General features: G+C 42.0%; 5 protein-coding genes across 11 annotated transcripts in view; 4 read left to right on the top strand and 1 right to left on the bottom strand.

Annotated features, from left to right (window-relative positions):
• The first annotated feature begins 330 nt into the window (after positions 1 to 330).
• LOC142905059 (sialic acid-binding Ig-like lectin 12) lies at positions 331 to 12426 on the top strand. 2 transcript variants are annotated; one of them, XR_012929493.1, is made up of 12 exons: positions 331 to 527; positions 795 to 871; positions 1177 to 1385; positions 2251 to 2404; positions 3663 to 3838; positions 4219 to 4369; positions 5674 to 5813; positions 5998 to 6136; positions 8752 to 8851; positions 9040 to 9058; positions 9671 to 10077; positions 10880 to 12426. XR_012929493.1 is itself a non-coding variant. In XM_076051551.1 (12 exons), the coding sequence occupies exons 2-12, from the start codon at positions 823 to 825 to the stop codon at positions 10931 to 10933; spliced, it is 1269 nt and encodes a 422-aa protein (XP_075907666.1). In that variant the 5' UTR covers positions 337 to 527; positions 795 to 822; the 3' UTR covers positions 10934 to 12426. The 2 variants fall into 2 exon arrangements, 1 of the variants encoding a protein (XP_075907666.1); XM_076051551.1 differs by having other exon boundaries at positions 337 to 527; positions 10000 to 10077.
• A 5448-nt stretch (positions 12427 to 17874) lies between these two features.
• Positions 17875 to 29904, top strand: LOC142905073 (uncharacterized). 2 transcript variants are annotated; one of them, XM_076051569.1, is made up of 5 exons: positions 17875 to 17965; positions 26080 to 26243; positions 27464 to 27559; positions 27640 to 27807; positions 28693 to 29904. In XM_076051569.1, exons 1-5 carry the CDS (start codon positions 17959 to 17961, stop codon positions 28861 to 28863), a joined length of 606 nt encoding a protein of 201 aa, XP_075907684.1. In that variant the 5' UTR covers positions 17875 to 17958; the 3' UTR covers positions 28864 to 29904. The 2 variants fall into 2 exon arrangements, with proteins under 2 accessions (XP_075907684.1, XP_075907685.1); XM_076051570.1 differs by lacking the exon at positions 17875 to 17965 and adding an exon at positions 23533 to 24262.
• Positions 29905 to 31632: 1728 nt separating this feature from the next.
• Positions 31633 to 37444, top strand: LOC142877295 (serine/threonine-protein kinase SBK2). The gene is made up of 5 exons (XM_076011774.1): positions 31633 to 31831; positions 35921 to 36065; positions 36152 to 36354; positions 36446 to 36607; positions 36739 to 37444. Exons 1-5 carry the CDS (start codon positions 31826 to 31828, stop codon positions 37366 to 37368), a joined length of 1146 nt encoding a protein of 381 aa, XP_075867889.1. The 5' UTR covers positions 31633 to 31825; the 3' UTR covers positions 37369 to 37444.
• Positions 37445 to 43805: 6361 nt separating this feature from the next.
• necap1 (NECAP endocytosis associated 1) lies at positions 43806 to 51815 on the bottom strand. 2 transcript variants are annotated; one of them, XR_012923774.1, is made up of 9 exons: positions 51606 to 51815; positions 49683 to 49783; positions 48850 to 48954; positions 48416 to 48497; positions 48160 to 48268; positions 47841 to 47991; positions 47018 to 47111; positions 45195 to 46031; positions 43806 to 45151 (listed from the first exon to the last, which is right to left on the bottom strand). XR_012923774.1 is itself a non-coding variant. In XM_076011394.1 (8 exons), the coding sequence occupies exons 1-8, from the start codon at positions 51698 to 51700 to the stop codon at positions 45977 to 45979; spliced, it is 792 nt and encodes a 263-aa protein (XP_075867509.1). In that variant the 5' UTR covers positions 51701 to 51815; the 3' UTR covers positions 43806 to 45976. The 2 variants fall into 2 exon arrangements, 1 of the variants encoding a protein (XP_075867509.1); XM_076011394.1 differs by having other exon boundaries at positions 43806 to 46031.
• Positions 51816 to 52304: 489 nt separating this feature from the next.
• Positions 52305 to 60948, top strand: part of LOC142876985 (uncharacterized) — a 9855-nt gene continuing 1211 nt past the window's right edge. The window contains exons 1-11 of one of the 4 annotated variants that reach the window (XR_012923762.1): positions 52305 to 52372; positions 52986 to 53121; positions 53219 to 53328; positions 53808 to 53963; positions 54112 to 54240; positions 54578 to 54698; positions 54813 to 54988; positions 56354 to 57620; positions 58090 to 58233; positions 58941 to 59102; positions 59627 to 60948. The exon at positions 59627 to 60948 is cut by the window's right edge and continues 860 nt beyond it. Coding sequence is in view for 2 of the 4 variants with exons in the window: in XM_076011279.1 (XP_075867394.1) it covers positions 53260 to 53328; positions 53808 to 53963; positions 54112 to 54240; positions 54578 to 54698; positions 54813 to 54988; positions 56354 to 57620; positions 58090 to 58233; positions 58941 to 59206 (2328 nt within the window). In the remaining 2 variants the exon portion in view is untranslated. Of the gene's footprint in view, positions 52373 to 52550; positions 52688 to 52985; positions 53122 to 53218; positions 53329 to 53807; positions 53964 to 54111; positions 54241 to 54577; positions 54699 to 54812; positions 54989 to 56353; positions 57621 to 58089; positions 58234 to 58897 lie in introns of those variants that run through there. The other 3 variants (XR_012923763.1, XM_076011279.1, XM_076011280.1) reach the window with 3 other exon arrangements.

The following is a 60948-nucleotide window of genomic DNA, read 5'->3' as shown; positions in this document are numbered from 1 at the left end:
GAGTAGGCCAATGACCCTTCACAGTATTTTTCCTGGCAGGCTTCTCTGTGTGAGACCAAGAAGGTGCCTCCGTCAACGCCGACCAGTATCTGGGTTAAACGGTCGACTCGCGACCCCTTTTAGCGAACACGCCTGGCAAGAGGCGGACCAAGGAGTGTCCAGCTGGCCTATCACCAGTCGCAGTCTCGGCGAAGCCGGCGCTCCTTGACACCAGCCAGCGGTCCCCTGTCGGAGGTCTGGCCGAAGCCTGTTGTCCCCATCTGTTTATTCTGTTGTCAGTGTCCTTAGTTTTACTTGATGTCCTTCACCTGTGTCCTGTTGTCATCCCTGCCCTTGATTACGCTCACCTGTGTTCCCCTGCCCCGCCTTTTTGTTCTGTTCAAGTATCACGATTTGGTTTTGGATTTCCAAATGTCTTTTGCATCACTTCCTCAGTCGCGCGGTCCTCTTTCACCACGAAAGCTGGCTGTCACCACACTGTCACCATCACTGCGGCACACAGTCGTGTGCGTTTAGAATTGATAAAGGTAAAGTTGTCTTCATCTTCATGTTTAGCAGCTACAAATCTTTATTTACTTGTACCCTATGTATTGAAAAAAAAATGTCTTGTGCACGAACATTGATTTTCTCTTGTCTCCATTGTGTGTCTGTTTAAGTCAGCAACTTGTTGACGTTACTTCTTATCCATATTTGAAAATATCAGCATTCTAAAAAGAAAAAAAAAATGACCGGTTTGATTTTATGTTTCAATATGAAGTTTTTGTGGTTTCTCTCATCTTTGTTAAAATGTCCAGTTTTTAACATTAAGCTCAACTTGCTCCAATGGGTGTGAGACTGGTGGAAGTTGCTTTGTTCATACCGCTGATGCAAGGTCAGTACTTCTCATATTGCGCATACAGCAGATATTTTTAGTGGTTCAACATGGTCAGTGTGCTAGATGGCAAAGATGGTGGCCAAATCGCACTGTTCAGTTGTGATTTTTATCTGCTGTAACTTCATGCTGAAGAAAACAAGTCCTTGTAGAAAAATGGAAGATATAAATCAGTTGACAACTTTGCATCTCATTGACACTGGTAGTAATAAAATTGAAATAATTATAGTAATTTAGTTGAGTATTGTGATTTCCAGAATGACGATGGTCACAAATATGAAGCAATACACCCTTTTGCTCTTCAGGTGTTGTCTGTAGGACATGGGCAGTGACGTTGCCCCAAAGCATAATGGGCCTTAGTGGCTCCTGCATCATAATCCCATGCCGCTTCGACGTCCCTGAGACTGTAGATAAGCGCCTGACATTGTGCTCCAATCAAAGCGTTGTTTGGAAGAAAGAACGTTCTGATGGTCTGTCAGTGTATAATGGAAGGAACCTTCCAAATCAAATACAAGTAGGTTTTCTCAAACACCTTTGTCATACAGAGGTCAGCTTTTGAATCGCCTATTGACAGTGGCACCACGGCTTACTATTATTGTGATAAGGTGTCATATTATTTAATTTTACTATATGTAAATGTGTTTTTAAAGGTAAACAAAACAAAATGCGATAAAAATGTAAACAGCATTGATAAAAATACATGATTTTGTCCCCAAAACGAGGTTATCTTACCCCGATTGTTAAAGTCAAGTCTACTTTAATTTGATATTGGTTGCATTAATATAAACATACAGTTTTTATGTTTGTTTATGTTGTATGTAAAAGTGTATCTTCATCTGGCTAGGAACGTCTACATCTTCTGTGATTTTCATACTGAACAAAACATGTTTTCCCTTCGTATTTGACTGAATTTGAAATGAAGTCGTGTACACGTCCGGTGCCTCCCGTCTGTGACGTGGCCGTTTTTCTGGAACGGTCACCACGAGACCTTGTGTGCTCCTCCTTCACAGTCCACTAGATGGCGCTCTAAGGCCTCATGTCTCACGTACTGTATGCGATAGGCAGTTTATCTGACTTCCTCTTCAATGACAAACAATTGAAGAAGACAATGAGTATGGATGCTTTGGTACAGCTAAAACCACACAAGCTTATCAACAATAACAGGCAAGAGCGGACTGGGGTGGAAAAGTTGCCCGGGAGTCATGGACAGGCCAGCAACACACGTTTTATGTAACTCAATGATTAAACAAACAAACAAACAAACAAAACCTCTTTCAATTAAAACATTATTTTAAGTCATTAATCTTGACAATACACTGCAGTCTCCATTTGCCTAACGTTGAAAAATCCTAACTTACTTGGACTTTTCCATGTTTCAGGGGAGAGTGGTCGGGGATGTGACGAGAAAGGACTGCACCACGTCGTTCCACAGCTTCCCACAGAATTACAGCGACGTGTACTTCTTCCGCCTGGAATGTGACGAGATCCTCAGGTTCACTTTCAGAGAGCCGGTCAACATCTTGGTTAAGCCAGGTAATGAGGAGATAAAAAGTCAGCTGAACATGCACCTGCAGTCACTCATCTTTGACACATAGAATTTGTTTTACAACCTCAAATGTTTCACTAATTAGCCTGACCCAGGAGAATTTTCATAACGTACATAGAATGTAAAAAAAAAAACAAAAAAAAACAACAAAAAAACACCCTACAATTCTAATGTACGCTGTCAAAAATGTTTGGCATATTCGCCACTAGGGGGCAGAATGGAGCTAAACTTCTCACTTGCAAAGTTCACAGTTTATCTTATGTTTGACAAACAAAATCAAAGTTGAGATGGAAAAATAATGTTGTTTACGAAATAAAATCCAGAGAATTTAGAAGGTGCAACACATGCTCATCTCTGGGAAGGACACTTTTTGTGATGGTTACTGGTTGGTGTCAACTCAAGTGCCATGTGATGTCACGTGCCCTCTGCGTGCGTTGTTTTCCAGCTTCCTGTTTACTGGTCAGACCAGCTGCACAATCATGTCATATATACAAATCCCACCTTCAGGACAATTGGCCTCTCTCCCACTCCCAACGCTGTCAGTAAACAAAAAATAGTAGCAAATGGACACAGCTTGATGCTAATGATAACACAGCCTGATTACATGGTAGCTTAAGACGTCATACACAGGATAACAAAATTGTTGACTAAACATGTGGAATCTGTAAATGTGTAAATGTTATGTTTTATTTATTTATTTAAAAAAAGCGCCAATTCTTTCCTTTTCTTTTGGCTTGCTCCACTTTCACAAGGCATCTGTTTAAGCTGAAGTTCATCATTATCGTTTGATGCTGTAAACAGAGAGCTAAATATGCTGTTTTTCAAGACTGAGCTTTGACCTGAACCCAATCACACAACCCAACAGTTACACTAGAATAAAATCCAAAAATCACTTAAATAAAAAACACTCTTCATACAGCAAAGTATGAAAATAATGAATCAACACTTAGGTGTGTGTGTGTGTGTGTGTGTGTGTGTGTACATATACATACATACATACATATAAGAAGAAACACAAAGTATCAAAATAAATGATCAAAAATAACTAATCTGATGAACGCGAGACAAAAAAAACTGACGTAAGATTGAAAGGAAACAAAGACTATTTTCTACTTTCATTTGGAGTTTCTCAAACTGGCCTATTGTGAAGATACTATGTACAACTAGTAGACGTTCAGAACGGCTATGAAAATGAACCTTTGTCAGGTTTCCAGGAAGTTTGAAACACATCTTTGACTGTCTCAGAGGCATCTCCCCCCAAGCTGACCCCTGTGACTCAGGTGTCTGAGGGGGCTCAGGTGAGGCTGCAGTGCTCAGTCCCAGTGCCCTGCTCCAGCCTGCCCCCCTCCATCACCTGGCACCTGGGGAACAACCCCATCCACGGGCAGAGCCAAAAGCAACATGTGACGTTTATGGCGCAGGTATGAGCTTCCTTTGACTGAAGCACTTTCTTTTCTTTTCTTTTCTTTAACGGCGCAATATGCGATATTCATCACTGTCTGATTTCAGGTAATAAAAAATTGGTATGCAAAGCAAGGGTTTGGTTAGGGTTAAATATATATTTAGGGTTATGTCCAGTTTGGTCACCTTATATTCACATGCTTACAGTTTTTTGTATTTTAGTGAGCATTTTACGTTTTCCTTGATCACACATTGGGCGTTCCTAGCTTTCCCATGTTGATGTAGCCTCTTTGCTTTTGGTTCAGCTGTGAGAAAAATCCCATAGTGGCACCTTAACGAATCCCAAACAATGAAACACTTTCAGCATTGTTCTTTTTTTGTCTTTCTTCTTCAAAAACAGAAGGACGAGCCAATGATCATGACGTCGCTGTTGACCTTTAAGGCCTTGGCCGAACACCACAACCAGAGGGTGACCTGCAACGCCTCCTACCCGCTAACCACTGGGGGCAGCAAGCGATCAAGCGCTACCACCCAGCAACTCGATGTTCAGTGTGAGACGCTCAATGTTTGCCTTACAGTTCCAGTGTGTAAAATGTATTTAATATTTAGCTTGATTTATGGTTTTTATATTGGTAAAAGCTTAATACACTGCCCATGAATACATTTCTAAGGGTATAATTACAATACAATAAAATTAATTTGGGTTTCCTACCCTTAGAATGGTTCTCATATAATATATATACATATACAAGAATATACATAGAGCAAGGGTCCTGCTCCCAGTTAGTAATTTGTAAGGAAGCCTGGTGTGGACAATCCAGCTACCTGACAGTGCGTTTTGTAATTAGGGTGAATGCTCGTGTCTTCAAATAAACCAACGAAGAAGAAGGTGGACGAGGTATCCAGGTTTGTGTGCACAGGCCAGAGTAGTTCACTGGCAAGCTCGGCAGAGGCAGCTGAGCGCTGCAATTTAAACTCTGACCACTGGATGGCAGAATTGGCAGAATTTTATACACTGTACTTCAGGTCCTCAGGTAGCCAAAGAGGTTATCGTCACACAGTTTGTAACTTCATTTCAAAATGAAATGGTGGATGAGGTGCGCAGGTTTGGGTGTGCAGGCCACACCCCCTGAACTGCAGAGACTGAAAAGAGGGAGAGTGAAAGACACACATTACACACTTAACATTGAAGTCACAGGGGCCGCACAGAGGTGGCAGCGACACTACTGGCCTCTTCGCTTGGCAGTGAAGTATCAACAGTCTGTTTCTCCTCTGCTTCACTCATTCGATTTTGAGGAGAGCAGATCCAATTCTCATAAAGTATTCCCGTAAAGTATTCAGAGTAAGTGAGAAATGCACAAGACCTTGTTAATTTTCTGTCATTAATTTAATCAATGACCGAAGAACCCCAACTTCCCCCATCAGCAATGCAATTCGTCACCCGGGTGCAGCGGAAGATGGTATGGGGAATTATGTCTGACTTGTTCCCACACGTCGTTCACTGAATGACTGGAGGCTTGTTTTCTTTCTTGATAAAGAGGGATTCTTCAGCGGCGTTGGGATTTGAAGAGTGGAACGTGTTCCGACAGGGCTTAAAAGGAAGTTTTAAAGAGCTGCGCGGGTCTGACTCTGACGCTGTGCATACGACACAGGGTGCCATTGTCATCACAGACGACGGCGGAGACCTTTATTTTTTATTTTTTGGTGAATCAGACCTAAACGGAAGCGAGAACACATCGCAGCTTGCGCTCCACTTTTATTTACATATCACTGTGACACCTCACTCCTGTCTGCATGGACAGGAATTGCATAATAAAGGCATGATATGACTGACCATCGCCCTCCCCGCTCACAGATGGACCCAGGTTGACGGAGGCCACGCTCGGCACGCCAGGTCCCCTTGCCGAGGGACGCACTGTGATGCTGACTTGCTCCAGCGATGCAAACCCCCCGGTGGACTCATACACCTGGTATAGAGCTCGCACTGGGACAAATGTAAGATCCTGTCTGATGTGTTCGGTTTCAATCATTGAGCAATTTCCTCTGTTTTTGTCGGTCAATGAAATCTTTTAGCAACACTTTTAATTTTACAGTAAGTGTGTTGCAACACCATGACATCAAATAAAGTCTGCTGTTGCTTCATGGTAAGCATTTCTCGCTTCCTCTTCCTCGCCGACAGTTGATGAAGATAGGTGAAGGGGAGTTTCTGGCTCTGACGGTCAGTCAGGGGGGTGGGGGAGTCTACCTGTGTGAAGCTCAAAGCCGGAGAGGCTCTCAGAGGTCCAGGCCTGTGTCTCTGCCAATCAGTGCCGCCTCAGGTAATACCATAGGAACTGTCCCCTGCCCTATTATTAACACTGATTAAAGCTGTGCACAGTGTCTTGGTATTTTGTGTGGTGTGGCATTTCTAAGTCCTGTGAGTATCAATAGACCATTAAAGCATCTTCTTCTAATTAAAGCTACTGAAAGCATAATAAGAAGAGTGTGCATGCTAAAAAGGGGAAATATATAAAATAATCCTCTTTTTCTTTTTGCATCATGATATGGCAATATGGATCGCCCAATTGCTCATAACGCAACTGAGTTGACAGTCATTATAAAAGTGGACAAAGGAAGTTCTTGTCTGTTGTGGTTCACTCAAAAGTGCAGCTTCTTTGCGTGACAGTAAACTCGGGTCAGCACAAATTACGTCTGTTGCATTTGTTCCACAGAAAAAACAACACCAAGCAAATAGCAAAAATCACCCAATTCCCCCCCCCCCCCCCTGCAGTTTCCTCTGTTCCACTGTAGATAAAGTCAAATGGTCCCTCCTCTTGACAACACTTGATAAATTCTGTTTGCGTTAGGTGAGGCCAGGAGGTTAATCAACAATCAAAGGCAGTAATAGTACTAGTTCCATCATGGAAGACTACTAGGTTTCAGCAGTGTGGCCTGATTTAAAGGCTTATGCTCGTAAAGGAAATCAGCAGCTCCACAAATAAAGCTTATCAGCATATGGAAGCGTGCAGTGCCGGGTGGCAGCACTGACGGACTTCCGGACCAACAGCAGCAGCCAAGATCATCTTGACTGTGGAAAATTAAGCTGGACTTCATGTTGCTTGAACTTTGAGCATCCACTCTCTCTTGACTAAGGGTGACCATATTCTGAAGACCCAGAAATAGGGCACCCTACCTGGCCTCTTGAAGATACTGCAAAAAAACCAAAAACCAAAAACCAAAAGATACTCGAAGGAAGATGAAGTTGCTTCCCAGATCAAACATTTTCTGTTTGAACTGAACTTTAGCATTTGAGAACGATCTCATCGGACCTATAGATTTCTCTTGACTTCTGCATTTCAGCCTTGTAACAAAACCTCTCCCCCTGGAAGGTCCAGTGTGGAAATTTGGCTTAATTTATCATTTTTATTTAACATACAGCCCATAAATAAATACATAAATGAAAGTGTACACACACAGTGTAATAAAAGTCATTTGGTTTTCCTACCCTTGGAATGGTTCTCACATAAAAATATACATACAACAAGGGTCTTGTTCTCAGTTAGTTGCCATCTCACACCGCCATATTTCTAAGGAAGCCTTAGAAAGCAATCCAGCCACCTGAGTGCGTTTCGTATGTAGGGTGAATGCTCTCATCCTCAAATAAACCAACAAAGAAGATGGTGGACGAGGTGTCCATGTTTGTGCTCACAGGCCACGGTAGTTCACTGGCAAGCTTTGGAGAGGGAGGGTACGGAGTCGGTAAACGGACTTATGTGAAAGAGTTCTGCAATCTAAAATTTAACTACTTGATGTCCCTGTTTCTTCTTCAAAATCTCCAAATATTACACACTTAACCTTTAAGTCTTAAGACTTTATCTTATTTTCTATACTATAAACATAACAGTGCCTCACAACATGTGGTTTTCCAAGTCTTCAGACCCTTTATTTGCAACAAACACAGCTGCCAGGGTTGCAGGCAGCACACAATTCGTCAAAGTTCTTCAAACTTCTTAAAAGTAATGATCTGTTGGACAAGCTGTGCAAAACCTTCACATTGTACCTGCATACCTCTGGTGCTTCTTGATGCACAGGCTAAGTCAGTGCATCCTGAAGCCTCCTTTTCTTGGGCCAGCTTTGCCTGTCAACCTACTCGAGGGTGCAGTGTTACTTCGCACCTCTCCCTTCCGTGTTTCTGGAAGCTCTTTTGACAAAGACGCTCTGCGGTTGGCCCTCCTTGTGGAGGTTGCGAGGGAGCGCCTTCTGGACAGCTGCCGAGTCAGCCGTCTTCCCCTGGAATCTTTGCGATTACAGCTCACCTCAGGACTATGTCAGCTGAATGTCTGCAGTATTTTCACTCTCTCGTGGGAAACTCGTGAAGTTTAGAAATGTTTCGATGTGGCACTTGTTGATTTCCAGAAGCAGAGAAGATATAATTGTCATGACTGAAAGAAGTAGGGCACCCAAAACATCACGTTTGCAATGAATTAAGTTACAATTTTCAAATTAAATCATGGAAATGAAGTACTTTGACCACAATATTTAAATTTGCTGAGATCCACCATGTGTACTTTCACAATTCTCTTTTTGTCATCAATTGTGGAGCCATTGTTGCCTTATTATCACCTTGAGCGGAAAGCAGAAGCATGCAGCCAATTGTTGCTAGCTTTGCATTTTGCTGTTCGATGCTGTTGCCTTTAACTTCTACATCAATGCAAACTTCAGCTGATGTCTGAGAAGGCTGTTCTTTTCACCAGTAAACTGCATTTATAATGCAGTGCTCAGTAAAAAAAACAAAACAAAAAAAAAACAATGTTTGAATGAGAAAAACAAAAAAACAAGTGTGTAGCTGTCAACACGACAAAACACACCACTGAGGCTTTTAATGCCACAGATTAACTAACAGACTGTCACACTGTGCCTTTGTATGTTAACCTGTTGTAACTTTCATTCCCAGATAGTAACAACTCCATGGTACTGGGCCTCTATATCATAAGTGGAACACTACTGCTGCTTCTCATCTTGATTGTTGTCGTGGATGTGAACAAGTACCGAAGGTAAAATTAAAAAAAGGAGCCCCGTCCACGTGTCCTGCTGTGTGCCTAAATTATTGTTTTGTACGCAAGGAAAGCCTGTATTTTAATCATTAAAAGCTTAATTCTGCCGGCTTTAAGAAGAGAAAAGAAAAAAACATCCCATGATGTTCTTGGTAACTTTCCTTCTCCCTTTTCCTCCTTTTGTCAAGTTTTTCCAAAAGGCTGAAGGTAAGAAGATGTTGTTTTTTTTTCTTCATTCCAAGCACAGAAAGACAGAAAAAAAAGAGAGACAGCAGACCGTAGATCTGAGTTTGACCTGCTGGTACTACTTCATGGTGTGAGAGTCATGTCTCGCGGACATCCTTGCCTTTTCTCTCTCGAGACCAGGAAGTCGCGTGACTAATCCTTGGAAACATCATTTTTCATTTTGAATAGTGAGTCTTTCCCCCGAGGCCAAAGAAAATAGTCTATGTTTACTCTGCGACGACGAGGAAGTTAAACAGTTAGTCTGGATACGCAAGCCAGACCACACGATGAGGAAACGTCTTGACGTGTGGCCGAGCGTTCAGACGTGACAGATTACACCTAATAATGTGGCATTAAGAGTTATATAATAGTTTAGTTTGTACCTTAAAGGTCCAGTGTGTAATATTTGGCTTGATTTGTGGTTTTTATATTGGTAAAAGCTTAATATCCAGTATAAAAGTACATTAATAAAAGTGCATAATTGCAGTACAATAAAAGTAATTGCAGCACTATGTTTCTAAGGAAGCCCGGGGGGGACAATCCAGTCCGCCTGACTTTGTGTTTCATAATTAAGTAGGTGGATGAAGTATCCAGGTTTGGATGCGGAAGCCAGCGTAGTTCACTGGCAAGCTCGGGACAGGGAGGGTACAGAGTCCCTAAGGTGACGTCACTGAAAGAGCACTGCCATCTATGTAAACGCTTGATGTTGCTGTTTCTTCTTCAAAATCTGCAAGTACACACTTAACATTTCAAATGCCACTTTCAACGTGGCATGTGGGGCAAACGCATGGATTATGTATGATGGCAAGATGCAAGCAAGATAGATAGACAGACAGACAGACAGACAGACAGACAGATAGATAGATCTGGTTTACTTTCAGAAAAATTAACCATTGCGTTATGGATTTCTCTTCTTCTCTCAGCAAATAGAGCAGAGGGACGAGCAAATGTACGTAAACCTTGGACCAACCAGTGCTGCCTCTGTCTATGACCAGCTCGAGGTAAAACATTCATCACATCAGTGCACAAGCCGTTCACCTGCTGCGCTCACTAACGCTTTCCTCACTAACGCTTTCCACCACAAGACTTTTTTTTGTTTTGTTTTGTTTTTTCCCCAGCTGGAACTTGTTGTGGCATGTTTCAGCGCTGCGGTCATGTGAAGAGGAATGCATACAATCCACGGGGGAGGGGGTCAGTGCAGGGTACGTGGGAGGAATAATAAGATGTGAACAACTGCAGAGATGATCAGCAGGAGGGGAGAAGCGACACTTTGATAGTTTGTTTTTCCCATAAATTTGAAAAACTCAGAACTTAAAAAAATCTATAACATTTTAGAGTTCTTATTAGGGATTCACCAATAAACAAGTTGAGTACGAGTGTTTCAGTACTCACCGATATCAATACTGAGTACTTAATAAGGCATTAGACATTGCAGAATTACTTTGATTTTTTTTCACTTGTATCAGTATCAGTGCATCCCTAGTTCTTTTTGCCATTGTCCTCAATAGAAAAAAGCCTGTGAGTTGAGCTAACAGTGTGTGTGTGTGTGTGTGTGTGTGTGTGTGTGTGTGTGTGTGTGTGTGTGTGTGTGTGTGTGTGTGTGTGGATTGGATTGTGTACTGGATACCATTTGATGTACAATTAAAATGTTACATTAATGGCACCAGTGTTCTCCTGATATCTCATTCTTATCTGAGCTCTGGCAAAAACAAAAAACTAATTTTCCCCCTCAAAGCCTTCGGTAACGGCTATGTTATTCTCTCTCTCTCTCTCTCACCCTCTCTCCCTCTCTTTCTCATCCAGCCGCCCAAACAAGCGTCCCAGTTGAACGATCACGACTACGTGTTGCCAAACTAGACCTGGTGGACTGAAGTCTCGATCAAGAGTCAATGAAAGAACAACCCTCAAACTGCATACATTTAACATGACACGCATGACACAGCCGTATTCTATATGCAGTTGTAAAGAGTGATTTGTATAGTTGTTTCGGCTGGCTTTATCCCATTACATGTTGTAATGAATGAACATAAAACCACAATTTTCAGTTGTCTTGCTCTTAAAAAGCTGTAGTACAGAGAGAAAAGAAAAACAAAGCCATTACCATCCTGGTGTTAATAGGACCCTCGCATCCAGCTTAGCGCCTTGACGAGTGCTGATGTTAAATCTGGATCTCGTCCTTCTGAACCGTTGACACTTGCAGCTTTAAAACTGGCCTCGTGGCTGGAGAGCGACTGTCTTTTATTGAAAACAGCTGTCGCTTCGGCTAATGTGAAAGTCCCCCGCTGGCCAAAAGTTTCACCAGCGCCGTTCCTTTCAAGTGGTCTCGCTGCTCCTCTACATCACGAGTCCATTACAGCCGATTTGGCAAATAAACTTTCATAAAAATACCAGAAACCAACCAAATAATTGACTAGATGGTGTTGAGGGGAGAACCGCAGAAAACAATCGATGCTTTTTGAATAAAAACGAAACAAAGTTAAAATAATAGACCATGGATTCAACACCAGTTCTAGCCCCCACATCCCTCAAAAAATGTGCTCTGTCAGCTCATCTGTTGTCGAGTTGCGTTTATGCCATGGTCTCTTGTTTTAGTGTTTCCTGTTTCATTTTGATCGTCTTGTCTCCCCTTCAGTTTTATGCATTTGACTTGACCTTTTTTGTTGCCCCATGACGTTCGCCTGTGTCTCCTTGCCACAGTGCCGCACTTGATTCTTCTCACCTGTGCTCCCCTGCCCTCTTGTCCTTGGCTGTGTCTCAAATCACCCATTTGTTTCCTCCTCCCTGTACAGGAAGTTGTGTGTAGTTAACTGTATTGTTCACTCATTAAAAAAAAACAAAACTTTCAGATACCAGTCATAATGTCATCTCGGTCTCTTTATTAAAACAGCAGGTGGTAACAAAAAAGCTATAATTAAATAAATGAATCAATTTATGCACATGTATGCTTTAAAAAAAAGCGCTCACCTCCTCTCGCCCTTTCTACCTTTGGGTCAGCGTGAGTGCAATGCATGATGGGATATATTGTGGAATTAGTGACCATCAGTGGTATCTATATACACATTATCTATATACACATGTACAATTATTCCCTATATTGAGTAGGGGGTGATTTAGGAAACAGCCCAAGTTTCCTTTTGTGTGTTTTCGGTCGTCGTCTCATTTAGGTCGTCTTATTGTAGCTGCGCCAAGTCCAGGTCTGTTGTCTGTTTAAGTCAACCAGTTTAAGTCAACCAGTTTAAGTCTACCAGTTTAGCTTTGTTCATTTTCTACCCTGTGAGAACATCTTTGCTTGAGCGTGTGTGTTTTTTTGTTTGTTTTTATTTGAAATAAACACTTTTCTGTTTCCCACACCAGGAAATGTTTTGTCTGCATTTGGCTCCTGCCTAAAAGCCCACGTGACAGTTTATCTCTTGCACAAAGCAACCCCCTGAAAAAATGGAAAAAGGGGGCGTCGGCCCACGACGACATCCAGATGTGTTCCCAAAAGCGTGGTCTCAAGTGGCAGCATCCAGACACAGACAGACATGAACACACACACACACACACACACACACACACACACACACACACACACACACACACACCAAAAAAAACAGAAAGTTAATGGTGGAAAAAGTAAAACTGCATAACGCAAGCGTCTATACATGACGACGCCCTCCCACCCCCCCGCAGGATCGGTGTGAGATCATGCAGTATCGTGTCGGGTTGGCGTGGGGGGAGGTGGGGCGGTCGGACCCGCATCCTGCAGAAGTCCCACAGGAAGCACCGACAAATAGGTCGCTTTGATTTCACACTTGACTCGCCGTCAATGGACTGCGCTGCCACGCCGTGTAATGATTTCAATGGGTGACAGTTTAATGTGAGCGCCAGAAAGAAATCACGCTGCTGAGTGTTTGATTCCTATAAATAGACGGCCTCCTCCTGTGAGAGCATGCAGGCGTGGGAGGGGGTTAGGGGGAAGGGGGTGGGGAGGGGTAAAAACGCCAAGAGGTTTAGCCTGGACTTTTACAACCTCCCACGACTCTCATTTTTACCTCACACACACACACACACACACACACATGGACACAGTCACATTGCACCACTTCCATTTCAAAGATGAACAAAGGAGAGAAAACTTCATTGCATTTTTCCCAACCCCCCCCCCACCAACTTTTTAATCCTGCATTCGTTTGCACGCTCTTTCCTCCCACGCCAGCCCATTTTCGCTCCGGCATTCCGGCATTCCTCACATTCCGTTATTCAGCAGAGGTCAGAGAGGAGACAGAGGAACTGATCCGGAGTAGGAGGTGTCTGCTGTCCGTGGGCGTCGGGGGGAGTGTTTTGTGATTAGCGCCGCAATGCAGAAAAAGAGGGGGGAAAAAACCCGATAGAGGGACGAACCCCTGCCGAACAATCCCGTCGCTGGCTCTTCATTACCCCATATGGACGTCTTTGGTGACTAAAAGCGGGTCAGATCCAGTCAGCGCGCCGGCCGTTCTGACGCGCGCTCTCTTGTTTCTGCATCACGTTCGCTGACGCAACATCCTGCAGGTCAGCGTTTCAAACCCGGTCCGTAATCCAACCGGAACACATGACCCAGCAGCGCTACAATGAAAAAATGGGGGGGGGCTTGGCTTTTGTGTGTCCTGACGTTTGCTTTATCATTTTTTTTTTTTTTTGGAAGCTTGCAAGCATTTCTTCAGAAACAGGAAACTAGTAGTTTCTTGGAAATTCTGCGACGTCATTCCTCATTTCAGAGCTGACAACAACATGCATTTGATTAAGTGAGTGAGAATCCACTCGCTTGCAATATCTTGACATGACACTTTTTCCGGACTGACCCCCAACAATTTGCTTCCTGTCTGCCTCAAAGAAATGCCATTCATGAAACGTGTCAGTAGCAACGGTGGAAAGTTCATTCGTCCAGGAAATGCTGGCTAAGCGGTCATGTTTTTAACCTCTAAGTGATGTCATTTTACGAGTACGACAAGGTCCAATGCCTGCCAGTGCACAAGGATGATTAAAAATAAGAAACAATAACCAAAATGGCACTTTAAAAAAAACATAATACTTACTTAGCATACTGTATTTTAGCAACCTTTCAAGCATGAGGTAACATTGGGAAAAGACACTCTCAAGCAGGCTGAAGATCCCATATCATTTCCATTCCCATTTTCATTTTCCTAATTTTTTTTCAGCAGATCAGCCTGGATATTATGATTTGCCACAAAAACCCTACAGGACTTGTTGCTTTGTTTGGGATTCTTCCAAAAACTGATCCCTTGTTTTGCCCTTCTGCACACTTGGATAGGGACAAAAACAAGGCAGCAATGAGGTTGCCTCTGATGGGGCGGAGAAGACACCTTGCTGGAGGGGTGTCTCTAACTTGGGAGAGCTTTACCCACATGACTTCCTTCACACATGGGTTGCATTTTTTTTGGTTAAATGGTAAATGGACTGCACTCCTATAGCGCTTTTCGGCACTTTCACGGTAACCCAGAGCACTTTGCAAAGTCCGTCACGAACGCACTCATACACCAATGGGTGGCTGCCAGGCGGGTTGGGAGCACCTGAAGGTTGCTCGGGATGGACGCAGGATTCGAATCGCCGACCCTTCAGACATTGGACGATTAAACCTTATTTAGCGTGTTTTAGGTGAATTTTTCTATCGACTGATGAAATCACATATGAAAGGGAATCCGAATGACTCAACATTAAAGAAAAGGGAAGAAAAGAAAAATCCCATTTTTCGCAAACATCACAGCAAGTAGCTTTCACTGCAATGCAAACAACCTCTACCTCAATAGGTCACGTGACATCCCCTGAAGGCACCACAGGCACTTTTATCACTGCTCAACAGGACACACCTCATAAAAAGTGGGTGTTATTAACAACGGCTTGCATTTATATTCACATTCACACTGGTGGTGTTGAGGTCCATGTGTAGCCACGGCAGCCCTGGGGTGCGACTGACGGAAGCCCGGCAGCCAATCTGCGCCAACATCCACTCATTCGTACGAGGCAATGTGGGTTAAGTATCTTACCCAAGGACGCAACGTCAGACTGGGATGGGATTTGAACTGCCAACCTTTCAGTCATTGGACAACCCGCTCTACCTCCTGAGCTACAGTCGCCCCAGTCAGGTGGCAGTAGTTCAGGGCGGGTCGGCCATGATCCGAAGGGTTGCCGGTTGGAACCCCGCTCCATCCTGGTCTCTTGTCATTGTGAGACTGGAATAAAGACACTTTTACCCAGATTGCCTTGTGTGAATGTTCAGAGGTGCTTGAAGGGGCCGATTGGCAGGCACACTTCTGTCAGTCTGCCACAGGGCTAGCTGTGGCTACGCATGTAGCATATAATCACCTCCAGTGGTGAGTTTGGTACAGATTGGCAGCCACAGTTCCGACAGTCCGCCTCTGGACTAGCTGTGGCGACACATGTAACTTACCAACAATGGTGTGGGAATGCGATGAGATTGAATAATGGTTTCAGTGTGGGCTCTTTGAGTAAGAAAAGATCAATCCAAGTGTACATCCATAAACCCAAGCCATTATTAAATAGCTAACCGCCCACACACTCCTTTGCTGATTAGATTGAAACTTCCACCTCTGGTTATATTCAGTGGTTGAAAAGGAACAGAGAGACCCAAGACTGCAGAAATAGAAAAAAGTGATAAAGTGCCAAAGAGAAATGACTTTCTGAATGATAAGATTCTGCTCTTCGATCCCATGGATAAATTGGATGCGCTATTTGCTTTGCATTTTGAACATTCACCTAAAAGAGTTTATCAAAAGGAAGAATTTGAAAACATCCCCTCATTTGCAGAACTGAAAATCACCAACATAAAATAAGAGTTATTTTGGTTTAACTCATGTACAATGGGTGAATCCGATGACTTGTCTCTCCTGTCTAGCTAGCACTTACGTATGTCCTTACTAGTGGCTGACAATACTCTACACTAATTAGTACAAGCCACTTGATGTCGCTGTTTCTTCTTTAAAGAAAATCTCCAAATACTGCACTTAACCTTTAAACAAACCCGGCAATATTGTCATTAAGTTTACTCGCAAGGCTGAAAATGCTAACTAATTACTCGCAGCTAACGTGTATATTAGAATGATGAGGCACAGAAGGTATTTTTCCATAAGTTAATCAGTGAACAGAGTTCACTGTTAAGAGTTAAAATATCCACTAGTTACATACAAAGTTTTTTTTTTGTTAATGTGGCATTTCATTTCACATTAGGCGAATGAAATAAAGTCTTGACATCTTTTTTTGAGTTTTATTAGTTAACCTCGTCTCCGACTAGACTAAGTAACTGTGCTTCCCATTGGTCAAGTAGTGAAGACTATTAGACTGCAGCCAAACCCACGACATCAGTATCTGCGTTTCCATTACCCCTAGAATTGCGCAAAACCTAAATATCGCAATAAAAAACTGGTCATGGAAACGCGTAAACTTGGAAAAACCTCTCAAATATCGTTACACAGTTTTCATGCTCTCATGAGGTGTTTTTTCGGATGTATCAATACAGAGGTATATTGCAAATTTTTCATGGAAACGCTTTTTCCGCATTTACATGTCAACGGACGTGACGCATGGGGTCATGTGACCAGTTCGCTTCGAGTGAAAATGGCGCATTATGTTTGGACAGAGGAGGGGACGGAATAATTTTTACAAGTAATCAAAGAGAAAAATATAAATAACAACCATTCTTGACAGCAAACAAACGGAATCAAACAAAAGCAAACATAATTCCAGTAAATCTCACCGGAAGAGATTTCACGAGAATTACGGCTTATGCGCTTCACACCATTCGATGGAAACACCTGCAAATCGCAACTGTACTTGGAATTTTAGAAATATCGCTTGCATTTTGCCAAAAACTGTAATGGAAACGCAGCTACTAAGTGCTTGTCTGGTCCGTCTCTAAGTTGAACTGTTCAGTTGAAAACGGAACAGATGTGGACAAGCGAGCCAAACCTGAAAAGATTACCCCCCTTTGAAAATAATGTACAGCCGACAATTGCTTTAGGCAGTCTCCTTTCACATATGGGTCACCAGGAAATGTTTCATTGTTTCATTTATGGGTGATTCAGCAGTTTCCTTGTTGTTGCCTCATAGATAACTTTCTCTCCGCCTTGACACCAATGTTGCATCATTCAAAAAAAAAAAAGGAGGAACACGTATAACATTTCCTTTCCCCTACTTGGCAAGTACTTCCGACAAAGTAATAAGGCAATAACACATGAAGGTTATGTCGTAGCTGGCTTTTGAATTGCTGGCTCATGCTTGCTCATGTGGCAGCCGGAACTTAAAGGGTTCGCAGTTTCATTTTCCAGCGCTGTGAAGGATGCGGAGGCTCTTTGCGCTGCAGTTTATCACCGGCACTTTATTGGCTGTAACTTTTGTTTAAACCTCTGTTGTTCAGTGAACCCTCCCATTTCAAACTTTCTCGACACCAAACCCGGACTTTGCGTGTGAAATAATCACACAAATAAGTAAGAACTGCTTGAGCTGTTTGCTTCCAAAAGGGGGCTGGCAGGGCAGAGGAGAATTTCTCACGTTTCTGTTTATTGTTTCATTTCTTTCTTTCTCTCTTTCTTTCTTTCTCTCTTTTTTTCCACTTGTGATCACTGAGTATTGAATCCCTTTTTCACAAAGACTTGAGAGGAGCTTTATCAGATGGGGGGCGGGGAGGTGGTGGTGGGGGGGGTGTTCAGAGGACGGGAAGCTGTCCAGCAGCAGCCTGATGACTCAGGTGATGTGTCATACTCTGTCTATAAAAGGGACTTTTTACATTTGCCCCACACAAACACACAAGCGTACACTATCACATACACACACAGCGCCGAGGACCCAGAAGGGAGTATTTTTTTGTTTACCTCGTCAAGATAAAGATGAAAAGTAAGTGTTTATCATACCTCTTGTATTTTCTTTCACCCATTGCTAGTGAAAGCGTGTGTGTGTGTGTGTTTATGTGTGTGTGTGTCTGGGACTGTTTATGTGTAGTGGGTAAGAGAGGGGAGGGAGGGAGGGAGCTCCACTACACGTGCTCACTACTTTAAGTCGTAGCCCAGGTGAGTTTGACTGCGTGAGTGAGTTGTTGAATGAATGAATGAATGAATGAATGAATGAATGGGTAACCATGTGACTTTCATTGCGTGCGCCGCCAACTGGAGGTGATTAGACTCCTGAGTTTGAATGAGAGCTTGCTGTCACGTCATCTCGGGTCGGGTCGGGTCGTAAAGGGCTGCTCCTTTTATTGATAGCCTATTGACTCGCTCCTTCTCTGGCATCGACACTTACAGTCTGGCTGCCTGGTATTTTTTTTTTTTGCCCCCGCTTGAACGTGACAGAAACGTGTGCAGACGGATCATTTACCTTTGCAGATATCAACGCAAAGCAGCGCTTTTCCCCTCGAGATTTATCCTGTTGCCATCATACTTGAGCTCCTATGTGCTTGCGCTGTGTAAAGCTAAGCATTTTTTTTTTACATGTAGGTAATTTGCTGATGTCTCCAGGGCACAAGTCATTTTACGAGTCTTTCTTTTTCGCGGGGCTGATTGAACTGCCAGCCTCACCGTCTAGCGCAACTGCGACTCAACCTTGAGTCCGACGTCTCGCACTACGGCCACTCGGAAAGTTCCGTGACCCACTTCCCCCTGGAGCCGGAGCGGACGCTCCGACCGAGGCTGCAGGTGATGGTGTGTGTGTGGGGGGGGGGGGCAGCCAATTACCAACTCATGGCCGGGTGGTGGTAGTGGTGGCGGGGGGGGCAAGCCTGGGTGACTAAAACAACGACAGAAGCCGTTAGCTGAGCCCTACGGCGGAGATGAGAGGCAGGCATGAGTCAGGGGCCAGGCAGACCGTGATGTCATCGTTGCACATCCGCGGCAGCACTTACTTTAATGAAATCTTGCACTCTCACTATCTGGAGAGGGTTCGTGTGTCAGGGAGAGAGTGTCATTGCTCTACGCTGCCGAGGCGCCCCGACGTGAAATCCAGAGAGTGCAGCAGTGACGCGGCAACAACGTATGTTTGTCATGTCTGACACCAGGGGAGGCAAAAAGTGTTCACGGTCTGCGCTTCAGTGCAAGTGTGGCCAAAGAAACTCCTTTACACAAGTAGAAGTATGGAAGTACAGTTTGTCAAATGTACTACTAAGTGAACGGTAAAAATGCAGATACAATTTGTTGATAAGTTGATACTTTTGCAAAGATGAAAATGCTTTTGTGCAGTCAATACTACAGATTTTTTTCTTTTTCAACTGCAGCACAACTAAAGTGTAATCAATCATAGCTGTGACCAGTGAGCTATTATTGGATGTTTACACTTTTAGTTAAGATAACCAATGTTATTTTTTTTAACATTTCTACAGTCAACAGTGACCCCGAGATACCAGGAATGATTTCCCTCTAAAACATCACAACAGCGTCGTTCAAATAGCTGCACTTCAACCAACCGCCGCTATAATCTGAAGTGAATTACTTTGAGCAGAATTTGCATCTTTGAAAGACAAAGGAACAGGCATGTTTTTCTAATGTAATAAGTACAAAGTACAGATATTTGTGTCCAAATGTAGGGAGTAGAAGCAAAAAGTTGTCAGAAACCCGAACCAGGTTTTTGTTCTGTCCCCTTTGAGGACGGTCTTCCCAATATGTGGACGCCACAACAAACAGAACGCAGAACGTGTGCCTGTGGCCTGTCGGATTAAACAGCACAGCATGTGGCTTGAATTACTACAAAGCCGGCGCTCTCGTAATACAATCAAGAGAAGAGCGTTAACGTAGAATTAAGCGGGTCAACTTTCAGAAAGTTCGAGATCCTGGATGGTCGAGTTTTCACGCACTGCACGTCTGTGCCGCCGCCAGAAAACAATTAGCGCACGCGTTCCCTGCAGCGTCCCCCGGAGAGGCGGGCGACGTGTCGGTACTTGAGGAGAGGCTCGGAGCAGCAGCAGCTGTCGTGGCTTGACACAGCTGCAGTCACATGACGAGGGCCAGATGAGGGGACGAGGAGCTGTTTTGAAACTGATGCGATCAGTTTTATTCAACATGCGCTAATCATCGGAACCCGCGCCCTCTGCTTTCGATGAATTCAGGGATTTCCCCCCCCAGGCACATCTAACAACAAGAACGACAGCAACAGGACGAGGAACCTTCTTGAAACTGTTTTTCAAGGATCGTTTTGACAGTTTCTGTTTTTGTGTCTCTTCAAGCGTCGCCCTGGGCAAGCAGGTGTTTGCATTCTCCAGTCTTGGTCACAGAACAGGCTTGGGCAAACTATGGCCCGGGGGCCATATGCGGCCCATTAATCTTTTTAATCCGGCCCGCTGAACTTGAAGAAATTATATATATATTAAATAAGTCATGAAATAGCTGTATTTTATCCATTTTTTCAATGTTTTAAGAGCTAAAAATCATGGGGCTTCAAAGACATTGATTTTGTTGGTAACACTGTTGTAATGTTTTCTACACATCCCATGATATAGTTTTACCTCCTATGAGTTGGCTTACCGAAACACTCCATCCATCTGCTGCTGCTCCGGCCCCTCCGTCACATTTTCGAACCCGCTGTGGCCCCACCAGTCAAAAAGTTTGCCCTCCCCTGTCATAGCCACACTGTACGAGCTGCGGACGCGGTCTCGGCTGAATAATACATTAAAAAAAAAACGTGCGTGCGGTGACTTGCACTTGGCACCTGCATCTCCATTCAGCTCCCACAGCTAAAAGTCCCAAACGTGGGACTTCTTTTGCAGCTTTTTTTTTTTTTTCCCGGACAGTTATTTTTCTGCTGAGGTTGCTGGTTTCAGACGAAGCTGATAGTCGACCACAACATCCAGCCGAGCGTCATTAACATCTGCTCAGAAGTTCACCGGGCTCGAAATTGGGTGCAGACGCCTCCGGCCCAGCCGTTCTTTTTTATTACACGTCAGGAGAAAACAGGAAATTGCAACACTTCCGCGCTGCGTCCGACAATCTGGGGCGGAAACTGCTGCCGGGTGCGTGAGTGGGAAAGCCGAGTCGCCTCTTGCGTCTTCGGGCCCTTGATTATGCTGAGCTGTCCTGCTCTCGCAGCTGTTTACTCTTGCCAAAATACATGACTGTGCCGCGTCGCCTGGGGATGTTTTTCTTTCGCCAAAGACTTTTTTATTGCTGATCTCTCGCTCAGTATATTTCCAAAAAGCCCTTTCATGTGTTTGTTTTTTCCCCCAGATTTTTTTTTTTTTTTTTTTGTGGGCTGAGGACAACGCATGGACCTTGTTTAATGGAAGTTGAGAAAGAGCAGTGAGCCGCTACTTCAGAGAGCAGTGGGAAGGGGTGTTTGGGTGTTTCCAGTGTTTAAACTCCTGCCTGCGAGATTCATGTCGGCGGTGTCGTAAAAAAGCAACACTTTCTCGAAAAAAAGGCAAAAGCTGCCGCTTCCACATGTGAGGTCACATGACCTCAGCGGCAAACGGGTCGACTTATAGCAGGGCTTTGATGATGCAACGCGACCGTAGCCCAGTCACCGCAGACATTTACGCTGCTGTTTTTTATTATATATAGAAACGGCTCCCTGGGTCACTCCACCCTGTTTCGGGTCACATTGAAAAGAACAAGGAAGGTTAAGCTTTAAATTTTCTTTTTGCTGCACTTTCTTCCAGGAATCCTCAGCAGAGGGATCTGGAATTCACAGCGTTGATTATGGTGGGGAAATTCAGGTCCAATAAAAAAAAAAAAAATAGCACTTCTTCGGTCAGTTTGCTCGTTTGGAAATTTCCGCTGATATCATTCGGGGAAAATTGTTCTTTTCCTGCCTAACTCTGCCTAACTCCAACTGCTGTCTGAAAAAAGGACTGAGCGTGAACTGCAGGCGGTTTTATTAGTAAATTGGGAGGTTAGTCAAGCGTACCTTTGTGGTCGCGTTTGTTCCAACAAAACGGGTTAATTGCCATTGTTAACATGTCTCAGTAGTAAATAGCAAGTTTGTCCCTTTGTTTCCAGTCTGACACCAAAACGCTTGGTTTCCTCTGAAAACTGATCCCCCAAAGAAAATTGCCCTGAGCTGATCCCGAACTTTCTGAGGCTAAACTTTAGCAGACTGGTTTTACAGTAATACAAACCATATGCTGCACTGTTTCATCCAGCATACCCAGATGGGATGGTGCCAAGCAAGTGAAGGTGTAGTCCATTAACACACTTACAGAAGGGTATTGTCAATGGCAGCGACTTTACAAGTCAATGAGTCATTATACTGATTCTGTACAACATAATTGTAGGGTAGAAAAACTATATTTAATGTTGCTTTGATTGGTCTTTCAGCATGTTCTTACCCTCAGGATTGATCAAAGCCCTTTAACTGTACTTTCACATTCACTCATTCACAGTCACGTATTAGGGCAGGTAGCAGTTTTTTGGGTTCAGTCTTTTGCCCTCTGGATGATCTATCAGGCCGACTTAGCAGCTTGAAATTGCTCCCCGTCACTTAACAAATGCAGTAGTTTATGAATCCAATTCGACGTGCGGCCACTCAGCTCGTGTTGATGTCGCAGCAGTGGCAGTTTCATCAGAGGTGGACAACACTTCCTGATCAAAAGTGGAGCAAAGAACAAAAGACGCGTTTGTGGCATTCCTGCAACAGGTCTGGAAACTTGAGCAGGTCTCGTTTCCACCACTCAAGTGGAATCTTTTGTGTGGTCTCAGCAAGTAATAAAAGTAATGAGCCTGATTCGAATGTGACAGAAGGATCTTTGCCAATACTGTCAGAAGGCGGCACGCGACTATTCAAAGATTTTCAATGGATATAGAAAAGTTGCCATAGATCCCAGATCCCAAACTCTCAACTTAGACTAAACTGTCAGTAGCCAGTTTTTATTCTGGTCCTCACTGAATTACCAGCAGCAAGCTTCTTAAAAGGTCACAGGTTCATTAAAAAAAAAAAAAGGCCACAGCAAAGAATTGGGTCTCAATCATTTTCATGTCAACACCTGCGTTTGCCTTTCTTCCTGATTCTTCCTCTGTCTATTTGCACAAAGACTTTTTCAATTGGTAAGAAAAAACTCTTTTTGATTCATACCTATGGAGTGAGTGCGCCCCGCTGGCACTCCTACAAAAGAATCCTGTAAAGTTAACAGATTAAGCCATGTGGATTTTCCCCACGCAGTGACCTTTGACCTACAAGGAGAAGGGGGAAAAAAAACACTTCCTTCTGCGGTGCGTTCAAGCGGGTTGCAAAAAAAAAAAAAAAAACAGTTTAGAGAGCGGCGTGTCGGGGGGCCGAGTGGATGTTTTCTGTGTAAAAGCTCTGCACCCTGAGGCGTCCGCCCGCTGATGTCACCGCTGAGATTAGCGTGAGTCACGCCGTTCCCTCGGCTCCCGGCTACTTTTCCAAAGGGAGGCCCCGCGTTCCCCTCCACCCCCTCTGAGCAGGTGGGAAAGGCGGGTGGGGGGAGGGGCAAGCAAGCCAAACCAAACAAAAAAAAAAAAACCCCGCTGCATAGTTCTCATTCCTGAAGCGTTACGTAACTCCTAACGGACCGCCGCTAGCTTCTTTGTCGCCCTGAGTTATGGGGTTTTTTCTTTGAAGTTGTGTGTCGATGGACAGATCGTAACGTATTAAGACGGCCCCTCACAGACGTTCAGCAGACGACAGATTTACAGTGTTAAACGTACACTTTAACCACGCAAAGAGATGACAGTCCTGCAGTTAACGGCCCCCTAGAGTCAAAGATCTCAGCATTACTCACTCTGAATAAGTTTGGGCCAGCGGTTTATTTTGGTAGGTCAGTTTTTTTTTTCTTTTTCTCCTATGCAGAAACGCAGAACCGAACTCTATAAATAACTGTGTCTGTGTCTGTCGTAAAATAAACTGTTGCTCATAAATCAGCCAACGCTGGGCGACCGCTGAACTCTGGCAGCTTGACAGAGTTTACTGCGAGGCTGCGTCTCTCCGCGAGCTCTGATGTGGCTCAGCTGCTGCTTCGACAAACACTTTTTTTTTCCTGCCGCAAACGACCAGGATTGCTTTGTGGGACAGATAAACAACCTGCTCATCGCTCGCAGGTGCAGCGCCGTTTGGAGTCTTTCGCATGAGGTAGCGGCGAACCAGTTGGGGAATAACAAAAACTCTTTCCGAGAGCTTTGCAGCAGGGATTGTGGTTACTGTGATACTATGAATATCATGGCAGTAGAAATGCAATTGGCTTCATATTGTTTCAAAGTAAGCAAGATCTATTGCAAGTAAATTTGTGAATAATCAACTCAAATGTATCCATCTTCAACACCAGCGGTGGGCCAACTGTTTGACTGATGGGCCACAATGGGTTCTGAAATATGTCTGTAAGTGTTAGTGTGTATGTAAGCAGTGCATTTATCCAAACAACCAGTGTCTTTAAGTAAACCCTTGTCGATTAAAATTATGAATGCAGAATACATATACAGTACATTCATAGGTTTATACACTTGCTTGGTCATTCTGTCCTCCACTCTTATGTCCAAATGATCGTTAAAAAAAAAAGGAACATTCCTTCAAAACCTTGACTAATTTCCCCATGTGAGCAGGAAAATTGCTTAGAGGACTTTTTCTTCCTCCTTTAAATGAGAGACTTGAAACGTTTTACAGTTAGAGGCAGGACCACGAGGTGCGGGGCCATGTCATCATTCTCAGACATAACGGACGTCCTTTCAAGAAGCAGAACAAAAGGACTTGACCTGTTAACCTCGTGTTATGAATTTCCCAGAATGACTGACTGCTGATCGCTCTGAAATCACTGGGTTTGACGTTTGTTTTTTGACTTTGTTTTTTTCCCCTTCACACCACAGATTTTTGTTGCACGACACCAAACAGTCAAAGTTCCAGTAGCCTGGAGACCTGCCTGACAGTGCGTTTCATATTCAGGGCACTGTCGAGACTTGGCTTCCTTAAAAGAATGGTGCCGCAAGATGGCAGCTAACTAGGAGCAAGACCCTTGCTCTATGTACACTACTAGGCAAAAGTTTGGACACACCTTCTCATGCTTGTTTTTCTTTACCACTTTCTACACCACAGATACTGAAGACAACAAATATATGAGCGAGATAGATGTTATTCTGTAGCAAAGAAAAACCTGTTCAATAACTCTGAATATGGTTTTCATGAGAGGCGGCTATTTTGAAGAATTTAAATATAAAATGTGTTTGAATTATTTTACACTTTTATTCTTTCCTACATAATTCCATGTGTGTCCATACGTAGTTTTGATGCATTCAGTGACAAACTGCAATGTCAATAGTCATGAGAATGAAGGAAAAGACATTAAATTCACAGGGTCAGTCCAAACTTTTGACTGCGTGTGTCAACTGTCATAAGGGTAGGACAACCAAATTACTTTCATTGTACTACGAATATACACATTTATTCATGTATTTATGTGCAGTATGTGAAGTATAACAATCCTAAATCAAACCAAATTTCCCACACTGGATCTTTAAGTTCAGCTGGGTTTGAGCCTTCAAACGCAGTTGTGATCACATGTTATCAGCTCAACTGTTTAAAACATCCCAGTTCACAGTCCAGCAGCAACAGTAGCAACAGTAGCAGCAGCAACAGCAGCAGCAGCAGCCTGGGATTATTCCTAGGTGACGAGTTGAAGGTTCCGAAATAGAATGTTCCCCCCCCCCCCCCCCCCCCGACCCCCTTCAGAGCTGCGCTGCATTGTGGGTTTCCTCTCTTCCTTGGAGTGACACACAGAGCAGCGTGGCCACCTGTTGTTGTGTGGCGCAGCTGTAAACACAGCCAGCGCTCGCTCGCTCACTCACTGCCTGCCGCCTGCCTGTGATCCCGCGGGAGGTGCAGACCGACCTGAGGCTGCAACTTTAAGAGCGGGAAAACTCGTGACGCAGCGCGGAGCGGCTAGTAATTATGTAAAAGTTGAGAGCCTCGGCGGTCAGGAGGGCTTCACAGCTGTTAGAAAGAGAAGTTTTTTTTTCTCCCTCCTCTGAAATGAAATGCTGACGTGCTGAAAGTAAAGCCTTTCTTTCCCCCCCCCTTTCTCGCAGTAATTCATGACGCCGCTCCGTGTTTTCTCCACCTGCTGCTGCTGGCCGACCTGCTGGTGCTCACGTCATCACGTCCCACCGGCTCGCTGCACTGCACCAAGTTCAGGTCAATGATCCATCAAGTGGACCAGCTGGCGGCCTTCGCCAAACAACTGCACGGCTTGGTAAATAAAATGAAATAAACCAAAATCTCTCGCACAGGCCAAAATAACAGCAACCGTTAGGTACAAATTTACGATAACAAGAAAGAAAAAAATAAAATGTAATTAGTTAGTGCAGACTCCCCCTTGTGGCTAAAGTAGCGAATTACACAAAAACCTTTATTTTATTTATTTTTTTTATTATTATTATTATTCAAACTATGGTATACTATGCCCTAGTTACTGAACTATGGTGCGGTATACCAGTAGCACACTGTCAGCAAATGAGTTGAAATCTATGTGCAAATCAGTTCATCGCGTGTTTGTCTACCTAGCTGTGAACAAAGGTGTGAAAGCACATTTTTAGACACAGTCATCGGTTTAGGCCTTTTTAAAATGTGTAGTGGACATTTGTCAAAATATACAGTATAACCTCACACTAAACTTCAAATGAATGTAAATCAAAGAGCCACTTTGCACCACGGGCTTGTATTTTATGCAGGCAGAAAAAAAATCTGATGTCCATTCTGAAATGTATGGGTGTTCATGGTTCATTTTTTTCTTCCAAAATCAAGAAAAATGAATCCTGCCTCTCCTGCTTTGGTTAATTAAACAAATAAACAAACAAATAAATAAATAGGCCGACCCAGGTGCATTCTGGTTTACACCTACACTTCAACCAATACGCCCTCTGGTGGCCATAGTCAAATTTCAAAATGAAACAAATGGACAAAAATAATGACGAGACAAACTAACCACAAAACTGGGACATAATTAAAAGTAAACAAACAAACAAAGAAAAAAACTAAAGAACTTCATCAAAATGAAACAAACATCTAATAATAATAATAATAATAATAAATAATCAAGCCATAATATTACTTAGAATTAGCCAACTAAAAACAAATAGTGTCCATAAAATGCATCAGTAATCACTATGAACAGGTGCGGATGATGACGTGTGTGTTCCACTTACTCAGGCAAAATGAATTGCAATTTGTCTAGTGCTATGAAAAGATAACACACATATATTAACTATGCCATACATATGCTTGTAATGTGGTGTAATGACATCACAACAATTTCAACAAGAGGGTGTGCTGTTGTTTTTCCAAATCATTTTTCCAAGAGAATACTTTGTAATACATCAAAGCTTCTGCACTCACACCTGCTCTGCTGTGATTCACCTCCTTCGTGTTGTGTTCACACCTGATCCTCAGTGTCTCCCCCCTCATCCCCCACAGACAGAGGACAACCTTTCGAATTTTGTCGGCGTGGATCACAATCTGACCGGTCTTCCGCACATCGAGGAGCGCGCCCAGGACTTCAGCTCGTTAAAGGTAAAGATTGCTGCCGTGCCACAGTGAGCGCAGTAGTGAGCCTGTTCACTTGAGTTAAAAGTCCACCTGCGTCTCACCAGGTGAACCAGTCGCTGTCCAAGCTCTACGTGCACGTGCAGGCGTACAGGTTGTACGTGGGCTGGTTGAAAGAGGGCCAGGAAAACGCCAGCCTGTCCTCCAAGGCAGCGCAGCACGTCAACACTCACCTGCGACACCTGTCCGACCTCCTCAGTTCATCTCTCCAGCAGGTGAGGAAACAAAAATAATGTAAAACACTGCACAAAAAGGATTCACCAGAGAACAAAAACAAAAACAAAAAATTGTTTTCATTCTAAGATTACAGTCGAAATTTCGAGATTTACTATTGTGAAAAAGGAAGTACATAATGAGGCTTGGGCGCTCAGCGTGTCGTCTTTAATCACAAAACTTCAACTTCATTCTTGACAAAACTTTGACTTTTATCTCGAAATTTCAACTTTAATCTCGAACTTTCAACTTTAATCTCGAAATTGAATTTTTTTCTTGTTGTGGCCCTAATACTCTTTCGTAAGAAGATCTGCGCTACAACAAGACAGTTTATTTAAAAATAAGTAAATAAAAAATTGAGAAATTCCAAGAATAAAGTCTGAACTTTCAAGAACAGAGTCAGAATTTTGCGATTGAAGACAAATAGCTGTGTGCGCAAGCCTCGTGACGTACTTCCAGTTTCACCAGAGTAGTTTCCTCTTTTCTGTGGGGAACCTCAGTCAACCAGCAACCACCTCAGTCATGGCCACAATCCTCTTTCCTATCACGGAAAGGTATTCACGAGAGAGTAAAAACAATTTCGAGACTAAAGTGAAAATTTCAAGATTCACTCTGGTGAAAGCGGAAGGACATCACGACACCTGTGTGCACAGCCTTTTCGTCTTTAATCACAAAACTTGTGACTTCAGTCTCAACATTTCGACTTTATTTGCAAAACTTAATCTCGAAATTTTAACTTTTTGACTTCGGCACAAAAGAGCAACCGAGTGTTTGAGATGAAAATATCCAACTTGACAATCCACCGTTCTCCTCTCTTCTCTTGCTCTTTCACTGTGCAAATCACCAACTCTGACTCTCCTCCCGCCCGCCCTCCTTGCTCGTTTCAGTTGGCTGAGGACGTCCCACAGTCACCGACGGCCGCCCCGCTCACCTTCTCCACCGCGTTCGATGTGATCTCCGTCTCGGTCGAGATCTCTGAGCGGCTGCAGCTCTTCTGCAGATGGTCGAAGAGAACGCTGAGGCAGCTGCAGAGGCAATCCGGCTGCCCGAGGCACTAAACTCCCAGCGGCCCCTTGGCGGATTCAACTACAGACTAAACCCCCCCCCCCAAAAAAAAAGCCCATTGGAAGGACAGTCATGAAGTAGACGTTTTGTAGGAAATCACCTCCCCCCCCCCGGTGCTATTTAATGAGTTGTCATGTCTCTATCCCCCTATGTCTCTATTTTTTGTTACCTAATTTATATTTACATATTAGTAAAAAGTCAACTGCCATTGAACTGCCATTTTTTTGTACAACATTTTTTGTGCACCTATTGCTACACCTGTGAGTTCACGTACGGCAGTGGGCTTTTCTTCACATTGAGTCAGGTGTCTTTTTTTTTCTTTTTTTTTTTTTATAATTTTCATTATAAATGTTTCTTTGTTTTTAGCGGAAATGTTAGCATGTAGGTCAAAGCTATGCTTGAATCAAGGCTCCAGCAGGGTTTCGCTAACGTGGCTCAGGCAGAAACAATCTGAGCACGTTTTGAGGGCGCATCGCACAGGCGCTCCAGTCTTAGCCGTTAACGTAACAGTGAGGTTGTGGAACAATACAGCGCGTTGGCCTGTAAATGTACATTTTCAGAATGTATGAAAGTTTAAATTTTCACGTAGCCCTGTTTTTTCTTGAAGAAGTGAGGCAGCACACAGAGAGACTCGGTACTTGTCACCGCCTGTTACCCTCACTCCTGTTCAGACTGTTTACATCCACAGTGCCTGCTGAGTGTTCAGTGAGCTCCATGAAATATATGTGTAAAAAAAAAGTTGAACATTTTCTATTTTTATACTGTTTTTGTATTTAGTTTTGTATCATATTTATTATAATAGGAGTTAAAAAACAACAACAACAACAACATTTTAACGTATAGTCCGAGATGCAGGCATCTCACATTGTTTTTGACTGTGTATTATGCTATCTATCTATTTATCATTAATAATATTAATAATAATATTAATAATAATTGTAATAGTTGCCTTCCACTGTGTTATTTATGTTTTGTAATTTTTGTTTTGTTTGTCTGACTGAAAGTCAATAATAAAAAGTTACCCCTCAAAAAAAGGCTTAATGTTTCAAGATCGTGCACGTGTAGATTGAAGCATCATCGCAAAAAAGCGTTGTTTACGACTGTTACTCAGCATCAGCAAACACCACCGACTGCTACAATAAAAACATCGTTACAAGTGGATTCTTGGTTTTCTCGTGGAAAGCATCCTCCCTTCGCTAAAAGCGCTCTCCCACTGCGTGAATATGTTTTAAAATCCGATGTGTGCAGTCGGTATGTATCAATGTACCTTTAAAGTGCCTGCATGGTTCTGCTCTCCTATTTACCTCCATTTGTCCTGCAACCTCAACTAATCTATGTGTCGTTATCCAGAGGGCCACTCATTGGAATTTTAAACATTTTCTAACGATGTTCCAATAAACGTAAAAACTCAGTAAAACAACTCCATCACTGCAGGCATGTTGCAATGCAAGCCCTCATAAAGCATGCAGAGGGTTGGGAGGTGTGGGGGGGGGGGGGGGGGGCACAAGGTTGCACGGAGGCCACGACTGCTGGGCTGTAAAGTGAGTGACCTCCGTCCGATTACACGCAGCGACTTGCGTAACGTCAGCGTGTTGACATGTGGCCGTAGGCAGAGCCACTACTAAAAGCCTCGACTTCGGAGAATGTCTGCAGCCGCATGTGTGGTCTGTTGCACGAGAGCTACAGCCCTGCTTGGGTTTCAGCGGTTTACAAGGGGACCTCGTTGTTTTATTGTGCAGCAGTGATGCATCGGTTGTGAACGAGCTGCTTCAACAAGGCAGCTCTTCTTTAGAGCCAATCATGAAAGTTTCCAAGCTTATATCTATATATACATATATGTATACACATATATATTTGTGTTTGATACACTTTTTACACTCAATTGCTGAAACTTTGTTGAAAATTGTTGCTTTCAATACATTTACATTTAGACAATACATAATCAGTCTTTCACGATCTCACTTATATGTCGATGCATTATATTTAATACATTAGATCATTACATTACATTTTAATACATTGTATTTAATGTAATTAGAGTATACCCACTAGAATAAACTAAACTACACCACTGCTATATATGCACCTGTATCAGGTGTATACCTGTATGGCACCTGTATCAGTCTAGCAAACACACACAGTATTTGATTTGTCAGATTTCTGCCCATCTATAAAGACTTGCACTTCATTGCATGGACGCTGGAAGCATCAACCCTCCATTTCAGGATCTGCTTACTTATTTCTCTGACAGGTGACACAGTATTGCGATAAAATCTGATTATTCGGGACGGAGCCACAGCGAAGGCCTGCTCTCATCATTATTATTGTTATTATTATTATTATTATTATTATTATTATTATTATTATTATTATTTTTATTATTATTATTATTATTATCAGTAGTAGTAGTAGTGGTAGTAGTAGTATTAGTAGTATGTTTCCTTAATTTTGGAATTGCCGTGTATAAAACCATCGATTTGTAAACTCTTGCAGATTTCTTTGGACTGGTTACTTGAAAACACACACACACACACACGCACGCACACACACACACACACACACACACACACACACACACACACGCACACACACACACACACACACACACACACACACACACACGCACACACACGCACACACACGCACGCACCCGTGCGTGCATGAAGCTCTTCAGTCCCCAAAAGGGAGAGCGGGTGAGGTGAGGGGGGGAGGAGTGAAGGTGAGGACAGATCACTTTGGGATAAAAGTTGCACCAGCAGACATTAAATCCTCCAAGCCAGAGCGAGCTGGAGCCTGACCTAACAGAGCCTCCCGCTGTGCTGGAGAGCAGACTAGGAAGGAGAGCGTGCACGAGGGACTTCCTGACAGGCGCACCTGCTAGATGAAGATCAGGGCAGAAGTCCGCGCTGTGCTAATTTCTCACTGAAGACAACACTGAAGAACCTCAGCTGCAAAATGACAGTAAGTTTATTCTCTGTGACTATGTTAGCGGGAGAGATCTCTGAGGTGATGAGCTAAATTTTGAACCAGCTTTGCATTGAGAAGCTAAAAAAATCATTTAAAAAAATGAAATACAGTTTTCATATAAAAACATGCTTGAGACTGTTAGTGGAGGATTTTACTTTGGTTTTAATCAGAAAAACTGGCAAAGATTTCTTGAAATGCAATCTTGAATGCTTTTGTTGATTTGAGTTTTATTATTATTTATTATAGCAATGTTTAACTGGACTGAGGGTCTCAAAACCTTTAAAAGGAATGAATGTGATTCATACAACAAATACTTAAATACTTAATTAAGCAAACCTCAATATATGTAATTCATCATGCGTTGCATTTTCATTAGATATTATTCTCATTTTAATTACAACTTGCAATAATAATAATAATAATAATAATAATAATAATAATAATAACAATAACAATAATAATAACAATAACAACAATAATAATAATAATAATAATAATAATAATAATAATAATAATAATTCTAGAAAGCACAGTTGAAATCAAAAAATTGTAACAAAAAATAGCAAATGAAACTTTTTTTTAAGTAAAAAGGTTGATTTCTGCGAGGTTGTAGGGATAGTGTGTATGAAATACAATCTATCAAAGCAGCTCGATCTTGCGGTGACTTCATAAAAGGTAAATGTTGGATGGGCGCCACAAATACACACAGCATCCTATCAGTCATCACACTGATGTTTGTGTGTAGAGGGAATCAAAGATCTATTTCAATGTAGGGAACTCTAGCCAGCCATTTATCTCTGACACACACGCTCACACGCACGCACACACACAGACACTCGCACACACACTTGTACCTTACGTAACGTCCAGCTCGCAGTCCCAGCTGTTGGACTCATTTGTGTGTTTGCTGGGATCGGTGTCAACCCCTCTTACACTCGTCTTAACCAGACCAGCTCAGAATGTGTCAGCTATGCTGCTCACTGAAGAACCGCAGATTCTCCAGACTCCAAGCCTGTTCCATCAGTGGCACTGGGGCAGGGACCTGGTAATTAAAGCTAGAATTTTGGACATTTTTAATTTATCCATCAAAAAAGAGAGGTCGGAGTGAACCAAATCCTTTAAACAATACATCGTTGGGTGCGGTTGAGCACAAAACATCTGGCTTTTGAGGTATAAACACTGTGTGATTGACATTAGAAAATGACAGGAACCTGCCACTACTTCTCCATACTGAGCACAATCAAATACATTACACTTCCAATAAAGCTTCGAATTAACCAATTTATGTCACAGTTAAGGTGTGTTTAAATGCGTGAATCAAATTTGAATTTAAATAAATGGTTCTTTCCCCCCAAATAGCCATGTCACTTTTAAAGATTTTGAGACCCTCAGTCCAGTTAGATGTGGCTATAATAAATAATAATAAAACTCAAATCAACAAAAGCCTTCAAGATTGCATTTCAAGAAATCTTTGCCAGTTTTCCTGATTAAAACCAAAGTGAAGCCATGTCACATGACTGAAATGACACAGCTTTTATAGTCTATAACTTGCCAAAAACACCAACTGTCAAATGCAAAAACATATCATAAACAAAATTACATATTTTAAAAAAGGTTGTTTTTTGTCTAGTGAGACTTTGTGAAGAAATTTAAGATTGCTGATGATACTGTTAAATGTATTTACTTATATTATTCCATTTTCTGTTTTTTTGTTTTTTTGTTTTGGCAAAGAGTATTCTTTCTCAAAGGTTACATTTTTGCAAAGGTTCCAGAAACAAGGTGTCCCTATTGCAAAGCCACCGTGTCAAATGGGCAAAAGGTCACTAAGCAGGCTGTGTGACAAAGTTTACTTTGAAATAAAATACGATCACTCTGAGCTGTGGAACGATGAGGTCTATGAAGTCACCTCACTGTGGACTGCATGCATCTACTGGGTTGACCTTCCTTCCTTACAAGTTTGTTGAATAGCATCCATAAAACATTAAGAAAATATATTACTGAGAGCAGCCATCTGTGTGGGAAGATTTGTTCCAGAGTAGATGGATGTTCCCTGAAAACTATGAATTTTATTTTATTGCTCGGTCTGAAGGTCAGGAAATGTTTGGGAGGGAGAGGCGAGTAAATGATTGTAAAGAGGATGATAACCCAACAAAACGCCCCAGAATCAGAAACCTTACACTGAACCAACACCATCGAAATGACCAAAATATTACTCGCTCACACTTTAAGGTTTTTGGTATGAACGAAGCTTTGTCAGGAATTGACAGTTTCACATTCTTGCCACTGAGCTGTTTTCTAATGAGCTGTAATGAGCTGCCCCAAGCATGTCTGAACAGTGACACCTAATCCCTCCCCGGGCCAGCTGTGGTGGAAACATGGTTTCCCCAGACAAAACAAAGATACCAGTGAGTGTGTGTGTGTGTGTGTGTGTGTGTGTGAGAGAGAGAGAGAGAGAGAGAGAGAGAGAGAGCGCAAGAGACTTAAAGGATTTCATGAGGCTATTAACAGACATGTTTATACCCGAAGATCAGTGTCGCCAGCATTGCCATGATGGCCATCATTACAGCAGCAGTTGTTACATTCCAAATAGCAGCAAGAAATGACACCCCGAAAATAACAGCTTTATCCTTTTCCGGGGTTTTGTTTAATCGTTGTGGGTGTAGCTAAAACATTCTTACTAATACATTGTGGTCAGTAGGTTTGATGATGGCACACGTACATCGTTAATATCATGTCTCTCATTCTTGTTTTTCATTCTATGAGGTTTAACAGCTGCATCATCATGTTTGGAAATTTCCCCACTGCAGGACTAATAAAGGATTCCCTTATCTTCTGGTACCTCCCTGAAAAATTCCCTTTTCTTGCCCCAGCTTCAGTACTCTGCAATGTCTAATTACAATTACGTTCACACAAATAGTCAGACAAAAACTTTGAAATCTAATACTAAACATTTACATTACATTTCCAAGTTGTCCGGGCCGCACGTCTTACTCTGCCACACAGGGAATTCACATAAAGATAACAGAAAGTGGTAATGTACCAGCTCAACCGTCCAGTGGTGGAGTGGCTGAGTCAGACCAAGCACTGTAAAAATTGTACCCAAGGCCTTCCTGCTTGGCACTCAGCTTTGGGGGTTGGACTTGATGGTGTTGGATCACCCAATGATTGCACTGATGCTGAAGACCACCATCAGGATCACCAGGGTTGAGGATTTCACAACCACAAGAACCAAAAGCGGTTGGTTAGGTCTCCACACTTTCGGTGCCCAAGCAACGGCTTCATCCCTGAATGAGTGGCCACTTCAGAGGAAGACACTAAACATAACTGAGACCATTGTGTTAAATAGAGTACTCTGAGAGGCAGAACCTTTCGCGATGAGGCCCATCTTTTGTGGAATCAGTTACTGATGCAAGTCTATGGGGCAAACACCCCACTGCACGTCTACCCATCTTAGAGAGAGGGATTCTTCCTCTGCGGCTCTCTCTGAGGTTTCTTCTTTTTCCCTGTAGCGAATGTAAAGCCCTTTGAGGCAAATGGCAGTGTTGTGACAGCAAGAAAGTTGTAGGTTCAATCCCCTGGGCTTTGGGCCTTTTTGTGTGGAGTTTGCATGTTCCCAATGTCCCGTGTGGGTTCTCTCTGGGTTCTCTGGCTTCCTCCCACAATTCATAAACAACCACATGCGACACACTGCAATTGCAAATTGTCTGTAGGTCTGCTTGAGTGCAAATGGTTGTTTGTCTTTCGATGTGGCCCTGTGATGAACTGGCGACTTTTGTCCAGGGTGTACCCTGCCCTCACACGAATGATGGACAAAGCGGGTATAGCAAATAAAGGAATGAATGAATGAATGATTGAATGATTAACTGATTGCAAGACAGGGAAATTGCATCAACAGTGTATTATGTACTGGTGCAGAAGGCAGAACTGACTCAGGGTGGAATTAGTCTGTTTGTTATTATGACTGCGTCATGAGTTTAATGCCAAAAATAGTGTCCTGCAGCAATAATCTCATGGATCAGATTTGCTCTGACTTCACAATGTCCAACACAACCTTACTTAATGTCATCATTATGTTTTCCCCAGGCTGCCACAAAGCTCCTGGATGAGATGTGCCATCTGACGGCTCAGTCTCTGGCAACAATGGACACGTCAGAGCACTTCAAGGTCCTAAAGCTTATGGGTGAAGGCTCGTACGGCAAAGTCATGCTGGCTGTACACAGGAAGAGAGGTGAACGGACTAACAAGTACGTTTGTTTTAAAAAAAAAACCTTTGGGAAAAAAGCTATATTAATATCGATACCTTGTACTCTGCAGGCACTCCAATGGCTTTGAAGTTTTTCCCGCGTGAGTCCACCTCTCTTTTCACTTTCTTGAGGGAGTACAACCTTGCTGTGTCATTCTGCACCCACCCGTCCCTGACAAGAGCCCTGGGAATTGCATACCGCACCCCGTCACATTATGTCTTTGCTCAGCAAGCAGGTCTTTACGGTGACCTTTTCGATGTGATCTTACCTGAGGTACACAACTATCAAGCCAAGTAATCTTAAAACAGATCCTTGGGTAAAGAAATTCTTTCAACTTGTGTTGTCTTTTTTCCACCTTTCTCAGGTCGGTATGGAGGAGGATTGTTGTCAGCGGGTGGTATCCCAGCTATGTGGTGCTCTGACCCACCTGCACTCTCTTGGTTTTGTCCACAGAGATGTCAAACCAGAGAATGTCTTTCTGTGCGACTCTGCCTGTCGATGGGTCAAACTTGGAGACTTTGGCATGGTCAGTGTGGGACACTTTGAGACTATTTCTATTACTTACAATGACAAACCATAGTCCTTGGATATATTTACCTTACTTTTACGTATTTCTTTGTTGTGTACAAATAATAAAATAGTCATATTCTACACCAGGTGAAGGCTAAAGGCACGAGAGTACCAGAAGTCTGGTACAGCTCTCCTTACTGCACGCCAGAGGCCGAGATCGCTCGGGGAAATCAGGACAGCTGGAGCGGCATCACGAATAGCGTTACAGAGGAAGAAGGGAAGAAAACCAAGCCAAAGGTTTGGGTGACTGTGGAGCCCACTGCAGACAGCTGGGCACTGGGTATCTTGACCTATGCCATGCTCACAGGGAGTCACCCATGGACTGAAACAGCCAGTGACTGCCACTCATACCTGAAATATCAGGAGTGGTTTGACAGGTCCAAAGGGCCCAAAGATGAACTTGATGTATGGGAAGAGCCGCAGAGTGAAAGCAAACACGGTGACAATGATTTAATCGAGGCGGAGTTCGGGAAGAAAGACTCATGTCCTGCGGCGCCACAGTTCGCGTCCTTCACCCCTCTCGCGTGTTCCTTCTTTCAGCTGCTCCTCGATCCGAGGCCTCAGCATCGTGGAAGGCCTGAGGATGCCTTGGGTTACCTTGGAGGGGACTGGGTGCTGGAGAAGGAGCGGTTGCGACTGGACAAGGAGAGGAAGAAGAGCAGCGGGAAAGGAGCTATAAGGAACGTGAAAGAGATGGAGGGTCGGGGAGAGCGGTGATGAGATTGCCTCGTATTTGTTCGCATGAAGTTGTTTCTAGTTTTATTTGCAATTATTTGCCAGCCATCATTACAAACATATAGAACCAAGAGGTCAAATGCAGTATATGTGGACTTGTCTGCACAAGTCGGGCACATTGTTTATTTCAGCGTTCTTTTACCTCCACTGCAATTCTTCCCTGTCCTTCCCTCTGCTTGTTCCACCCACTGCCTGAGTAAACGATCTCGCTACGCTGTCCTTCCAGTCAAGCTCCTCTGTATCTGGTTCAAGTGCCATGTTCTGCTCTTGGCAGCATAGAAGTAATTACACCACTTTGCTGTTACTGCAACATTTAATCAAAACCACTTTGGAGGTTGTTTGGAGAATGTTTACACATTCAAGCCCAACTTTATTTAACAATGAAAGGAAATTGAGCAAGATACAGTTCTGGTTGGTTTTTTTAGTCTTTGTCAAAAAAAAAATTGTTGTAAATGTAAAAAAAAAAACATTGGACCATGGGAAACCGACCGAATGTTTTGTCTTGTTTTCATTTTTCTTTGTGATATATGTATATATATAAATATATATTCACATATACATGTGTACACACACACATACACAGTACACACACACACTCATGTATAAATATATATATATATTTATACATATATATATTCATGGGCCCAGATTTACTTTTAACGTCAGTGGCTTGTGTGTGTTGTTAACTGTATGTAGACGACGTCCTTAAAAATACACATGCTATCAAATGAAATATCAAATGAAAGCTGTTTAACTCACTTTTGCCGGTTTGTATTGAAGGGACATTTGACCATTTTTATACGCAGTGGACATAATTGGTACATATGTGATACTATTTTGAAGAACTACAAACATAATTGTGGATGTATTTTAATGAACTTGTTTACTTTGAATGTTGCATTATACAGCTCATTAGTATTTTGCCCGAGTAGTGTCTGGCTAGAGTACCGTGTTCATTTTTTTTTTCATGTCTGTAAATGAGTAACGCTTATATCAAAATAAATATTTGGATAAACTTTCAAAAATCCACTGTCAACGTTCATTAAAACCTTTTCAGTAGAACTGTATTTAACTGTTAAGAATTACAAATTGTAATTCACAGAAACAAACATGGAAGTACAATAAATCTTACTTTAATTTAAACACAGTCACAGAGTCTGTAAATGTCCTGGATATTCTAATGAAAAAATAATGTACAGACCTTTAGTTGTAAAATATAATAGTTTATTTGACATTGCAATGTTTCAGCACCTTGTGTGTGCTTTGACCCACAGCTACGACCTTATCGACCTCAGAGTTTCACAGCAGTAGTTTCTGAGTACTGAGCACAAGGCTCAAACACTGAGACATTTCGATAACAAGCATGCTCAGAGAAATGGTGTGTGTGTGTGTGTGTGTGTGTGTGTGTGTGTGTGTGTGTGTGTGTGTGTGAGAGAGAGAGAGAGAGAGAGAGAGAGAGAGAGAGAGGGAGAGAGGGGGGGGGGGAGAGAGAGAGTGTAAAAATAGCAAAATCTAGATTGTTGAATCTCAATTTACCAGTTCTACTTTTACCCCAAAAAATGTGAAAACTTTTTAAATATTCCTGTTTTGCGAGCCACCTAACATTAACATTTGCCCATCTATACGCGATCAAATTGCACATATCTGGCACGTAATGTGCAGCCCTGTTGGTGTCAAGGCTGGTTCAAAACACTTGACCAGCCATTTGACAGTACTGCTGAAAAAGCAAACTGGGGCAGGAGTGGCAAAATGGTGAGGTCAGAGTGAGAAAAGGTTCACGCTGACAGGCCGCAGAATGCAGAACCTCTGACCAGTCTAATAAAAAACAAGAGGCATAAATAACAAGTCAGCTGGATAGCAGAGCTGTCCTGCAGTGGACTGTATGTCTCTTTGATTCAAAACATATATAAATTCAAACTAGTTAAGTCAGATATATAAGTAATATATATTTTAAATTTACCCCTATAGTGCACAAGTGAAATGCCTTAATACCCAAGAAAAGGGGTATAAAGCAGCAAATTGGAGTTTAGTTTTCCTCTATCTTGTGTGAGATGTAAAAAAAAAAAAAAATCCAACAACAAACAATGCACAGTCTATGGAAGCGCATTGCTGCCACGCTAGGAAAAAAAAAAAAAAAAAAACAGGTCTCAGTATCACGTTATAGCATGAAACTATCGTTATAAAGTGAAAATTTTCACACAAAAAATGTGACAGTTTCACATTATAACATGAAAGTACAGTGCAAAAACGGGAAACCTTTACGAAATAACAATAGTTTCATTTTATAACGTAAAAATTATCACGTAAAAACGTGAAAGTATCACGTTATTTTGTGAAAAGTATCACGGAAAAACGTGAGCCTTTCACAAAATAACGTGATAGTTTCAGGTTATAACGTAAAAATTATCACGTAAAAACCCGATAGTTTTCACATTCCAACCTCATACTGAGCCCTGTTTTTTTTCTAGCGAGCAACAATGCGCTTCCGCAACAGTTTGATGTTTTTGCATAGAAAATATATATGATCTGATTTTACTGAACCACAAATATTTGCAAACATGTCATTGCTCAATGCAACTGCAGACTATAATGTATGTGTGTTATTCTTTATTTTGTTCCCTGCCCACATTTCAAAAGCAATTTTCGCTTTCTTTTAACTTTTCTTTTGTCGTATGCAGGCACGTAAATGAACAAAAGCAACGTATATACACAGACATTGACCTCGGCTCACGAGGTCCGCTGACAAGCCTAAATCATCCAACGGAGGTACTCGTGCTTCATGCTTCTCTGACAACTTCAAAGCTAAAACACATTACGAGTGACTTTAACCTTTCACCTTTTACACATGAATTCCCTGCCATAGGTACAAGTCACCCCCCATCTAATGCAAAACAGCACATCCACTGGTAGTTTGAGCAGAGTTTTTTTGCGTTCGATAAAGACAGAACACCTGTCACAGCGAGTGTACTAATTCCTGAACCAAACGCAGCCAATAGCAATGAATTAGGAACCTTGTTTATGAGGCAGCTAAATGACTGTATCATGTTTAGGAAGTGGCTCGCGGAGCGTGGTGCTACAGTGATCGATGGCCCGTGAACTATTCCTATCTAGGCCTCTCTCCTGACATTTCACCCGATACGTTGCGCCGATGCTATGCGCTCCGATTGTGCCAGCGTTGTGCAACAGCGTTGCGTGCGCGCATGTTTAGCCAGAGCGTCAGTGAGAACGTGAGAAAATACAGGAAGTTGACAGGAGGCTAGAGCAGCTGGCAAGAGGTTCCTGTCATGAGGTCAAGACAATGAGTGTGGCAGAGTGCAGCTTCAGCCGACGCAGATCCAATTCTGTGAGTTTAGTGGGTTTATTCACGCAGGAATTACCTCCTAAGAGTCACGCGGCAGACTTAAAAGGCAACGTGATACAAAGATCAGTCTTGTAAAGGATATGTGTGTGTGTATATATAGAATACATTTATATATATATATATGTATATATATAGAATACATTTATATATATATATATATATATATATATATATATATATATATATATATGTATATATATGTATATATATATATATATATATGTATATATATATACATATATATATATATATATATATATATATATGTATATATATATATATATATATATATATATATATATATATATATATATATATACATATATATATATATATATATATATTCTTATTTCCTACATTGGAAAAACACACTTGTTTAAAAGATATAAATTCTGTTCAAATTCACTTTTTTCACAGTTATTGTTGAACTATGATGTTATGTAGTTAAGTATAAAAGTGGGTGATGATTTCAGATTAATATTATTTGAGGGTAGCTTTAGCATCACTGTTTAGTACTTTTTCAGGACAGAGAAAAATAAAAATGTTGAAAATAACATTGATTATTAATATTTAAAGTGTAAACAAATGTATTGTTTCATTTATTGCAATATATATATGTGTATATATATATGCTTATATATATATATATATATATATGTACATAGAGAGAGAGAGAGATTAACATAACATATTTGTACTTAAGTATGTTTCAGAAAATGCACTTTCTTACGGTTGCTTGAGCAAAGGAGTTGAATCAGTACTTTTACTTTTACCAGAGTATTTTTTTTCCACACAAGTATCTGTACAAATACTTAAGTACAGATTGTGAGTACTTAACTATGCAAGGCTCAATGACTGAAACTAAAATCCTCTGCACCTTAGACGTTGTACTGCATCTTTCAGCAAGAAACCGATACTGAAACATTAATTATAAGGAAAGACAGAGTTGAACCAAGGCCTGGACTCATGGCTGAGTGCCAAAACTCTCCTGGCCCTCGAGAAGAACCTGGGTTTACCATATCTGCTGACTGAACATTATTCGTGTTCACAATCAGTAGTATTTTGAAATATTTAAGTGCAATGTCTTTGTGATTTAAGTTTCCCTAGAAAACGTAACTGCAATTCATTTTTAACGTATGCAAAACGTTAAAACTGATGGCAACCTGGATCCGAACCAACGTAGCCTCAACAAATATCAGCCTACGCCTTCGCAGACATTACCATACTTGGAGTCCTGTCATCATCGTGTCATGTGAACTGAAAAGAACTTGATGCTCGGCAGCTTCAGAACAGAAAATTTATCGGTGCCTCGTTTGGCTCCAACAAGGAGGAATTGGCATCCCGTAATGAGTACATGTCATTTTCGGACTGTGATATCATCCCTGATCTCTAATAAAATCCTCTAGCCAATTAAAAATAAATAAACACAACAAATCTTTGCGCTGGTGTAGGTTTGCGAATGTGAAAGCAAAGCTCAGCTAAGATTAGATGTAGCGACATGAGTCCCCTGAAACTGTGTCAGCCTGTCAGTCTGGCTGATAAATCAACCTAAGTGGTCAGAGATGTGGACCGAATGAGGTGATGCAATCCATCTGAATCATAATGAAAAGCAACGCAATAATAGCAATTTCGGTAGCTCAAGAACTGCATGTCATGGCCCGTCGATCTATCCAATAATATCAGATAAGTCCAACAGAAGATAGATAGATAGATAGATAGATAGATAGATAGATATATAGCATGGTGAAGCAGACTGGGGAGGATTGCTGATGAGCGCCACCTGGGATCCTCCTGCCACCTGCTCCACACAGCTGGTCCCGATTCCACAATCACACAGAAGAGGAGGGGGTGGGGGAGGGGAAAGACAGACTAGATGGCTGGAGAAGCCACAGACATGTCGGTGTCTTCATTTCTCACCCTTCCCCAAATGCAGCCAATGAGGTGCATGCGTTTTTAAAACATGCTTGAAAAGCACTATTATTATTATTATTATTATTATTATTATTATTATTATTGAGATGTCGTAGTGGCAAGAAGTCACAAAAGCTTTATTTGAGTGACCATTCATTATCATATGATTGTTAAAATACAATGACAGCAACAACTTTTAGGTTGGTGAAGTTGTGCCAGAAAATCTTCTTGTTAACCACTACCCCCCCCCCCCCCCCCCCCCCCCAGCAAGTTATGAGATGTTGGGATTCTTCTGCCTTATATTGAAGTCCTACAATTTTACAAACTTTGCACATTATGATAATTTTATATTGAAGATCTACATTTCTGTAAACGTTGCAAATAATAAATAAATAAATAAAGTTTTTTTTAAGTGCTAGAAAGTCAGTTCTTACACAGCTTTACATGCGGTGCCAAAGGCAAATCCGTCTCCCTTTTCAGCCATGCGACCCTGTTTCATCACCCTGCTGCTCCCAATTGACCTTCAGATGAGGAAGTTGTTGCATTCGCATGCAAGTGGGTGTGTAGACGTTACTTTTTCTGTTACATCATAGCCGTGCAGCCCTCACATCTAATAGCCAGACCTTTTTATAGATTTATGATCCTGAGGTTAAAGTTTAACAGCCTGCAGTGTGTGATGTGGTGCCAGCCATGAGCTAAAGAAGGCTTTCGCGAAATGATGCTCACCTGTCACTTTGCACCTTTAAACTGCACTTTCCACTTTCTCAAAGGCCTAATTATATTTCCCTGCTATCATATTCTGAATCTGAGGTCACCTGTTCTCATCAAGTGACCACAGGATGGAGAGGCTGACGTCCATCCTGTCAGCCTATCAGCATGCTGGATTCCCTTGAAGTGTAAACGCATTCTGATGGCTCCAGCCATAAATCTGGATGTATTATTCACTGTGAGAGACACACACTTACATTCAGATCAACTTGACCTGCGTTGATGTGAAATCACGGCTCACTTCACACTTGGTAGAAACACTGGTCTGGTTAATGCAGTTGCTAACTGATTATTGTCGTCCTTTGCTTTGTGCCTTTGTGATATTGTCCAAAAATAAAAATAGAAATTACAAAAAAAAAAATAATAATACACACACGCGCCCTTTGAAAGGATTTATTGCCTCTTTCTCATGAAATTGGTCATAAGTCAAAAGTGTGAGTCTGGCCATTTTTTTTTAGCCACAGTGGAATGAGTGACAGATATGAGACATTTTGATATAATAGCCAGCAACACCAGCGATGTAAACACAACACATACACATTTCATACTGGCCCTGTGGGTTCACCATGGCTAGTCAAAAGGAGTTAATTTGAGTACATTTAAAGGGCTCATTTATTCATATATATATATATATATATATATATATGTCTATCATTCAACTTCAATTTCACCATATTAACATATCATTGGCTGCCACACAGACAGACATTCATCAGAGTGAGTAAACAATCCTTTTGTTCTATGTGCCTCGACTTGGGAGCGACTTGATCAACACAATCGAAAGAAAGAAAAGAAAAGAAAAAGAAAGACGTTCCCTCAATTTGACTGTAGTGGTGGTTTGGCTGTGCAAGGACATCACCCTCGGACGACTTCTTTGCATTAGGAAGAACATTGGTAGGATGGAAAATACTCAATAAAATTGAGAAAAAGATTGTTAAATTGTATTGGGGCACAAGTAAAAATACATTTGTTTCACGGTTTTAGAGGCACTGACAGGCATCCCGCGTCTCCTTGTACAGAACCGCAGTCGCCAATATTTCATTAAAATGTATGCGTGATGGTAGAATTCCGCACATCCACTTCTGCACGAGAACGTGATGTTTTCTAAACTGTAGGACTACAAATTGAATTGATTTTCTCATCTAGTTCTGCAGTCCTTATTTTAACAGGTTTACTGTGTTAAGTTCTCAGTTCTTTGAAATAAATTATTAAGTTTCAGAGTAACCACAGAGCGCCCTCAATCTTTCCTCTCAAGTAAACATGAGAGAGTAGGTTTAATGTGTTTGTGACACAAAAAAGAATGAGCAGCATTCAGTCAGTTTTTCTCTGTTTTCTCAATGATAAAGACAATATGTTTTATTCTGAACCCAATTCAACTTTGACTCTCTCGTCGTTGGGTGCAGTAAAATGCCCTTAATCACTCAATTTTATCCGATACGGCTGAATTTTAAATAATTTCAGCAATTTCAAAATTTTGTTAAGTGGGAGTTTACCGTCCCATTAACAACAATACACTTCATCATCACGCACACTTGTGTCTGTGTGCTCATAATTTTAGCTTATATTTGATTGTTAGAGCAAAACATTTGACTCTACCCAACAAAGTGCAGCAGAGTGGATTTGGCCAGTCTACTGTTGTCAAATAAAATCTACCAAAAAAAAAATGATTAAAGACCTTCTTCTGTGGAAATAATACGGCTCTTGAAGGAAAAAATATATTTCAACCTTTTTTTCTTTTGGAAAAGGCACTTCAATACGCCTTTTATACTGTGTCTCCATTTAATTTAGTCTAAAAAGTCTTAACTGAACTTTCCCCCCAAACAATCAAAACAGGTTACAGCAAACAGCGGTGAATTTGCAAGAGATGTAGCGCTCACTGCGGCCTGAGGGGGGAGCAGTTGCACAAACAACACGGGCCATATTATAAAATAACGTTTGCAATGCTTGTTCAGACGGCCATCTACTGACAAGTGGCTGCAGACGCATGAAAGGGGAGCTCGAGATGTTGAACAATAGCCCTTTGGAATCACAGGAACCGGCTCAAACTATGTTCGTAATGATGATCATGGCTTTAACAGACAGCGTTTGATCAGCCAAAGTAAGTCTGACTCGCAACATAATGGCTTTTTAGTGACTTTGGGTGAATACACAATGGATAGTGTCACACTGACAATATTAGAAATAATGCTGAAAGTCCTGCTTTGTTGTTCCTGTTGTTTCTTGTCAAACTAAAAGAGCAGTCAGGCTGCTTAAATCATCAAGATATTGTAGCATGATTGAAAAAGATGCATTTAAACTGCCTTTCTGTCTGATTGACCCAATACTGTAAAACTGCTGCTGCTGCTGCTGCTGCAAAAAAAAATATATATATATATTTGAATGAGGATTTGTCGTTGAAAACAAAAAAATAATAATTGTAACAAGTTGTTTTAAGACCTCCAGTGTGATAGACAGTTCCACTTTGGGATGAGAGTGTGTGCGTGCCAGTTAATCTCAATGCAATGCAAAGCTTCGGACAGACGTTGGTGGGACGACTAGTGATGCGACGGCTTAAAACTGGATCCAGTTTGCTGTGTCCTGTGGTCGTGATGGTGGTGGGACAGAGCTGAAAAAGACATGGTGGAGCTGAATCTCAGGACATACAGTAGAAGTAAGTATTAGACCTCCCAGAGTGCACCAGCAGCAGCAAAGTAGCAGGTGCTTGACACCTGATCACTAATTGAGAGCACCTGGGAAGGACTGGGGGAAGCGCGGTCATTCAGACAAACTTCAGGGGAGAAAGCAGAGTTGAAAGAAACAAGGAAAGAACAAAGAAGCTCCGAGTCCTCATGGATTCAGTCCAAAGACGCCAATGGTCGGTGGAATTTCTATTTGCTTTCTTGGTGTTCTGAAATGTTTTTTGATACGGTCAAATTTATGTTAACTGCTGTGTGATTGGTGAATGAAAGCCCTGCAGCATTTACTACACTGATTTTGTGTCAAATGAGGTTGAATTGAGATATTTCACTTTGAGTTCAAGTAAAGTAAAAGTACAGTGTGTAGATATTGTTTATTAAACTTTACTAAAATGTTGATAATTCTTTATTCAATTTAAAAGGCTTGAGGCAAGAGATGATGCACAGAGCTGCTACTCCACTCAATGACTCTGTATATTTATTTTTCTGAACTTTTCACCCCCAGTGCTGGTTCAAGCAGTTCCTCCCCTTCATTGACAGGGATTCTGATTGTTTGAGTGCCTTCAGCACTATTCAGTGTGTCATCACTGAAAGATGTACACACAGCCAGAACAAGTTTAGATGGCTATTTAGTTCTACTGCACCGATGGTTGGCACTTGATTTTGTTGTCAACCTTGACGATGACAATAAAGATTCTATTCTATTCAGTGCACTTACAGGCTCGGCTAGGAAAGCGGTTTTCATTGTGTCTATTAAATCTCTTTAATTGTGCCTTAATCTTCTACTCATGTATCATAATCAGCACGGAAACATTTTGGATGAAATTTCCAAAATTCACAATGTCTCACACAAACGGATGAGGCCGAGCAACAACTCCTGCGTGTGTATTTGTGTGAATGTGATTGTGTTGCCAACCTTGCAGGAACAGAGAAGTCCCCCCAAAGATCTGAACTGGGGTTTGGCTGAACCACCGTGTTGAAGTTGCCATTGTCAAGCTCCAGCAAGCAACCTGCAAAGGCACAGAAACAAACAGTCATTTGAATGCAGATGCAGAATAAGCTGCAAAGCTGTGCAGCCAGCTGTGGTGCGGCAGTGATGTAACACACACACACACACAACATTAACTACTGTAAAATAGTGAACCAAACTGTATTAAACATACAGATTCCGTTTTATTACCCACACAGCTAACAATGCACCCAAAGCAGCAGGGGGCAAACTTTTTGACTGGTGGGGCCACAATGGGTTGTAAAATGTGACAGAGGGGGGTAGCGGAGCAGCAGCAGGTGGATGAAGTGTTTTGGTGAGCCACCTCATAGGAGGAAAAAATATTTCATTGGATATGTAGAAAACCTGTTTATTTTCAATTGACATGAATTCAACATAAGCATTAAAACAAAATCAGTGTCTTTGAAGCTCCACTGTGTTCAGCTTTTTATTGAAATGACTCTGAAAACAGAAAAAATGGATGAAATACAGGTATTTTATGACTTGCTGACTTATTATAATTTCTTCAAGTTCAGCAGGCCAAATTAAAAAGCTTAGCGGGCTGCATATGGCCCTCGTGGCGTAGTTTGCTCAACTCCAAACAACTATTCTATTTAGTCACATGGTATCCCATATACAGTAGAACTCACTGCTAAAAGAAAATCTGAAGATGCTGAACGCTTCTTTTGTTACTAACGGAACTCTGCTGGCAGAGTGGCTTCAGTGTTTGGCTATGATGAAATCAACATACCTGTTGTCGTGCATCCCGTTTGATGGGCTACGTTGTGGTTGGTCAAACTGGAAGGGGCAGGGGGAGGGGCGATCTTGCCCCCAGGAGGTGGAGGGAGGAGTCCTAGACCACCTGGGCCTGGAGGGCGGGGCTTATCCCTCTTCTTGCCTTGCTGGATGCAGAAAAAAAACCAAGATGCCTTCAGTGAGACACTGCAATGTCAACAGTCATGAGAATGAAAGAAAATACACTAAATTCATAGGTTGTGTCCAAATGTTTGACTGGTTGTGTAATATTGACTGTAAGAATGTTTTTTTTTTTTTTTTTTTAACTGTTTTACCCCTATGTTCAGCGTAATGGTCTGTCCCTCTTTAAAGCCCAAGTCCAGTTTTGGGCCTGAATCCCCGACGTGGCCACTTTTACTGATTTCATCCTCCTTCTTCACCCACCTGCGGAATGAAGGAGACGCACAATCTCACAGACACGCAAATAAATGAGATATCTCAGCAGTTAACCAAAATAGTACTGCACATGTCAAGGACAGCAGCTTCCTTTTCTACATCCACCACTTCACTTCACTTCACATCACCACTTACTTAAAATGGTCTTGCAGAGCCACGTTGAAATCAAACGCGTCCCCCCTGTCCCCGAAGCCGACGCCGATGAAAGCACTGCGACCTGCGGACATGATTACAGTCACTGCCAAGAACAAAAGTCAGGTTGAGGTTCTTTGTAAAAAGAAAAGTGTGTTGATCAAGAACGGCTGAATGGAAAACAATGGGAAAAGGCTGAAGCCAGCTGAGCCTAAAATATTACACGTTTCTGAAATAGTGGATCCAATCCACTTCAGAGGGTTTCAACATGCAAGTTGCAGCATTTTACCCTGCATTAGCAGGACAGGTGCTGTACAATACCAGCAGTCCAGCTCTAGTAGTCATTTTCGATATAATATAATTACACTGCGGGCCAAATTTGGCGAGTTTGCTTTAAACGAACACAGAGTTCATCGTCGTGGCACGGAAGCACTTACCGCCATCGTCTTGTATCCGCAGGACGAAATATCGGCTGGAGTCACTGACCGTTTCCACGGTGATGCCGGGGTACTCTTTGACCGGCGCCTGGGCGAACAGCTCTCCTGCAGGTCCACATGGGACAATGGGAAGGTGTGAGTGCAAAAAAACAATGAAAGAAAGAAATTGGTCAGTCAATCTGAACCCAGGATGAGCTTCCGGCAACTTCTGCACGAGGGGGACGATGGTCGGTCTGAGGCCGCGAGTGGTGCAAGACGTGTGTTTTAGTTCCATCCATTTTCAATACCCGCTTCTTCCCGATCTCAGGGTCACAGGGGTCTGCTGGATGCTCTCCCAGCTGTCATCGTGCAAAGGCAGGGTGACACCCTGGACAATTCGCCAGTTCATCGCAGGGTCACATAAGCTGTGTTTCCATTGCCCCTACAATTGAGCAAAATATCGCAATGTTTTATTGCGATATTTATAATAAATATCGCAATAAAAAAAAAAACTGGTCACCTAAACACTAAAACTTGGAAAACCATGAAAAACCTCTCAATTATGGCTAAAGGGTTTTGACGCTCTCAAGAGGTGGTTTTCCAGACGTATCCACACACACCTACGGACAATTTAGAGTTTCCAATTCACCTCAAATGCATGTTTTTGGACTGTGGCAGGAAGCTGAAGAACCTGGAGAGAAATCATGCACACACAGGGAGACCATGTAAAACTCCACACAGAAAGGTGCCAGGCCCAGGAATCAAACCCACAACCTTCTTGCTGTGTGGCGGCAGCGTTAACCGCTGTGCCACCGTGTCGTCCGTGTTTTAGTTGTTCACAGAGAAACTCCAACCTGAAACCTTGTCCTCCAGTTTGATGAAGGCCACTTTCCCCTTGGCTGTGATCCTCATTCGACCGGACCAATCTGGAGCGTCCAGTTTCCAGTCCGCTGCCCTGTATTAAAAAAAAAAAAGAAAGAAAAAAATCAGTTGTGCGATACACTGAAACTACACTCACACATAGGTGTGAAATCACAAAAATAATTATGGACATTAACTGCGGTGTTACTATCGTGTTTTCACGAGAACGATATAATTTCAAACATCAAGTGATAGTAAATTACCGGGTAAAACTGAAAGTCTTCGATTATCCGTTCAGCATTTCCATGGAAATGTATTCAGCGAGGGAGAGCGTGTGGCTATTGATTGGCCAAGTGAGAGATGAACACTCTCACGGTGTGAGCTGTTAATTAAAACAGTGCAACAAATTCTGTATTTGCAAAACAAAGCTCAGAGCAACTGCCGCTTTGCTCTGCTGATCTTTGCTTCTGGAGATGGATGCTAACCAGGCAAGTTCTGGGGTACATGAGCAAGTAGCAAAAGTATTCACATTCTGTATGGAACTAACAGTCCTGATACTGTAAAAAAAAATTAAAAAATTAAAAAATTAAAAACTCTGGTAAGTGAAAGTACCAATTCAACTTATTTTCTTACTGTATTTAAGTAAAAGTGAGGAAGTAAAGGTTATGAAATGTACTTTTCTTGTTCTATCAATAACAGAACAATAGAACAATTAATTTTTTTGATAATTTTGAAAAAATGAAAAATATTTGACAGACTGAACTGAACAGCTTTTGGCACTCTCAATTCTATAGCACAACTCAACTGTTATCAGTGATAATTCTGACCAGTCAGTACTATGACTGACTTTTGATCAAAATAACCAAATGTATTTTCTTAATTTATTTCCTGTCTGAACAGTAACCCCAAAACTGAGATTCTCTAAAAAAAAATAACCTCCCCCAAGAATATTGTCCACTTTTATATTTAATTACTCAACAGCATAGTTCAAGTAGCTCCACCTCAACCAATAACCACTATAATAATAATAATAATTATTATTATTATTGTTATAACAATAATAATAATAATAATAATAATAATAATAATAATAATAATAAGTGAATTATTTTGAACATAATTTGTATCTTTAAACCACTGAAGTAACGAGCAAGTCCAAAGTAAAAGTAGTCAGAAAACGAAATACTCAAGTACAGAAACTTAAGAAAAAAAAATAAAAAAAATAAAACATATACTCAAGTACAGCAACAAAGTGTTTGTACTTCATTACTGTACTTGACAGGGTGATGGACGGCTGAATTGCACAAGATCCTTCAATCTCCTCGAGTCACTCCTTGAGTGTTTTAAAGTCTTGTAATTGAATGACAGGTAATTTTGGGAATCTATAACTACACATAAAACAATACTTTTATCAGTAAAACGTCTTTTAAAAGTCGTAATAGCCACTGATAGCATTAGGGGAGTTCTCAATGGAAATATTGTTGATTATTGGAGTAACTCGACCGTCTAAACCACATTGGGTAAACCCCCCCCCCCTTTTTTTTTTTTTTTTCGTCTGTAAAGAGGACACAAACACACAGACACACACTAGCCGCCTGTCACAGAGAGTGAGACCGACCTGGCAACCCGCCCGGATATCGACCCGGTGACTAATTCAACTGTCACGTCTCTGACAGTGCTCAATTGCTCTTCACAGCGACAAAACAGCTTTACGAGCCACTGGCGAGACGCATTTCCCATCAAAATATTAGAGTACAAACGTTCAAACCGGTGTCGATCCTCTGACTGGTGACCAAACTGAAGGCGCTGGCGGTGACAGCGCTTCGCCCTCAGTCGACGACACGTAAAACACGACATTTACAACAACGTTCGAGAGCATCGTCAGTATCGAGGTTCACGGCTTTTCACCTCCTTACCTGTACGAGCGGTTCGAGGCTCTGGGCGGGATGCGATAGACGTTGACATCGGGCTTGACGCACAGAATTGACTCGTACTCTCCTTCAGCCGCCATCTTGGCTCCACGGTTATTGATGTGGCAGTGTTGTGGTGGTAGTGGTCGTGACTCATTTATTCACTCCCGTTTTCTGAGGAGGGGGGCCGTGTGTGTGTGTGTGTGTGTGTGTGTGTGTGTGTGTGTGTGTGTGTGTGTGTGTGAGAGAGAGATATGAGAGAGATATGGCTTCGTATCTACGTCACTATCTACCATTTTTACGACCACTGCGTGAAACCTTTCCCCTAACCTTATCTGAACACATTGATTTTTTTTTTTAATAAAATATTAAAATGGATTTAATTTAGAATCGTTCTCTGCGATTTTTAAAATGTATTTATTTGTTTGATTTTTGCAACTCGTGTTAAAAAAAAAAATGAAATCACGACAGCATGATGAAATAACTGAGGAATAAATAAATAACACCTGCGTAACACATTTGCGTGCATCACACAACGCATCGTAATACATGCATTTTCTTTGTACCAAAACAATTATTTTTTCCCCCCAATTTTTTGGGTTTCAACTCAAGTTGAAGCCAAAAAGTAAAATAACTGTTTTCGACTGGGGAATAAATAAAAAAAAAAAAAATAAATGTCAGATGGGGGCGTTCACTGGCAGGTGCGTACAATTGCGGAAGCGGAAATCGTCGCGTTGTTCAGCTCCTCGAAGCACCCTGGCGAGCTGTCAAAGGTTAGTGTATTTCTATTTATTTATTTATTTTACTCCACACATATTTCACTTGCCTATCAAGTTTGGGTATTTCAGTACGTTCTATTGAAAAACAATGTCACGTTTTCGTTCATTACACAGCTTTTTCTTTCTCTCTTTCTTCCCATTTGAGACGACTGTTGCTGCTGTCATAGCATCTCGCCCGGCCGTTAGCCATATTGACGGCTTGCGCTCGTCTTGAGCCTCTGTCCGAGGTGCTGAAAACACGACGCCTTGTTTGTCGGATTCGAAAGCGAACGTTCCTCCAGTTCACGTGTCTTCATCACCATTCAGCTCGTATGTGATTTAGTTTGTTATTTCATATGTTAGTCCGCTTTATTTTGGCCACAAAGGCGTTGACAGACGATGCCCATAGCTCACTAGCTTCTAGCTTAGTGCTGCTAATCCAGCTCGGCAAGAATATACGTTTTGTCGCAGTGGTTATAACGTGTCGCAATATTGACCCTGTACATACAAAGCGACGTCTGGCTTGACAGTTGCGCAAACCGAGGGGCTTCCTTTCATTGTCACCCAGGTGCTAAATCGTGTCGGAGCTCATCCTGTGCTTTCTTCTGCTGCTTTCCTGCATGTGTAGGATCTGGTTGCTGCAAACCGGAGACGAGCAGATGCAGTGAAGGTGAAGTCAGAGCAGCAGGATGTGCACTTTCTGAGCCAGCAGCTGCAGTCCAGCAGTTTGAGAATTTAAAACAGCACATTTTGATATTTTAAAGGTAAATTGTTTGTGTTTCTGAGCTTGTGTACGTTTGGTCACCGTTTTATACCAGCGGTCTACAAGCAATGTTAATATGTGAGCTTTTTTCACATCAGATTGTGGTGGTTTAATTCCCCACCTCCCTACATTGTACAACATGACGTCGTCAATGCTCCGCCGACAACTGAAGAACCTGGTTCAGAACTATTCTGAGGCTGAGGTCAAGGTAAGAATTAGGATTTTATGTACAAACAGCCAATGCAGGGTGCTTAGGAAAAACATATCAGAATAGAAATGCATCTCTTGTTGCAACTATGAACTCACTGACACCTGTCATTATGAACAGTCAGTGTTGTGCCTCATTTCACACTGATATTCATATCGGAAGTTATTTTCATTTGATGCAACAAAAAAAAATGTCTTCGGTACATAATGAAAACTTTCAGTTTCCTAAATGGTGACATACATGATTCCATCAGTTTCAGTTTCAGAATTCTATGCTATAATTAATGTTTGTGTGTTATTTATATGTTTATTTAGTTGTACTAATAACGGGCAGAACTTATCAGAATCTATAAAGTATTTTGCCAATATTTGTCATCTCGTGCCTAAACGGTTATTGCATTGCAACCTATAAATTCATGTTCATTTTTCTTAAATCATTTATTATCAGTGGCTGTATTTCACGCTTTGGTCTTAATGCAGGTAAGAGAGGCAACATCCAATGACCCCTGGGGCCCATCTAGTTCTCAGATGGCAGATATCTCTGATCTCACCTACAATGTGGTTGCCTGCAACGAAATCATGACAATGCTCTGGAAACGCCTTAAAGATGATAGGAACTGGAGACACATACACAAGGTATGGCTAACAAGTGCCAGTTCTACAGCACTGTATGTTTACTGTAAACATTCTTTGAAGCTTTTGTGTGTTTTTCTTCTGTGTCTCTCTTTTAAAAAATGATTTGGCAATGATATTTCTCTTTTTTATGTTGTTTCTTTCAAACTAGTCTCTGACACTTTTAGAGTACCTGTTGAAGACTGGTGATGATCGTGTGCTCCTGAAAATGAAGGACAATATCTACATTGTGAAAGCCCTCACAGAGTATCGCTTTGTAGAAAAAGATGGGAAAGATCAGGTGATCAGTGCTTCATAATCATGCCTGCAAACCTTAATAGGGCTGGGTTGTTGTGCATTTAGGCGTTCGATCATTGTTGCCACAACATTCTTATTACCTCTGTTAGCCTAAACACTATGGAATTAGTCTAGGAACTTTGGCGTTCAAGTGATCAGAACCAAGGTATTTAGAAGATAATTGTATACTGCTTAAATAAAGACCTTTATTTAGGTTTTGTTGCATTTCATATTGTGAATATTTGGGTTTGTTTTAGGTTTACCATTTTTTAGAGCTGATGGGGCTCTCCCAATACATGAGAGGGGAAATCCACATCTAATTATAGACATATCCTTTCCAGGGTTCAAATGTAAGAGAAAAGGCCAAAGTTGTCCTCGTTCTTATGGAGGATGATGAAAAACTCAAGGAAGAGAGAGACTTTGCTGTAAAAACAAGAGAAAAGACATCAAAAGGCGCTGCTGGTGAGCTCTTTGCCACAAAGCGTCACTATAATAATAATTTTCAACTGAATTTGCTGAAATTCTTTGTCAACACCACACTTATTTGTCTACCCCACACTTATTCCATCTTACCAGCCTCCTCTACAGACGCCGTTAAAGATCCCAACTACAAGCCTGTTTATGTGGCTGGAGCTGCAGGGCTTCCATCCCTGACCAACATACCATCTGTGGCTGATTTAACAGCTTCTTTTGCTGCCCGTAAAGAAGAGCGGCTTAAACAGGAAGCTGAGAAGAAAGAAGTAGAAAGGAGGGTAAGATGATGATGATAGTTATATCATTAATTCACATTCATTCTTGTTTATTATGCTACAATGTAGTAGAGAACAGCTATACCATAAATTGTCACATTCGCTTAGCAGAAGAGGCATTCCAAGGGTGAATTCCATTTCCTCCCTTAACCCTCAATCTCAACCCTCAATCTCAAAAATGCGCGCTCCCGCGAGGTGCAAGTGCTGTCCCGATTCTAAGAACGTCAAGTTGAGGGATGAGTTTAAGGGCTGTATCGCCCTCAATATTGAGATTCTCCGGCACCACCCTTGGCAGTAAGGGCTACCCAGAAGGCATTGCGTATTTTCGCCAAGACATCTTCGAAAAAGATCGCGATGTAAAAGCAAGCTAAAAATGGAAGTATTTTCTTAGTTAATAAAGATATAAATATTCCGAAACCATTGTATTGTTTTAGTTTTTATGTTTTTATGGATTATTGTCATCGTTGTTGCGTAACATTTTTTTTTTTTTTTACTTTACGAGGTTTGGCAACCGGACCGGAGGTCCCAGCTTCACGTTACTTGTATACCTCGTTGTGTAGCGAAGGAGGACTTCTTCCTTTTTCACCGTCTTTTTCTTTTTCTCCTTCTTCTTCGTCGTTGTCGACTTCTTGACAGACTGGACGTAGCTTTGGCGTAAGGCCGCCCCCCACAGTCTGAAGACGTAACTGCACTTAAGGGGTGTCCCATTTCTAAGCCCTTACACTTATTATTGAGGGCCAAGATTGAGGGTTAAGGGCGAGGGTTGAGATTGAGGAGTTGGAATTGGCCCCAAGTCTCAGACCTCGCACACTATCCTTTGAAAAGCTTCAATCTTAACCGGTTAAATCTGAATACAGTTTTCTGTAGACTGTGTCTACTTGTACAGCCGGGGTTTGTTGTGACTTCTAAGGAAGATGATACAAGATCATAAATCATGCCTCTTTCCCAGATCGATTACATGTAGATTAAATCCAACTCACTATTTTCACTATTCTCTGATGTGTCAGGTTACTGGTTTTTAGGTCCTTTCATTTATGTATCTTGTAAAGGAGTTTTTGTCATACATATTTTTAGAGTAATGATTTTAAGAGAAACTTAGTGGAAAACTTTGCTATATTTGCTTTTACCAAGTAAAAGACAGGTTATTTTTTCTACATTTCATCAAACCTTTTTTCACCATATATTATATGTTAACAATATAAAAATAAAAATCATTGATATGAACAAAACTTGATGAACAAACAAGTAGTTCATTGAGCAGATATTACTCTTAAAAGCAGCAGTCCTGTATATCACAGGAAAATCATAACTGATGGCAACAAATCAGTCAATCCAATATTTTCTAATTATTTAACTCTGTCATCACAGGCAAACCTGTCAGAGGATGAGCTGAAATGGGAGGATGCAGGCAAAGGCGGTGACGCTGAGAAAGAGGCTTGGGGAGAAGACAAAAAGGAAGAGGAGGTAAAAACAGATGCCTGGGGAGCGCCTGTAAAACCTGGCACAAGTGACACTGCACAGAGCACCGATGCTTGGGGGTCTCCAGCGAAATCTGAAGAGTCATTTGATGCAACAAAAGATGATGAAGATCCTTATGCTGCCCCGAAGACTGAAGAAGATCAATTTTCTACTGGAAACAATGAGGAGGATCCCTTTGCAGCTCCCAAAGACAAACCAGATCCATTCAGTGCATCAAAAGATGACCCTTTTAATACGCCGAAAGAAAATTCGGACCCCTTCAATGCACCCAAAGACAAGGAGGATCCTTTCGCGGCTCCGAAAGATAAACCAGATCCCTTTACTTCATCTAACCATGATCCGTTCAACACTCCAAAAGACGATCCGTTCAACACTCCAAAAGATGACCCGTTCAGTACCCCAAAAGATGATCCTTTCAATGCACCAAAAGATGACCCGTTCAACACCCCAAAAGATGATCCTTTCAATGCACCAAAGGATGACCCGTTCAACACCCCAAAAGATGATCCTTTCAATGCACCAAAGGATGACCCGTTCAACACCCCAAAAGATGATCCTTTCAATGCCCCAAAAGAAGATCCGTTCAACACCCCAAAAGATGATCCGTTCAACACCCCGAAAGATGATCAATTTAATGCACCAGCATCAACACCTCCTAAAGAGGATCCATTTGCAGCACCAGCGTCAACAAAGGACGATCCATTCACTGCTTCACTATCGTCACCAACAGAAGATCCTTTCTCGGCAACGACCAAACCTAGTGAAGGTGACCCTTTCAAGGCTCCAACAACACCGCCGAAAGAGGATCCTTTCTCAACACCATCTACAACTACAAACAACGACCCTTTCACAGCGCCAACAACACCTCCAAAAGAGGACCCTTTTACTGACCCACCAAGTCCACCCAAGGATGATGCATCTGATCCCTTCAGTGCCCCTCTAGTGAGCTCACCCAAAGGAAATTCAGATGCTTGGGAAGTACCTGCTTCGTCTCCACCGGCCACTGCTTCGGATCCCTGGGGAACATCTACTGCTCCGAATGAAACTGCAGGTGGAGATCCTTGGGGGGATGATAAAGGCTCCTTCTCACCTTTAGATTCTTCTGATGCTTTTGGAGATTCTTCGAAACCAGACAGTGACCCATGGGGAGCTCCGGGTGAGAAACAGATAATAACTCTGAGATTAAGTATATTTGATGTTATGAATACCATTTTTTGTTGCTCTGATTGCCACTATTTTTGTGGTTCTTCCAATAATAAATTTCCATTTGACGTCAGTATCATTGGTGAACGAAATAAAAGAACGAAAAGCCAATGAACAGGCACGAGTTGCGGGTTGAGGATAATTTTTGGTGCTACCATGAAAAAGCTTACCAAAACAAAGTATGTAGGTAATTGGACTGGTCAGGAATTGTAGAATGCATCAGGCACCATCGTTAAAAGGGCACAACCCTGAACCTTATTTTTATATTTCACACAAACAAACAACCCGAAGTCCCAGTCCACCCCACTTCCAACCACTTAATACATGTTGATTCATTTTCTTAAGTTATGCTTGAAGGTCTCTAAAAGGTCAAATCCACCATGTATCAACATTCTATGTGTCTTTTGCATTTACTTGTGCAGCCGCAGCTCCAGTCAAGGCAGATGATGCCTGGGGTTCACCTGCTCCACCGTCAGGCTCCTCCCCGTCCAGCGACCCCTTTGGAGATGGGCCGAAGAAAGATGATCCATGGGGTGCATTAAGCAACACACCGAGCAATGAACAAGGTAAACGGATAGCAACATTCCAAAATCTAAATTTCTTGCTTTTGTTTGCACACTAACATTTGTAGTCCGCTCAAAATTTCTGCTTGCTTTCTATTCCTGCTTATTTGGTGCTGTGAATGTTCACTCTAAACTGTCATTCCTCAAAATGTCAAAATGTGCTCACTTCAGAAATACATATATGGGGATTTATTGATCTCTCAGGATAAAATGTATCGACTTGAAGAAATGCTTAGTTTGATTAGTTTAAGTTTTGTGAAAAGAAATTACATGGCATGAGTTCATCCCATAATGTCCCTACAACTACAAAACTACCTTTCCCTGTGTGTTAAGGGTGTCAACATGCTGCTGTCACCACACTTCAGAGATTTTAACTTTAACTAACATAGCTGCTAACCACTAGCAGCATAATGTCAGGAGTAGCCAACAGAGAAATTATAAGGTGGGGGTTCTTTTGGTGAACAGTCCTGGAACTAACGTCCGTCCAAAACTGGACCCATCCGTACCTATTAACTAATGAAATCGTGTCAAAATTAATTTTTAATTGCCCATTTTCCCATTTTCACCATTTCACATGCATCCTCCCATCAGTCAGCAGCCAGCTAACAATCAACTAATCACGCTCTTTCGCTTTGCTCTCTTCTTCCCGCTGACCTGTCCCCTCAAGAAAACACCTTTTAGAGTCGAATCGGACCGTTGTTTTATTGCAGGAAAGCAAGCACGCCGGGGGAAGGAGATCTGTAGAAAGACTGCTTGGTTTCTGGGCTCCGAGGGGGCATCACTTATTGACTTGGACGACCTATTTTCATCCAACACCAAACCCAAACAGCAAACACTTGGCGACACGCTCGCCGTGCAGCCGCGAGCCATCGGTAAGGACAGAAGCAATGCCTCCGTTTGGGTGAACTGTGTCTTTTTTGGTGGAGGCTTCGTGTGGAATTACTTCTCGTGCGCTTGGTGGATGGATGGATGTTGAATCTTACGGACTTGAAAATCACAACAAAAACTCGTTTTGCCGCCTGATGATCAGTTTAATGTGTTTCAACCCTGTTTGGTGACAGTATTCAGAGAAAAGTGTACAACGAGAACCCAACCCTAACGCTACAATACGTTTTGTTTGTAAGAAAGTCTATTCCAAAAATGTGATCTGCCTAAACAGCCCAGCCCTGTCCCACTGTAGTGTTTACACTGTGTGCGTGTATATGTGTGAGTGAACATTCTAGTGACCTGCTACAGTATAAAGTAAATGCTAATGTGTATTAACCAGTGCAGATTTAACTCTTGTCACCTCTCTCTTCCCCTCTCTACTCTAATGCATTTCTCTTCTCTGAACTATTTCAAACTGTGCATCTCCCAATCCTTCCATCCTCCTGGTGATCCACTTTTGATTTCCTAGGCACTTTGAATGCCGGGGGCCCAACATCTGCCCACCTAAGTAGACCTGGGGCTGTATCAGGGCTGACTTACAGTAGTCTCTTTGAGTCTGACTTCGCCCCTCCTGTTGGTGGAGCTGCTGACCCAGCCCGTAAAACCCCTGTGTTTCCGACCCATACGGCCACAGAGTCCTGTTTCGCTGTATGCAGATCTCACACAGCTCCTCCCTTACCAGGAAATACAGAGGGGGGTTCACGCGTGGCACTAAAAGTGAAAGGTTTTGATCGGGGAGGCGAGATGCTTTGGTCTGCACCAGTGGTAGGGAAGCCGACAGCAGGGGCACTGTTGGTAGATAGCTCAGTGGGTCAGTGCAGTCACCCTGGAGGGAATCAACAAGTAGGAGCAGTTGACTTGGGTGGAAGGATGTCAAAGGGTAGGGATGACGTCCCCGCGCAGCCGCAGGTACACTCAGGAATGCTGTTGGCTGAAACAGTGAGACACACCAACCACAATCCATTCCTGTTCTGATCATTTTATGTTTATGTTTGTGCATCCGTCACACTGGGCAGTTTTACACGTTTAAGCCTTGAAAGTCCGACTCTGTCTTTTCAGAAATCAGCGAGAGGACTGTTCCTTTTTTTTGTAGCCGCTGGCCACTGAACCTTCAAAAGCCTCAAATTCAAAAAAAAAGTTGAGAAAAAAAAAGTATGCAGTTCTGGGTTGAAATTTGTCAAGTTAAAATAATTGTTTTTAAATATAGTCACACTAGAAATTGTTATATGTCTGGGAAAAATGTGTTTCAATGTACATAGGATCAGTTAATGGCCTGAAAGCCATATTCCTGTCAGATAAATGATCCCGTCGTAGTGGACCTAAAAATGGAGAAACTTGAATTCTTCATCAGACGAGTCAAACATGCAAAACCACTTGACAATCTCTTCAAGTTAACAGCTGCATACATCACTATTTATTTTTATTTATTTATTTTTTTTTAACTAATCTTGGTTGGATTAACTGTCAGGCAAAATGTATATTTTAATTGCACCGAAGAAGCCAGTCCTAAAGTCTAAAAACACATTTGTTTATGTGTATATAGTGCTGCAAGTGCAAGATTACTGTGTATCTATTTGTCAAACCTTAATTGGCTGAAGTGATCTGACAGACACCACTGTAGCTTCTCAACGCGTACGCATGTGTTTAAAGAAAGGTGTGGGTGTGTGTACCTGTGTGTCTGTGGGAACTAGTATATATTGTGATGATGTAAATAGTGAAAGTACATGTAGATTAACCTCGACTTATACTGTATATCAGAGTGCGAAACACAAGTATCTATTTATTGCTCTA

This window comes from Nelusetta ayraudi, unplaced genomic scaffold, assembly GCF_046127955.1.
Source record: "Nelusetta ayraudi isolate G7.1 ecotype Tasmania unplaced genomic scaffold, CSIRO-AGI_Nayr_v1 ptg000135l, whole genome shotgun sequence".
NCBI lineage: Eukaryota > Metazoa > Chordata > Actinopteri > Tetraodontiformes > Monacanthidae > Nelusetta > Nelusetta ayraudi.
Note: the sequence above shows the minus strand (reverse complement) of the source record. Positions and strands in the feature narration are given on the sequence as shown.

What these genes read in the sequence shown, in the direction of transcription:
- necap1 (XM_076011394.1), bottom strand. Translation starts at nt 51,700, where the DNA reads ATGGCGGCTGAAGGAGAGTACGAGTCAATTCTGTGCGTCAAGCCCGAT. An exon ending in GCTCTGCAAGACCATTTTAA is followed by an intron (nt 48,269 to 48,415) that starts GTAAGTGGTGAT and finishes TTCATTCCGCAG; the next exon opens with GTGGGTGAAGAAGGAGGATG. An exon ending in GACTTCTCTGTTCCTGCAAG is followed by an intron (nt 46,032 to 47,017) that starts GTTGGCAACACA and finishes TGTCTTTTTCAG; the next exon opens with CTCTGTCCCACCACCATCAC.
- LOC142905073 (XM_076051569.1), top strand. An exon ending in CCAAACAACTGCACGGCTTG is followed by an intron (nt 26,244 to 27,463) that starts GTAAATAAAATG and finishes CATCCCCCACAG; the next exon opens with ACAGAGGACAACCTTTCGAA. An exon ending in TCAGTTCATCTCTCCAGCAG is followed by an intron (nt 27,808 to 28,692) that starts GTGAGGAAACAA and finishes TGCTCGTTTCAG; the next exon opens with TTGGCTGAGGACGTCCCACA.
- LOC142905059 (XM_076051551.1), top strand. Translation starts at nt 823, where the DNA reads ATGGGTGTGAGACTGGTGGAAGTTGCTTTGTTCATACCGCTGATGCAA. An exon ending in ATGTGACGTTTATGGCGCAG is followed by an intron (nt 3,839 to 4,218) that starts GTATGAGCTTCC and finishes CTTCAAAAACAG; the next exon opens with AAGGACGAGCCAATGATCAT. An exon ending in CCAGCAACTCGATGTTCAGT is followed by an intron (nt 4,370 to 5,673) that starts GTGAGACGCTCA and finishes CCCCGCTCACAG; the next exon opens with ATGGACCCAGGTTGACGGAG.
- LOC142877295 (XM_076011774.1), top strand. An exon ending in GGCTGTACACAGGAAGAGAG is followed by an intron (nt 36,066 to 36,151) that starts GTGAACGGACTA and finishes TGTACTCTGCAG; the next exon opens with GCACTCCAATGGCTTTGAAG. An exon ending in AACTTGGAGACTTTGGCATG is followed by an intron (nt 36,608 to 36,738) that starts GTCAGTGTGGGA and finishes ATTCTACACCAG; the next exon opens with GTGAAGGCTAAAGGCACGAG.